Source organism: Triticum urartu, chromosome 2 (genome assembly GCF_003073215.2).
Source record: "Triticum urartu cultivar G1812 chromosome 2, Tu2.1, whole genome shotgun sequence".
Taxonomy (NCBI): Eukaryota; Viridiplantae; Streptophyta; class Magnoliopsida; order Poales; family Poaceae; genus Triticum; species Triticum urartu.
Window position 1 is genome coordinate 735,219,619 of NC_053023.1, and position 72,089 is coordinate 735,291,707.

At 44.9% G+C, this 72,089-nt stretch overlaps 1 protein-coding gene and 2 pseudogenes across 1 annotated transcript; 2 read left to right on the forward strand and 1 right to left on the reverse strand.

Annotated features, from left to right (window-relative positions):
• Window positions 1-18,571: 18,571 nt before the first annotated feature.
• Window positions 18,572-20,173, reverse strand: LOC125540302 (protochlorophyllide reductase A, chloroplastic). Its single transcript, XM_048703907.1, has 2 exons — window positions 20,012-20,173; window positions 18,572-19,920 (listed from the first exon to the last, which is right to left on the reverse strand). Exons 1-2 carry the CDS (start codon window positions 20,054-20,056, stop codon window positions 18,799-18,801), a joined length of 1,167 nt encoding a protein of 388 aa, XP_048559864.1. The 5' UTR covers window positions 20,057-20,173; the 3' UTR covers window positions 18,572-18,798.
• A 6,397-nt stretch (window positions 20,174-26,570) lies between these two features.
• Window positions 26,571-27,130, forward strand: LOC125538370 (annotated as a pseudogene).
• A 22,359-nt stretch (window positions 27,131-49,489) lies between these two features.
• On the forward strand, window positions 49,490-50,611 carry LOC125534511 (annotated as a pseudogene).
• Window positions 50,612-72,089: the final 21,478 nt, after the last annotated feature.

Sequence of the window (72,089 nt, forward strand, 5' to 3'; positions counted from 1 at the left end):
TTTTCCAAACACTTTTGCCCTTGTTTTGGACTCTAACTTGCATGATTTGAATGGAACTAACCCGGGCTGACGCAGTTTTCAGCAGAATTACCATGGTGTTATTTATGTGCAGAAACAAACGTTCTCGGAATGACCAGAAACTTCACGGAGCAACTTTTTGGAAAATATAAAAAATACCTGCAAAATATGAAGGCCAGGGGGCCCACCACCTCTCCATGAGGGTGGGGGTGCGCCTGCCCCCCTAGGGCGCGCCCCTACCTCGTGGGCCCCCTGGTGCCTCTTCGACTCCAACTCCAACTCTATATATTGTGTTTCGGGGAGAAAAAAAGAGAGAGAAGAATTCATCGCGTTTTACGATACAGAGCCGCGGCCAAGCCCTAAAACCTCTCGGGAGGGCTGATCTGAAGTCCGTTCGGGGCTTCGAAGAGGGGAATTCGTCACCATCATCATCATCAACCATACTCCATCACCAATTTCATGATGCTCACCGCCGTGAGTGAGTAATTCCATCGTAGGCTTGCTGGACGGTGATGGGTTGGATGGGATCTACCATGTAATCGAGTTAGTTTTGTTAGGGTTTGATCCCTAGTATCCACTATGTTCTGAGATTGATGTTGCTATGACTTTGCTATTCTTAATGCTTGTCACTAGGGCCGAGAGCCATGATTTCAGATCTGAACCTATTATGTTTTCATCAATATATGAGTGTTCTTGATCCTATCTTGCAAGTCTATAGTCACCTATTATGTGTTATGATCCGTTAACCCCGAAGTGACAATAATCAGGATACTTATCGGTGATGACCGTAGTTTGAGGAGTTCATGTATTCACTATGTGTTAATGCTTTGTTCCGATACTCTATTAAAAGGAGGCCTTAATATCCCTTAGTTTCCGTAAGGACCCCGCTGCCACGGGAGGGTAGGACAAAAGATGTCATGCAAGTTCTTTTCCATAAGCATGTATGACTATATTCGGAATACATGCCTACATTATATCAATGAACTGGAGCTAGTTCTGTGTCACCCTAGGTTATGACTGTTACATGATGAACCGCATCCGGCATAATTCTCCATCACTAATCCATTGCCTACGAGCTTTCCATATATTGTTCTTTGCTTATTTACTTTCCCGTTGCTATTGCTATCATCACTACAAAATACCAAAAACATTACTTTTACTACTGTTACCTTTTACTACCGTTACCATTACTATCATATTACTTTGCTACTAAATACTTTGCTGCAGATACTAAGTTTCCAGGTGTGGTTGAATTGACAACTCAGCTGCTAATACTTGAGAGTATTCTTTGGCTCCCCTTGTGTCGAATCAATAAATTTGGGTTGAATACTTTACCCTCGAAAACTGTTGTGATCCCCTATACTTGTGGGTTATCAAGACCATTTTCTGGCGCCGTTGTCGGGGAGCATAGCTCTATTCTTTGAGTCACTTGGGATTTATATCTGCTTATCATTATGAAGAACTTGAAAGATCCGAGAACCAAGATCTATCCCTCAACTACGAGGGGAGGTAAGGAACTGCCATCTAGCTCTGTACTTGATTCACCTTCTGTCTTGAGTAAGCTTGCGATGCCTAAAACTGATTCTGCTATTCGTTCTGATATGTCGCATGTTATTGATGATGCCACTTCTGTTATGCATGATACTTATGATGAAACTACTTCTATGCTTGATACTACTGTGCCACTTGGTGATTTTCTCGATGAACAACTTGCTAGGGCTAGAGAGATTGAAAATATTGAATCTGATAATACTGATGAAAGTGATGATGAAGAATCACTTGTTATTCCTGAGGGTTATGTTTTTGATCAAGAAGCTTCTTTAGCTATTTTAGCTTGCAAAGATAGAAATGAACTTAAGAGGTTATTAGCTAAATGGAACAAGCAATCTCTAAATGCTAGAATGAAACCTGACCCTGCTTTTGCTACTTCACCTATCTGTGTTACCGATAAGGATTATGAATTCTCTGTTGATCCTGATATAATTACTTTGGTTGAATCTGATCCTTTTCATGGCTATGAATATGAAACTGTTGTGGCACATCTTACTAAATTAAATGATATAGCCACCCTGTTCACGACGATGAGAGAACTCGTTACTTTTATATCCTTCAAATATTTCCGTCCTCATTAAAGGTTGATGCTAAGACATGGTTTAATTTTCTTGATCCTGGTTGTGTGCGTAGTCCCCAGGATATGATTTATTACTTCTCTGCTAAATATTTCCCTGCTCATAAGAAACAAGCTGCTTTAAGGGATATATATAATTTTGTGCAAATTGAAGAAGAGAGTCTCCCACAAGCTTGGGGGAGGCTTCTCCAATTACTTAATGCTTTGCCCGATCATCCTAAGAAAAATGAAATGCTTGATATCTTTTATAATGGACTAACCAATGCCTCGAGAGATTACGTGGATAGTTGTGCTGGTTCTGTTTTCAGGGAAAGAACACCGGATGAAGCTGAAATTCTATTGAATAATATGTTGACAAATGAAAATAATTGGAAGCCTATTGATAGTTGTGCTGGTTCTGTTTTCAGGGGTATTCTATTTCTCAGTCCTGAAGATATGCAAGAGGCAAAGAAATCTATGAAAGAAAAGGGTATTAAAGCTGAAGATGTTAAGAATTTACCTTCTATTGAAGAAATACATGGTCTTAATTTACCACCTATTGAAGAAACTCATGGTCTTGATAACCCGACACAGGTAGTAAAGGTAAATTCTCTCTATAGATATGATAAAGATGAAATCCCATTTACTAAGTTTGCTAGCCCATGCTTAGATGAGTTTGATAAATTTATGGCTAAGCAAGAAGACTTTAATGCTTATTTTGGTAGACAATTGAAATACAATTCAAATATGCTTGAACACTTGGGTGATTATATGGCCAATGTCAAAGGTGAACTTAAACTTATTAGTAAACATGCTTCTATGGTTACCACTCAAGTAGAACAAGTACTTAAAGCTCAAAATGATTTGCTCAATGAATTGAATAGTAAGGATAATGATAATGCTGTTAGAGTGGCTACCAGAACTGGTAGAATGACTCAGGAACCTTTGTATCATGAAGGCTACCCTAAGAGAATTGAGCAAGATTCTCAGAGAAATAATATAGATGCACCTAGTTCTTCTAAAAAGAAGAAAAAGAAAAATGATAGGACTTTGCATGCTTCTAGTGAACCTATTACTGAAACACCTGAGAATCCAAATGATATTTATATTTATGATGCTGAAACTCAATCTGGTAATGAACCTGAAACTAGTAATAATGTTAATGATAAAGTCCACGATGATGCTCAACCTAGCAATCATAATGATGTAGAAATTGAACCTGATGTTGATCTTGATAACCCACAATCAAAGAATCAACGTTATGATAAGAAATACTTTGTTGCTAGGAAACATGGTAAAGAAAGAGAACCATGGGTTCAGAAACCCATGCCTTTTCCTCCCAAACCATCCAAGAAAAAGGATGATGAGGATTTTGAGAGCTTTGCTGAAATGATTAGACCTATCTTTTTGCGTATGCGATTAACTGATATGCTTAAAATGAATCCTTATGCTAAGTATATGAAAGAAATTGTCACAAATAAAAGAAAGATACCGGAAGCTGAAATTCCCACCATGCTTGCTAATTATACTTTTAAGGGTGGAATACCAAAGAAACTTGGAGATCCAGGAGTACCCACTATACCATGCTCCATCAAAAGAAACTATGTTAAAACTGCTTTATGTGATCTTGGAGCCGGTGTTAGTGTTATGCCTCTCTCTTTATATCGTAGACTTGATTTGAATAAGTTGACACCTACTAAAATATCTTTGCAAATGGATGATAAATCAACTGCTATACCTGTCGGTATTTGTGAGGATGTGTCTGTTGTAGTTGCAAACGTTACTATTTTAACGGACTTTGTTATTCTTGATATTCTCGAGGACGATAGTATGTGTATTATTCTTGGAAGACCCTTTTTGAATACTGCAGGGGCTGTCATTGATTGCACTAAAGGCAAAGTCACTTTTCATGTTAATGCTAATGAGCATACGGTACACTTTCCGAGGAAACAACCTCAAGTTCATAGTATCAACTCTATTGGAAAAATTCCATCGATTATATTTGGAGGTTTTGAATTTCCTCTTCCTACTGTCAAGAAGAAATATGATATTCTTATTATTGGGGATGTGCATATCCCCGTCGAGGTAACATAGTGTTATTCGAAATTTCTCCGGTTCCGTGTTATTCGGAATGAGTTCGTTAACAAGACTTGATCAACCTTGTTAGTGGATTCCTTTTGATGATCATGAGATGGATGAAACTAGAAGGCACAACCTTCTGTACCCCACTTTTACTTTCGGTTATTTATATTAAATAAATAAAAATAAATATTTTTCTGTCTGTTATCTGATTATCCGTGCAATATAAAAATACCCCAAAAATAAAATTTCTCCAAATGCCCTGAAATTTAAATATGATTTTTTCTAGAATATTTGAGAATATTTGGCACTGAGAACACAGCAGGGGGGTCAACCACCTGCCCACGAGGGTGGAGGGCGCGCCCTACCCCCTGGGCGCTCCCCCTGCCTCGTGGGCCCACGGTGGCCCTCCTCCACTTATCCTTTCACCCACACACTTATTCTTCCTCCCACAAACACGAACATCCATCTCAAACCCGAGTCCAAGCTCGTTTTGCTGCCATTTTTTATCTCCTTGCTCAAAGCACCTCTCACAAAACTGCTTGGGGAGATTGTTCCTTGGTATGTGACTCCTCCATTAGTCCAATTAGTTTTTGTTCTAGTACTTTACTCATTGCAAATTTTTGCTGCTTAGGTGACCCTGTTCTTGAGCTTGCATGTCAAATTTATATGGTCAAAAGTAGTTTTGATGCATGATATAGGCCCTAGGCACTTGTAGGAGTAGTTGCTATCAATATTATTGAGTTTGGTTTACTTTTATTTTGAAGTTACTAAAAATTTCAGAATTTTTCAGAAAATGATGAGGAGACTTTTGAGGGGCTCATCGAGCCAAAGCTCGAAGGAAAAGGCACCAAAACCTAAGTATAACCTGCCTCGCATCGCGGAGGTTCGGGCGTGTGAATGGCCTTCCGATGATCTCTTGAGAGCTGCTGGTATTTATGAAGATTTTCATGAATTGGCTAAGAATGCAGGCCTCACCGCTTTCCTCCATGACCAATGCGATCAGTATCTCTTACTCACAAATACCTTTGTGCAGAACTTTCATTTCCATTCTAGGAGCTCACCACCTACGGTAGAGTTTCATTCATATGATGAGCATAAGGAGATGTCACTTTATGATTTTTGTCGGGTTTTTTTAGTCCCTTTTGAGGGCAAGACAGAAGAACCACATTGCGATGATGTGGAGGGGTTTATTGATACTATCACTGTAGGGGAAACAAGGAAGGTTTCCGATGCACAAATCACTAGCATACATTTTCCTGTTTTACGTTATTTTGCATTATTTGCTAGTCGTTGTTTAATTGGTCGCGGAAACTGTGGAAACCTTAGTATCCCTGATATTATTATTTTTCTTCATGGTTTATACGGTGATAACTCTGTTAGTATGGGCGGTATTATTGCCAAACGGTTAAGTCTGAACTGTACCAAGGGCCCCATCTTTGGAGGCATCTATGCTTCACGCCTAGCTGCACATTTTAACATACCTATTAGGCATTATGAGAAGGAAGAAACGGTGCTGCCTCGTGTTTATCTAGATTATAAAAGTATGGTGGCACATGATTTTATTGTTAAGAATAGGGAAGGAGAGCTTAAATACCAATTGTTCTTTAATAAACATCATCCTGAGACTATTACCCTGCCTGCTCCTTCTTTGTTTGATTTATCTATAGGCCAGTACCTTGTTCCGTTAAGGGCTATTCACGCCTATTGGAACCCTGCACCAGCCATGGAGCCAGAGCCGGAACCACAAGTTGATCCTCCATGACAGTCTAATTATCAGTGGGATCCGGAGATGATTGTCAGCCAGTGGCAATCGGAGTCTTCCTCTTCTTCATCTCAGTACGACCCCAACTACTATTATGGATATCCGCCAGGCCAGCCGTGGCCATAGACCAACTTAGGCCAAAAGCCTAAGCTTGGGGGAGTACGTATTTCCCACCGACATTACATTTATGTTCATACACTCATTGCTAGATGTCAGTGCTCATACTTTTTCATTGTATCATCCATGCTAGTTTATTTTCCTTTTTATGCTTTCTTCTTGTGTGTTTAATAAACCTTAAGAAAAAAACCCCAAAAAATTAGTTGTAGCTTTTAGTTAGTTTAATTTCCATGCTTGTAGTAGTAATTAAAAAGAAAAACCCAAAAATATTTCATGTTTAAAAAGAAAAACCCAAAAATATTTCATGTTCTTTTTTGCTTGCTGGGAGCTTTCCCATGTAAATAGTTTTATTTCTTTTCTTTTCTTTGGGGGTCGATAGGAGAAGACCATAATTAAATTGTTGAAGTGGCTCTTATATGCATACTTGTTGATTGGACAAAAGAGCCCATGTTGTCCTGTCTTCTCCTGTTTATTGAATGCTTGCAGATTCCAGCTTAGTCCAATGCACGTACACTATTATTATTATCCACATCGTTCGATCGTGCAAGTGAAAGGCAATTATGATAATATATGATGGACTGACTGGGATGAGAAAAGCCGGTATGAACTCAACCTCTTTTGTTTTTGTAAATATGATTAGTTCATCGTTCCTGATTCAGCCTATTATGAATAAACATGTTTGCAATGACAACTAGAGATCATAGTTTCTTGTGCCATGCTTGATTAGCTATGAGTTATAATGGTTTACCTTGCGTGCCAACATGCTATTGAAATGGTTATTGTGGGAGTCCTAGATTAGGGGGTCTCCGGACAGCCGGACTATCTCCATTGGCCAGACTGTTAGACTATGAAGATACAAGATTGAAGACTTCGTCTCGTGTCCGGATGGGACTCTACTTGGCGTGGAAGGCAAGCTAGGCAATACGGATATGTGTATCTCCTCCTTTGTAACCGACCTTGTGTAACCCTAGCCCTCTCGGTGTCTATATAAACCGGAGGGTTTTAGTCCGTAGGACACAACAACTACAACATACAATCATACTATATGCTAGCTTCTAGGGTTTAGCCTCTCTGATCTCGTGGTAGATCTACTCTTGTACTACCCATATCATCAATATTAATCAAGCAGGACGTAGGGTTTTACCTCCATCAAGAGGGCCCGAACCTGGGTAAAACATCGTGTTCCCTGCCTCTTGTTACCATCCGCCTTAGACGCACAGTTCGGGACCCCCTACCCGAGATCCGCCCGTTTTGACACCGATATTGGTGCTTTCATTGAAAGTTCCTCTGTGTCGTCGCTGTTAGGCTTGATGGCTCCTACTATCATCGATAGCGATGCAGTCCAGGGTGAGATTTTTCTCCCTGGACAGATCTTCGTGTTCGGCGGCTTTGCACTGCGGGCCAATTCGCTTGGCCATCTGGAGCAGATTGAAAGTTACGCCCCTGGCCACCAGGTCAGGTTTGGAAGCTTAAACTACACGGACGATATCCGTGGAGACTTGATCTTCGACGGATTCGAGCCTCTGCCTTGTGCGTCACACGGTCACGATGAGTATGATTTAGCTCTACCATCGGACAGTGTTCAGGAGATCGAACAGGCAGCCGCTCCGACCCTCAATTCGGAGCCAGTTGCGTCGTCCATGGACGGGTGGATGGACCCCGCCACGGAGGCCTTACCCTCAACGGCGATCAAGCCAAACATTGACCTTACCTTACACGAGAGCCGTGTTGTTAAACTACCGGATCCTTCTCCAGCCGCGGACTCCGAGCCGTCTGCGCCCGTTCCTATCGAATCTGATTGGGCGCCGATCATGGAGTTTACCTCCACGGATATTTTTCAGCACTCGCCCTTTGCCGACATACTGAACTCATTAAGGTCTCTCTCCTTGTCAGGAGGATCCTGGCCGAACTATGTTCGGCAGGACTGGGATACGGACGACGAAGAAATTCGCGGCCCACCCACCACCCACTTAATAGCCACTGTCGATGACTTAACCGACATGCTCGACTCCGACTCCGAATACATCGACGGCATGGACGACGATGCAGGAGACGAACAGGAACCACTACCCCCAGGGCACTGGACGCCCACTTCACCACATGACGTATACATGGTGAACACACCAAAAGAAAATGATGACGAGGAACGGAAGGACGCAACAAAGGGTTGTCCCCTCGAGAAGCAGTCAAAGCGGCGGCGTAAGCGCCGCTCCAAATCCCGCCTCGACAGAAACAATGATCATATAGACCCAGCGTTAGAGCAGGGTGAACCATCGCCGGATCACGGCAATACGGAGAATCAAACCGAACAACCTGACTCTGTCAAAGATAATAGTCCGGACGACCTCACATCGGATAGACAGCCGGAGCAACAGAATGCCTGTCAAAGGCTTGTTGCCACCGCGAGGAGTCTAAAAAAGCAGAAGCAAAGACTCAAGGCTGCACAAGACACACTCGGAATCAGATGTAGCCAAGTACTCAATGCAGCAGCGAAGTACGGCGGTAATCGCCCCACCAAGAGCTACCTGAAGCGGAAGTTGCTACCCGAATTCGATGAGGAGGCCTTAGATCCCCCGCAACCAAAAATCAAAACGGCCACCTGGCCGGATAGACGACCTCACGGCCAACATAGAGCGGCAGACAACGCCACACATAAGCCAATACGCGATCCACGCGAGGGCTCGCACCAAAAGGACGGCGCAACCAGATCCATCTACGGACCACGCAAGCACGCTCCAGCATATGATGCAACACAACAAACATCCGAACAACGCGGTACACCCAGATACAGGGGTGTCGCACACCCCCTATGTTTCACCGATGAGGTGCTGGACCATGAATTTCCAGAGGGATTCAAACCCGTAAACATAGAGGCATACGACGGAACAACAGACCTTGGGGTCTGGATTGAGGACTATATCCTCCATATCCATATGGCTCGAGGAGATGATCTCCACGCCGTCAAGTACTTACCCCTCAAGCTCAAAGGGCTAGCTCGGCACTGGCTTAAAAGCCTCCCTGAAAACTCCATTGGAAGCTAGGAAGAGCTCGAAGACGCTTTTCGGGCAAATTTTCAAGGGACTTATGTCCGACCCCCGGATGCGGACGATTTGAGTCATATAACTCAACAGCCCGGAGAGTCAGCCCGAAAGCTTTGGAATAGGTTTCTTACTAAAAAGAACCAAATAGTTGACTGTCCGGACGCCGAAGCCTTGGCAGCTTTTAAGCATAGCATCCGCGACGAATGGCTTGCCAGACACCTCGGCCAAGAAAAGCCGAGAACAATGGCAGCATTAACAAGCCTCATGACCCGCTTTTGCGCGGGTGAGGACAGCTGGCTAGCCAGATGCAGCACCAGCGACCCAAGTACATCCGAAGTTAGAGATGAAAACGGGAAATCACGACGCAGCAAAAATAATAAGCGTCGGAATAAAGAAGACAGCCCGAAGAGCATGGTGTTAAACGCCGGATTCAGAAGCTCTCGGCCAGGTCAGCAAAAGCCGCCCTCGAAAGGCGCCAGAGATGAATTGTCCAGCCTCAACAAAATTCTGGACCAAATATGTCAGATCCATAGCACCCCTGGTAAACCCGCTAATCATACCCACAGAGAATGTTGGGTCTTCAAGCAGTCGGCAAGCTCAACGCCGTACACAAGGGGGAGGATACACCAAGCGATGACGAGGATGAGTCTCTCAAGCAAGACACTGGGGAACAAAGAAAATTTCCACCAGAAGTCAAAACAGTAAACGTGTTACACGTGATCAAGGGGAGAAACAAAGCGGCACTCCCAGAAAAATATGCCCAAGGGCCTATCACCGCGGAGTCCTGCCACTGGTCGTCTCAACCGATCACTTTCGACCATCGTGATTACTCAGCAAGTATCCGGCATGCAGGATGGGCTGCCCTGGTATTAGACCCAATAATTGACGGATACCACTTTACACGAGTCCTGATGAACGGTGGCAGCAGTTTAAACCTGATATACCAGGATACAATCCGCAAAATGGGGATAGACCCAACGAAAATTTGCCTTAGAAATACTACCCTTAAAGGAGTAATACCAGGCCCAGGGGCTCATTACACGGGCTCCCTGCTACTAGAGGTTATATTCGTCTTCCCCGATAACTTCCGTAGCGAAAATTTAACATTCCACATTGCTCCGTTCCAAAGTGGCTATCAAGCACTACTTGGACGCGAAGCTTTCGCTCGCTTTAATGCAATACCGCATTACGCTTCCCTTACGCTTAAGATGCCCGGTCCACGTGGCATCATTATAGTGAATGGAAATATTAAGCGATCCCTGCGCGCCGAAGAGAGTGCGACTGCCTTGGCAGCCACACACTAAAACGGCCTCACCAGCTAAAGTACTCGATAGGTCGTCAAGACCACGGACACGGTTAGACGAGTCCGGCGCAGCTATATGAAATTCGTACAGGTTTGATGGCCACACCCTCTCATAAACACAAGGGGATCAACACGCGCAGACAAGTGGCAATTTTTACTCATCTTGAAATTTACATGGTTTCTTTAAAACCTACCTTTTTGCACGACAACTTTTCACCTAAGTTCCTCTCTTTTACAGATGACCACCGTGCTACACCCGTCCAGGATACGGCACAACGGAGACACAGGCGCAGATGTGTAGCAGGGACCCGTCCCAAGGATTCTTTTTAGATTAAGACCCTGCGTCAACCTTTTTTACTGTCTCTTGTTGATACACATCCCTCGGATTCTCAGTACAATTGAGAAGGATGCTGGCGTCTTGGCATGCAGACATGTCAGAATAATGCACGTACCTGGACACCAGGGGCTTCTTACAAAGGGCACTATTTAGGCCCGGTTTATACCATAAAGACCGAATACCTTAGGGAGTGTTCGGCGTCGCAAGTTTGGCCTTATATGCATCAGCTCCGAATCATGTCTTTGGTCAAATGTTGGGTTTGCCCGGCTCCTATGTTTTGGTACCTTACATTCCGCTCTATCGGCTAAGATAGCACTAGGAGAACTACTGCGATTGTGCCCCGGGTCATCCGGACGAGCGCCTCAGTAGAGAAAGCCGAAAACTGACTGTCATGATATAGCGTGAGACTGGTCAACCACTCGATGACCTATCGGAATGTTAGAATTCCTCCGCCTTAACGAAGGGTCGTTTCCCGGCCAGGCATGTACGCACCCCAAATTCGGGAGAATGCGGAGCCAACAGGGGCTATATAGTAGCCCCACCGTCAAACTCCTATGGCTAAGTGAAAGTGTTAAAGCATTATAGTCCGGTTGCCTCGTTTGTTGCGCTATCACCTCCTTAATAGGACCAAGACGTTGGGTTAAGTGTGAACACGCGTCTTCTGCGAACACCTCCGCATTATATGCGTGGGGGCTGAAGCCGACGACTACAATCTTTCAGGTTATACACATGTATACATAAACGGCCGCACAGGAGGCATCATATTACTTTCAGGCACAAGTATAAACACAGCCTTAATAAATTTCATAAAAACATTAAGTTTACAATGGGAATACATGTCACTCAAACATAATATTCTTCGAGCATTGGGCCTCTATCAAACAAGCACCCTCAAGAACCTCTTCGAAATAGTGCTCGGCAGCCACTCGTCCTATGGCCGAACCCTGCGCCGCAACAGTGGTAGCATCCATCTCCGCCCAGTATGCTTTAACACGGGCAAGGGCCATCCGCGAGCCTTCTATGCACGCCGACCTCTTCTTCGCATTGATGCGCGGCACCGCACCAAGGAACTGCTGCACTAAGCTGAAATAGATGTTCGGCTTCGGCTTTTCCGGCCACAGCTGATCCACGACAGACCTCATGGCGAGTCCGGACAACCTATTTAGTTCGGCCCATTCGGCTAGTTGATCAGTCAATGGAAGCGGACGCTCTGGAACATTGAATTGCGACCAGAACAGCTTGTCCACTTCACGATCTGTTTGACATTGGAAGTATTTGGCCGCATCGGCAGCGCTCGCCGCCAAGTCCATATATGCGTCTGCCGAACTCCACAGCCGATCCAGAGGGGCATACCGTGGATCTCCGAACTTCCTCCGCAGTATGAAGGGCTTCCCAGCCGCAATATCCCCGGCTTCACGCAGCTCCTCCTTCTTCGCTCTCATAGCAGAGCGGGTGTCTTTGTTCGCCATCGTGGCCTTTTCAAGGTCCGTTGCCTTCGCTCGGTTTTCTTTTTCAAGGAACTGGCAATGGTCGGCAGTGTCTTTTAACTTTACGACCATCTTGGCCATCTTCTCTTTGCTCTTGCAATGCGCGGCCTTCTCGGCTTTCAACTCTTCGGCCGCCTTCAAAGCAGCCGCATTACTAATCCTTGCTTGTTCTTTGGCTCGGGCAAGTTCCGCCCGCAGGGTTTCTACGGTGACAGCTCCATCTGCAGTCACAACATATTAAAGATATTGGCATCATGTTGCTCTTACTATGTGGCATTCACCAGAAAATAACACTTACCCTATGCCTCGTCAAGCCTCTTGTTAACAAGCTCGATGTCGGCATCCGCCGCATCCAGTTGCCGCTTCAGTTCGGCAAACTCATGAGTCCGGCTAGCCACCGGAGCTCCCACTACCTGCACATTCAAGTGGTATGGTTATTGCCTGGGACTACGATCCTCTATTTGCCGCCGTTCTCGGCGACAACCAGAGTCTCAGGGGCTACTATCTACACAGGGCACACCTAAAAATGTGCGGTACCATCACAAATCTACATCATTTTACGTACCTCAAAGCCCGTCAGTAGACTCATAAAGGCATCATGCAACCCGCTTTCGGCGGATGAGATCCTTTCCATCACCGTACCCATCAATGTATGGTGTTCTTCTGAGATGGCTGCTCACTCCAACAGCTCTCTCAGTACGTCCGACCGCATACCATACGGTGCCGGACTCTTCTGTTTGCTCTCTTCGAGAGCCGGACGCTGGGGACTTCGGGTGACTATAGGATTATCTTCTGGCCTCACCGGATCCGGAGAGGCCCTCCGTGACGACACTTCAAGGTCGCCCGCTTCTTGAGCGGAGGAGTCCGAGGGAGGCGTTTCGCTCTCCATCATCTCCGGAAGAAGATCCCCCAAAGACGAGCTCTGCTGAGAAAGGCAAAGATCCGAACTGCAAGATAAATACTTCGGTTATTTTCCTTAGAGGTAAGGTAATATATCTTCACTAGTAAAGTACTTTTTAATTACTTACATCTCGTTAGAGGGCTGATCCCTGCGCGGACTTTGTGCGGCAAGAGCACCCTCCAAGGCAGGACCCTCTGGTGGAGATTTCTTCTCCCTCTTGGAAACCTTAGTTTTCGGATCTTCAGAGGTAGTCCTCTTCCTTCCCCGGGGTGAGAGAATGTCCAATTCCTCCCCTCAGTTATCCTCCCTCACAGAGGCGCTCGTTCCCTCGGTCGAAATAGGTAGCGGTGGAGGCCCGCTTTCGCCCTCATTATTCCCCCCTTTGTCTTTCTTTGAGGGCTCCGGGCAGGGTGCCAGCTCGAGCATCTTTTCTAGTACCGGATTTTCCAAACCCTCAGGAAGGGGGGCCGAACACCGAATCATCTTCGCCTTTGTTATCCAGTCCTGGTCAAAGAGTGACTTCTCAGAATGACATCATGATAAATGAAAGACGGTGTGTTCGGCTAGAGGATAACTTACTTGGTCGGCGGTGTGGTTGCTGCTCAGGCCCACGTCCTCGGTAGTATCCGGACACTCTATCTGGGGTCCGAAGAATGATCTATACATCTCCTCGTGCGTCAGGCCGAGGAAATCCTGAATAGCGCGCGGTCCTTCTGGGTTGAACTCCCACATGTGAAGAGGCCGACGTTTGCATGGCTGGATTCGTCGAACCAGCATGACTTGCATTACCATAATCAAACTGAAATCTCCTTCGAAGAGATTTTGGATGCGTCTTTGCAGTACAGGCACATCCTTGGCAGGACCCCAGCTCAGCCCTCTGCTAATCCATGACATCAGTTGTGGTGGAGGGCCTGAGCGGAAAGCAGGGGCAGCCACCCACTTGGCACTTCTGGGAGCTGTGATGTAAAACCACTCCTGTTGCCATAATTTGGACACCTCTGGAAAGGAACCTTTGGGCCACGGAGCTCCTGCTATCTTGCTTATTAATGAGAATCCCGTAATAAGGGGACACGATTATAGGAAAGTCCCAAACGGCCGATCTCTTCTTCGACGAGACGTGTCAAAAAACTGCCTCGCGTTATGTGCGGGGCTAGTTAAAGGAAATGGTTCGAATAATCACCGGGCCACGGCTTAATGTCATGTTGCCAAAACAAGTCAGCAAATTAGATTTGTGAAAACATTATTCTCTCTACGGTGGTATGTGGAACTTATTTTGCAGTGTCGGACACTATCCTTATATTCAAATTCTTCCGTGGTATATTCGGAGGAGGAACCCGCCTTGCAATGCCGAAGACAATACTGCATGCCGGACTCATCGTCATTGAAGCCTGGTTTAGGGGCTACTGTGGGAGTCCTGGATTAGGGGGCCTCCGGACAGCCGGACTATTTCCATTGGCCAGACTGTTAGACTATGAAGATACAAGATTGAAGACTTCGTCTCGTGTCCGGATGGGACTCTACTTGGCGTGGAAGGCAAGCTAGGCAATACTGATATGTGTATCTCCTTCTTTGTAAACGACCTTGTGTAACCCTAACCCTCTCCGGTGTCTATATAAACCGGAGGGTTTTAGTCCGTAGGACACAACAACTACAACATACAATCATACCATAGGCTAGCTTCTAGGGTTTAGCCTCTCTGATCTCGTGGTAGATCTACTCTTGTACTAACCATATCATCAATATTAATCAAGCAGGACGTAGGGTTTTACCTCCATCAAGAGGGCCCGAACCTGGGTAAAACATCGTGTTCCCTGCTTCCTGTTACCATCCGCCTTAGAAGCACAGTTCGGGACCCCCTACCCGAGATTCGCCGGTTTTGACACCGACAATTATGATGTGGTATGATAGGGTGGTATCCTCCTCTGAATGATTTAAGTGACTTGACTTGGCGCATGTTCACGCATGTAGTTGAAACAAAATCAACATAGCCTTCACGATATTTATGTTCATGGTGGATTATATCCTACTCATGCTTGCATTCGGTGTTGATTAATTTTAATGCATGTTCATGACTGTTATCGCTCTCTAGCTGGTCGCTTCCTAGTCTTTTGCTAGCCTTCACTAGTACTAAGCAGGAATACTGCTTGTGCATCCAATCCCTTAAACCTTAAAGTTATTCCAGGCGCTATGGGCGGAGACGGGCAACGGGCGTTGGGCGCCCGATTGGGGGAACCCGGGAGCTGGCCTCGGGCACGGCCAGCGGCGCGGCGCCAGCGAGGCAGAGCGCAACCGCGGTGGGGGCGGCGAACGGCGCAGGGAGAGAGCGGCGCAGTGAGTGGATGCTGGGGCAGATCAAAGGGAGCCGGGCGACGGTCGTCGATGCAGGGGGCGGCAGTAACAGCCATAGGCAGGGGTGGCGTCGTGCGCGCGCACGGCGGGGCAGCAGCAGCGTGGCGGGGCTGCAGGGCAAGCGCGGGCAAGTGGCAGCGCCGGCTGCGGCAGTTCGCAGCAGTAGCAGAGCAGCAGGTGAGCACAACGCATGCGGGCGCGCGCGGGGGTTCGCGGTGAGCGTGGTCGAAGGGCGCCGGTGCGCGGCCAGGGGGCGCTACGTGGACGGCGGCATACGACGAGGAGAGAGAGTGAAGGGGGAGCACGCTCACGGGGGGTGTAGGGTTCGGGGCAGCGGGGCATGAGGAGGAGGACGGAGACGACGGCGTCGAGGGGCAGCCCGGTGAGGTGGCCGTCGACGAGGCAGGCCGCGGCGGTCGCGTTCCGGGCACCGACGAACGATGGCGATCCTGTGATGGGGTCCGGCGTGTTGAGGTGGTGGGTCGCGACGACGGCGGGACGGAGCAGGTGGCGGGGCGGCGCGGGATCTGGCTCCGATCCAAACTGGGGGCGAGAGGGAGGAGAGAGTGAGGGGATCGTGTGGGGGAGTGGGTGTGATGGGTTAGGGTTATGGGGGGGAAGGCCGGCCTAGGTAGGCCAGAGGCGCGCGAGCGGGCCGGCCTGTCTGGTCGGGTTGGGACCAGATGGGCCTAGCGGCCTAGTGGCCATGGGGGTTGTTACTTTTATTTAGTTTTGTTTTAGTTTTTCCTTTTATATATTTCCTATCTGTTTTATTACATTCATCAATTTATTTTAGTTTTGTAAAATATATTATTAGTTTTACTAATTACACCATGACCACAAAAGTTTAAACCCCAATTAAAATAGTTTAATATTTTATAACTAATAAAGGACATTTATTTAATTGTTTAAGATGTTTTATTTAATATAGTGCATTTAAATAATTTATTAAAATGTGGTTTCACCTCCAATGTTTTTTAGAGATTATTTGTCACACAAAGAACATTTTAGTTTTAATGTCTGAAAACTTTTATCATTTGACTTTAATTCAAATTTAGATTTGAACCGGTTTTGAACTAACGCGAGATTAGCAACAGTAATGGAGGTGACATGGCATCATTAGTAGAGGTTTACTATAGCTTAATTCTGGGCATCACATCTGTAGACTCTGTCGTGATTCTCATCGCATGGGCACTCTGGAAGCAACACAACGCACGAGTCTTCAACAACAGATCATGACAGAGGTCCCCCTTAGCTTACAGATGATATCCAACAGGAGATAGAGGATTGGAAGAAGGCCGGTCTCGGCGGTGCTGGAGCTTTAGATGCTTTTACGAGAGAGTAGCCTTTGATTTCTAGGGTGTAGGTGTGGTGTGTGTCCCCCCGTCGACTTGTTCACATCTCATTCGGGCTCTTGTACATATTATTCTGCTTTTTATAAAAATATGGTATGCCATTGACGTATTCTTGAAAAAAAGAGGGGCTATTGGGTGACGTGGTTGCTGACCAGGCGGTCAACCCTCTAAAACCAGTCAAAATAGTATAGAAAACTAGTTCAAGGAGATAAGCGCTGAAAGTTCTCTAGTTTTGAGAGTTCATTGTTGAAATTTAGACAATATTAAAGTTCAGGGCTGTTTTCTAGACTATCTTTCCTTTCTGGATTTCCTTTTAGGACATACTCCCTCTGTTCCACAATATAAAAGCGATTTTTACATTAATATAATGTCAAAAACACTCTTATATTATGGAACGGAGAGAGTAGTATGCATTCGACCCAGTAACAACAAATGGCCCACTGAGCAAGCAATTAGGGCTAATTTGGTTCGTGCCCTGAGCGCCACGCCTGGAAGATTTTGCTGCCTGGCATGCGCCTGAGAAAGGTAAAGAAGTTGCCTGGTCAAGCTAGTATAGGCTATATGTGTTTGGTTCACGACCTAGCCTGGTGAGTGCTAACCCGTCGCTGCTGTCCAGAAATATAATTGTTTAAGTCATTTCCAACCGTTCGTTTCTCGAGCCCCGTGATTAGCGATCCAGGCTACTGGCCAGGCGAGCCCAGGCGTCCAAACTCGATTGCCTGGGCCAGGCTAATCAAGCTTTCTTGTTTCTCCGGCCAGGCTAACTACTTTCCCACATTCTCCGGCCAGGCCAACTCCCTCGTCACCAGGACGCCAACCAAACGAGAGCCAGGCAGCTCCCAGGGAGGTCCCAGGCCAGGCGCCAAACGTTCAGGATAGGAACCAAACTGACCCTTAGTCCATCTTTGGCTAGAGCGTGGGTACGCTCGCTGCCCACCAGCGTTCGAGACCTGGACTTGGCGATGTGTGCTCAGGTACTTCTATAAAAAATAAACAGCGAAGGGTCTCATTTTTCTCATGCTACAACACTGATAATCGTAATTCATAATAGAATGGAAGTTATGTAACCTTTTCTGGGTCCTTTGCAACGTTATCATCCGAGCAACATCTTTCAATGTTAGTTCTGAACTTGTGATGTTCTTATCTGTGTAATTTCCTGCAAGAATAAACCAACAGTGTAAGGTACTAAAACCACAACTATCCATCTAAACAACACCTTTGTCCAAAAAATAATCCATCTAAGATACACAGAAGCATCGCGTTCACGAAGCCAGTATATTCAATATATTTCAAATTCTCACCTGATTCTAGAGACAAAATATCTACAATAATATCTGATTTCATTCAGGAAACACTGGCACAAGTGAGCATAGCACCACTCGAACGAGTAACTAGCTACATAGTGTTTTGCAGTGTTGAGTAGACGTAGACAAATCAGGAGGTGTCTCTGGATTTGTTGCATCTATATTGAACCAATATACTCAATTTGTTGCAACGTTGTTGGGTTTCTGGATTTTCTGTGGAAAAATAGCTTCTGTAGACAGAACCATAGGCTCTGTTTTATCTCCTCTCTAAGGTTAAATGTTTAAACAACCATGAATAGGTTTCGCTAACCCTGAATGAATAGATTCTTTCAGTGTACAGTAATAAAATGATAAAAAAAAGAAGCAGCTCAATGTCTCAATCAATCAAAACCCAGAGCACAACATATGTCATCCTCAATTAGGCCTGCGGTTTTATTATTCATGGTTGGCCGAAAATTGTACATCTTCCACACGAGATCTATGCACTCTCGCCGACACTCGCAAGGCCTCTCCCGCGTAATTGAGTTTCTAAAAAAGGCGTAAAAATGATAATTACCAACGTTAAAAATGCGACAAGTTCAGCATCGATCGGCGTCCCATCCTAGATGCATGCATTGCCCGGACGTGGCCGGAGATCAGGCGAGTCCGACGAGCTTCTCGCTGAGCTCCCAGACCTTGCGGGCCTTCTCGGGGTCGCTGGCCTCCTGCGAGAGCTGGTTCTCGAACGACGCCGAGTCCTTGTTCCAGCTCCAGTACACGCCGGACTTGGTCAGGCTGGGCTCCGCCACCACCTGCGCCAGCCTCTTGCCGGACTCCGCCTCGGACACGAACCCCTTGGTGATGAACTTCTGGAACGGCGGGAACAGGGTCCGGAACAGCGGGATGTGTTCCCGGAACAGCCCCGTGGTGGCGATGCAGCCGGGGTAGAGCGAGGAGAAGGTGATGCCGGTCTCCTCGTGGTACCGCCGGTGGAACTCCTGCATGGTGAGCATATTGCACACCTTGCTGTCCTTGTACGCCTTGGCGCCGTCGAAGCTCTCGTCCCCGTCGATCATGGCGGAGCCCGACGCGCCGCTGAGGCCGCCAGCGAGCCCGCGGAGGTCGCCGAGGCTGGCCTTGGGCGGCACGTTGCCCGCCAGCGTGTTGCTGTTGCCGGTGATGGAGCCGACGATGACCATGCGGCGGGACGGGTAGTCGGACTTCTGGAGGTCCTCCATGAGGAGGCGGGCGAGCAGGAAGTGGCCGAGGTGGTTCACGCCCACGCTCATCTCGTGCCCGTCGGCGGTGAAGGTCGGCGTGCGCGCCGTGGGGCGGTAAATGGCGGCGTTGCACACGAGCACGTCCAGCGGCATCTCTGCGCGGCGGAACGCATCCACGAACTGCCGGACGCTGTCGAGCGAGGCGAGGTCGAGGTGCATGACGGTGTAGCTGCCGTCTGCCATGCCTGCCGCCTTGGCCGCCTTGGATGCCTTGAGGAAGTCGCGGCACGCCATGACCACGTGCCACTTGCCCGTCTCTGCCAGCGCCTTGGCCGCCGCCAGACCCAGCCCGGACGAGGCGCCCGTGATCACCACCACGCCCTGCCGCAGCGTCTTCTTGCCGCTCGGCTTCGCCGTCGCCGAGCCCGGGCTCGTCGTCACCGACGAAGGCGCCGTGGCCACCTGTGTCCTCACCGCTAGCGACGCCTTCTTCGCCTTGCTGCTCACGCCCAGGAACGCCGCCGTGTCCTTCACTGCCACCGCGCCCATGCTGCTACCCTGCATCCATAAAAAAAACATGAATCTTACCACTGGCGCCAAATGCAGCAGCAATGTACATCGACGTCGAAGATGATCATGTGTTACTTACCTTCTTGGGGACGGAGAGGGTGGAGGGGAGGAGCTGGAGAGCCATGGATGACGGTGAGCTCTGACGGACGACTGTCGCTAGCGAGCTCGAGCGTGCGCCGCGAGTAGTGTACTGCTGATGTACTGTACTTAGCGAGTTGGTGAGTAAGCTCTCGCTCGCCGGCGGCATATATACACGGGAGGAGCACCACGGGCTGCGGATAACGGCGCGTGGCCGGAGCCACCGTGGCGCCTCCACAGCCAATCACAGGGCGTGGACGGGATTTTCTGGGACGGATTTGTCCCATCGACGGTGGATATTTCTGGCGCTTTTCGCCAACAGCCGACGGCGACGCCGCGGGATCCTCTGCGCCGTGGCTCCCTCCAGATCGCTGCCATGGCAGCGGATCGATGGCCGGACCTGCGCGGCGAGCCGGCCACGCGGAGCACGGGATGGGGTTGCCGGCAAATCTGGAAATAATGCAGCATGGCCTGCATGGGTGAGGGCGTGTGGGCCGGGCACGTAGATCTGTCCCTTTGCGACGCGCCGCGACGCCACGTTGGCGCTGGAAGTGCCCATGTGAACGTGCGGTAAGCGACTGGCTGCGGGCGCGACACGTAGGATCGACCCATTGGGTCTCGGCCGACGTGGCGTCCGAGATGGCAGGCTGTGCTCGCGCCTTTAACCTCCCGGAGCCATGCATTTCACGTGTCCTTACTTCTACTATCTTCTATCCGTTTATGGGTTTAGAGCCTTGTCAGATGGAGCAGCCTGCATAGCAAGGTGTGCTTGCGCCATTTACCTCTGAAGACAGGGAAGAAACCGACGGTTTTGGAGCCAAGTTGCATGGCTATCTTCTCCACGTGAAAATGAAACCATATGACATATGGGAGTAAGTGAGTGAGTGGGACAGTGGGAGTTCCATGTCGATCCATGCAACTTTACTGCATTTGCCAGGCGCTCTCTCAACTTTTTTGGAAAAAGTAAACCTTGTACGCATGTCTTAGGCCAAACATTTCTGATTGCAAAACTTGGAAACCGTATTGTACAAAGGAGTGGCACAGCCCGTGTCATCTTTCACTCACGCACAACTCCAAATAAACACCATAATATTGGCTATGGCTACCACGGTTAGCACGGGGTTAAGCCTGTGAGAGTGTTTTTTTTTTGCGGGCGAAGCTTGTGAGAGTTGCATTGTGTTTCTTCTTTATCATTTATGCCACTGGCTATGTCTCATTACTCAGTTTTCCCATTTTTCAACTCCTCAAAAATGCCATGCTCAAAAATACCACCAGACACAATTACTATCAGCTCAAATCTCGTTTGCCAGGTCATAATGACCAAAATACCCATGGACCAACATGTCAGCTCTCCCTCTATCTCACTACAATAAAGGGTGGGTCCCACTTAACCCCAGCAACGTTCTTATTATTCTCTAAAATTATTCGCTTGCTTAGTCCTGACAAGTGGGGCCCACACTTATCATTGTGAGATAGAAAGAACTGACATGTGAGTCTAGGGGTATTTTTATCATATAACATGGTCAACGGGTTTGACCTAACAATAATTATGTCTAATGACATTTTTGAGCAAACATCTAATGGACCGATGGCATTTTTGAGATATCTAATGGCATTTTTGAGCAAATTTCTCATAGAACGATGGCATTTTTGAGCAGTTGTAATTTCTAATGGCAAAACTGAGTAGTGAGACACAACTAGTGGCATAAATGATAAAAACCCTACATTGTGAGGCAGCTAACAAGAGAGACCAGGCAAAAAACGACCGAGAGTGGATGAAGCCAGAGTAAAACAATATCTAGAGGACAAAAGAAACTAAAAAAATAATTTGAGTGGACAAAATGGCCAGCTAGAGGTCAGCACATCTATGCTTTCTCTTGTCCTCTCGCTGGTTAGATTGTTTTTCCTCTGGTGATGAGTTACTAGGACTGCTACTAGTACTAATTTGCATGGGTACCAAGTCAAGCTGGCAATGGTTAACCATTACTCGCATTCTTATGAGTAATTACTCTATCAGGGGATGGGGATGTAACAACTTTAATGCCCACGGGGAAGCTGGTGGGTCAAATGCCTTACCCAACGCGCAAGACGGGGCTGAGGATGGTATAACATTACCCGCCTTACCCATAAAGGCCTTATATGTGGGCTCTAAAATTAGTAGACAATAGGTAATTACTGCCCTCACCCATCCAAATTTCCATCCATTCCTCCCCTTTGGCCCAAAAAACACTAAGAAATCCCTAACCTAGCCACGACATATCATTTATTGTGTTGCAATGCTATTGAAGGTTGATGTTGATTGCACAGATGGGTTTCCCTGTAGGGATGAAAAACCCGACGGGGATGGGGATGGGAATTTTTTTATCCCCGTGCATGGGTACGGGGACGGAGATGCGCATGGGAGGTCTGTCGTGCGGACGGGGATGGGAGTCTAATACCTGCCTGGGTAATCCCCATTGCCAGCTTGAGTACCAGCTAGAAGTCTCTCCAAGGACGCTTTACTAAATCGACCGCATAGTTGCCTAGAGTTGAAATAACACGTCTCTGGGTATGAAAATTGGATGTCTGCATTGTACCGAGGCATGCTTGCTGATGGGTACATATGTCCTTCTTTATTAGAAGGAAACCAATTCCCCTGCTCATTAATAATTTAGAAAAACATATTAACACCACGTGGAACAATTCAGTTTCCCTAGCTAGGCGAATCCCAAAAGCGGAGGCAAATGGAAACACATCATGTCTTTGTTTTTGTTTTGCACAACACTGTGTGCAAACGTCAACATTGTGTGGTTATATTTTGTAAGTTAGCCAAGGAAAAAAATTGACCAAAATGAATTTGAGAGCACAAACCATGAAGTCATGGCGTCTACATAGGAGGCCGAGGCCCTATAGTATGCCTATACAACTATCACTAGATCATTGATGGATTTTAGGGATATGAAGTAATTTGTATAATAGTTTGCAATGCTTTGGAGTGGTATTGTGCTTTCTTGCATCTCGTGCTTGTCTCCTTTGTTTTACAATCATGGTATGTAATTGAAGAGAGGAATCCGATTGGATTGCGAGAAAGCAGTGTGTTGATCTTTTTTCTTAGGTCTGATGGACTTGTAACTGGTTCATGTTTGGGTCTCAAAGTGTAGGAGTTTCTAGGATGGTTGATGGATACATGTTGTGATTGATCGACGCCACTTTTGGCTCCTAAAAGAAGTTCTCTCGCAAAGGCCCCTACCACAACATCTAAAAAATAGAAATATTAAGGAAAAACAATATATATGAGAAAATAAAATAGGCACTACAAATACTTCATAAAATTTGTATAACGCATATCGTCGCTCGCAAGAGAATTCTACATTTAGTCTATCACAATAATCCTACAAGCACCAAGAAAGAAGTAAACACAACTTGTCAAATTTAATCATGTTTGGTTTCAGATCGCTTCACATTGAGAAATTTAGGTGCTAGTATATAGTACCTATTGTATTGCTTTCATGCAATAACACAATATTCATTCCTGAAAATTGGAAAATTATATGGTAGTAGTTTAGCAGAAAATAAATAACTTTGTTTGCTAAGTATTTTACCATGTGTCTTAAGATTTATGGTTCGAGTGTAATTGGCTATTACCATACTGGCTATTGAGAGGCTAAGTGGCAGAGAGATTGCATTGCTCCACATTGTTGGTTTCTTCTACAGAGGTTGATCAGTTCCAGGAGATATGATCAAATATGTACATGTATTGCATGGCATCCATGGAATCCCAGCTTTGTCTGAGAATAGGAAACAAACCATGTTAGCTCCGGTGAAACCATTGATGAAAAGCGGCGATGTAGTATCTAATTGTCAAATCAATTAGAAGAAGCTAAGAAATGATCAGTTTACACTGACCAAAATGTTCAAGCCTGGAGAACTGGAGAGTACAATCATCAGTATGCTAATTACACCGGTGAGATAATAAGCTTCAGATAACACATAAAGCGAGGACATCAACTTCACGTGCCCTCCCGAGTCGCCCCCGCGAGGCGACCGGGAGGCGCCCCCAAATCCCCACCGGCAGGCTTCCCGTCTCCCGTCCCTTCCCTCGCCGCCGCCACAGGGCGCGACCGGGCGAAGCCCGGCCGGCGCCGGCGGCGGCGGGGCCCCCTTTGCCTCCTCGTGCAGCAGTTCTTCGCGGGCGGACGTGGCTGCTCCGAGGTGTGGTGCGGCGACGACGGGGCACCACAGCGCGGCGCACGCCGGCGGTTCGAGGCGGCGGCAGATCGGCTGCGCGGTAGGCTGTGGATGGCGGCGCATCGGCGACCTCGCTTCCCCGCGGCAGGAGGTCTCGCGATCTGGTGCGTCGCGGCCGCCAAGGACGGCGGCGGCGTGACCGGATCGGTTCGCGGCGGCGCGGCCGGATCTATGCCCATGCGCGGGTCTTGATCGCTGGTCTGCCGTCGGCACGGTGGTGGGTGCGACTCATCGGCAGCTGGGCAGATCCGCGGGATTCTACCCTTGTCTAGTCCTTGACAGCGCGGGCAACTCCGGAGGAAACCCTAGATCTCTTTGGGATCGAACGATGGCGGCGCTTTTGCGTCGTAGTCCCTCTTTAGGGCATTGTTTTGGAGTTTGCTCCGGTTGAAGGGACCAGCGACGTCGGCGGCGCACGTCTGGTGGAGCAACTGCCGATGAAAATCGCGCCGACTACGGTCATGGCGGACGATGGCGGCGTCTTAGATGTCGTTCCCTTGTCGAGGCATCGTCATTGCAGTCTGCGTCATCAGGTTCGGGATGCTCTGGGGGAAACCCTAGATCTGGGTCTTCCGGATCAGACGATGATGGCGTTTTATCGCTTTCCCTCCTGGGGGCATCGTTTTGGAGTAAGTGTTGGCTAGGGGGATGGTGGAGCGGTGCTTCATCTCACACATTGATGGCGGCGGATATCGGCGGCATGGCGCTATGGAGGCTCGGCTTCCGATGCACGGAGATGGACTCGCGCAGGAGGAGGTTGCTGTCCGGCGTCATGGTGACGTCGATGGCAGAGTGGCCAGACAAGGTAGAAGCCTCAATATGATCTGAAGACGGACCCGTGGAAGATGGCGGCGACGACACACGAGTGCGTCTGCCCGGATTGTGTCCCAGATCCGGTATGTGGCTCGGCTGGGGCTTCTGAATGAGTTTCGGCTTCCGGCTTTTGATGTTAGGCTTAGGTGAGTGGTTTGGGTAGTGGCCCAACTAGCACCCCTTCATCATTTTGAATAGGAGTAGTGGCATATGCTGCCAAGATGGTGGATTCAGGCACATTGTTGTAATACTTTGTAAGGTCCTTGAGAATAATCAATAAAGTGGCCGTATGCATCTTCCAGATGCAGAGGCCGGGGGTCATCCTCCTTTTCTAAAAAAAAAGCTTCAGATAACATTATATTTGGCTTCTAAACTATATGTTGATCGATCACAAAGCTAAGAAATTCTCAAGATACACTGATCAAAATGTTCAAGCGTTGTGAATTGGAGAATATATACTGAAATTACTAATATAAGCAGTGCTTCTACTAATATAATTGTGAAGTGCACATGCTACCGAAAATGTAAGTACACTGGGGGATCATAAGTTTCAAACAAGAGTCGGTTTGTCTCCAAAAGTATCTCGTTTCTTGACATGACCTACATGGCCGCTCGCCCTTTTCTACCAGGTAGACTCCGTGGCCTTTAACCTGACGCCTCCCCGGCTTTGATGGGACGAGGGCGGATCACGTAGTCGATGAGGTCCTGCTCTGGTCATAGATACCTACGTCCTCCTCCTCAGCGATGCAGAGGCTCTCGCCGTCGATACTACTCACCCACTCGCCGACGCGATCGCTCAGGGAATTCGGGCGACCCACTGGTTTGGGACCTACGTTAGTGGCTGCGAATCCTCCACCATCTCCTTTTTCTTGTGCTCGGTCCGCGTCGTGCGCGTCGGACGTGTACCCGCCATCGGGGGATAGGGCAGCCGCTGTGCCATGCGTCTTTGCCATCCCCTCGGTAGACATCCGTTAGGGTTGATGAGGCACCATGAGAGAGATGGGTCGAATGGATACGTGGGCTTAACCTGGTGGACGGCCCAATTAACCAGAATGCAGCGAATTTTCCACCCGGGTAGCTACCCTTTAGGACAGTCGGCCCACTTAGCGGTAAATGTTGAATAAAATACAATTCAATGACCAAAATGACCCTGGTGTGAGATCGGACGGCCAGAAAAGGTGAGGGTGTGAGAGCGTTGGGATTAGGCTCGGTTATACTGTCCTAAATTTATGCATGGTAATATTCCAAAACTAGCATTTGTGTGCTCTGCGTTGGAGGTTGTGTATATCAATTTTCGGGAAAAAAATCAGTTGTGTTTCCTTACACAAAGTGTTCTAACATTGATCAATTATGAGCCTCCGAAGAAGTTTGGTTGTAAATGATAATATGTACGCATCAACGTCCAAAAACAAAAACTTCTGTGTTTCCATCCGCATTTGCGCATCGATTATGGTCGTCCAATTTAAGAAATATGGCTATAATTGACCCTTCCCCTCCTCCTCATATACCAATTAGAAGTGATGGCTCGTCGGGGGAAGGCTAAGATCCTATGGATCGCCCACAAAGTGAAGCGCATGCTATGCTTACGAAACGCCTACCCATGCTTGTGAAGAAGGCTCGAGAGCTTGCGATACTCTGCAACATCCAAACTTGAATATGGTTGCGCCTTCCCGGCAAGACCGAACCGGAGGTGCTCTGGCCATCGCCGAAGGAAGCCGGCGAGATCCTGAAGCGGTACAACAATAGGGTCGAGTCGAAGCAAATAAAGAATAAGAAGGAAGATGCAGGCTTCATCCAGGAGATGATCAACAAGGAGAAGGACAAGTTTTACAAAGTCCGGCAACAAAACATCAACCTGGAGGTCAAAGTCATGCTTAGTGACCTCTTCATCAACGACCATCGGGGATTTGATGACATGCTCGATCACATGTCCCTCGTCATCAAATGGATGGTGGAGAAGTACCTCATGGACGTCAACACACACCTCAAGGGGCTTCGTTAAGGCTCAGCACACGCTATGCAGCGACCTCCTCTTGCGCAAGGCGCAACTTCATTTCAATGGTGCAAAAGATCAAGGTAATGTCAATGGTTGATCATATAACTATGTTACAACCACCTCCTCTGATGGTTCAAACTCCTCTTCTGTAGGAAGACATTTTTCATGTTGGTGAGTGCTTGATGATGTGCAGACGGTTGATCCTCTCGCCATGACACCGCTGCCTCCTTCGATGATTGATCCATCGCCTTATGATTCCTTTGATGCTCCCATGACCCTGGATCGAGATCCCCACGATGATAGCTACCCGGCGCCTATAACAAGCACAACCTGCCTACTACCAGGAACTGTGTGCCATCTTCATCAAGGGCAGAGATATTTTTATCATCGTCATTAAACCCACCCTTTGAGTATGTCAAGGGATCCGCTCTGCTACTACCGTAACATCTAAATGTAGATACATGTTGATTGATAGACCTAGTAGTTTCTTTTGTTTATTTTACTTGATTAATAATTGTTATTCCAAGAGCCCTAGGTCTGTTTCTGCGCATTTTGCTTCCATCGAGTATCAATTTTGATTCATAGCGTTGGTATGTTCTTGATCTCCAGGAGCTCGCACTGAATTTTGAAATATTCATGGTGGATATATATGTTTCCTTTTTAAAATACCACCCATTGTACTTACAACAAATTCTGCAGTGTAATCTTGTCATGTTATTAATTAATGGAAAACTAGTGGTAAGAAATTCGCTGACACATATTCTGATCAATTATCTCCTTTTGATCTTGTTCGTGTTGCATGTTTTGTTCCCGATAAATGTTTGCATAAGTTTTATAGCTAGTTCGTTTATTCGTTTTTCTCATCATGAATTACTACATGGAAACTGAAACTTGTTCTATACAAATATGCACATATGATGCTGCAATCAAATTACTTTTCTATATGGTTGCACATATAATAATCCTTATAACTTAAGTCAATCGAATGATTAGTTAATGAATCGAGAATTCTAAAGGGGGGGGGGGGGATCGACTATCGTATTGACAATAAACCACTAAGGCGTATTTTAAAAAAACCACTCTGGCGGCCAGATCCATATCCAAGAATTCGGAGTCCGAGAGGCAAATGCAAATGGGTCCTAAAAAATCATATAGCTAATATAACTAAAGCACACTTCCATGTATCTATAGTATGTGCTAACCTGATTGCATGATAGGGCGAAGGGGATGTTGATCAATCAGTCGATGCCTTCAGCTTCAAGAGTCAGGACAACCACATGATCGACTTCAATTGGGCAATCAGGCGGTGAACTTGTTTTAAGGGAACAAAAAGTCCATTAATTAGTTAGCCCTTCAAGCTCAGGAGGACCAGCGGACACTTGGGGGATACATACTTGTTCGGTTTTCGTCAGCTCATGGAAAATGGCCAAAAAGTGCATCAATGAACAATTAATAAACAAGGGCCATGTTTAACGATGACATGCCATATTCCTCTGTTGGCATTCTTGGCTGCAAATTATCACAGTCAAAAAAACCAAATCAAAGCTTGGTGCGCTTTTGGTTTTCAATATCAACTGCGCAATTGAGATAGATATTACAAAAAAAGCGTATTATGGAACTAAGAACTTCTCTTGATTTTCTAGCCTAATTGGCCAATAGATAAGGGGGTAAAGAAAAAAATTCAATACTAGAAAAAAAAATTGGGGGGGGGGGGGGGGGGGTAGCTCCCCGTACACCAAAGGGTCCAATTACCAAACATGTCGCTAGTGAGTCAAGTGTAAAATTGACCGAGCTTCTATTCATCCCATATTTAAACTTAGAAAATAACCATAGTTTTATGGTCGAAAGGGAGATGATGATACTTCTAGGTTGAAAGGGAGATGCATGCTACGATGCTGATGCTTGGGAGTCCCCTCGGCTGGTTAGTTCAAGCTTAGTGTCGATGTTGGCTTTGAGACGTTTTTAAGAGACATTTTTAAGCATGGCTTACTGATCATTTTTTGAAAGACTGAAGATAATCTTCATGTGGACCATTGTTTAAACTTAGCATGCGAGCTCGTACTAAAACTAGTGATCTACTATCATATACGCCTGCGGTTCTCGATAGCCCGCGGTGCTGGTAAATCCGTTGTCCCTGCGAACATTAGTCGAGAGGGCATCTTTATGAAGAAAATAAAAATGAGCAGGTAGTCAATTGCACTACCTGACTTGTGGTTCCATTTTGGGATGGAAACCTTTTGCTCAAGAAAGACTAATTGTATCGTCTGAATTCATTGTGGTTACCACCTAGCACCACTGCTTTTCTTGGCTTTTTTGTGGAGAGATCTAGCACCGCTTCCGAGCATATTTAAAAGATCAACGTTGTTGTTTACTGTGTGTCTAGTTGGAGCAATGGAGTGGCATGGGGTCGGCTCCGCACCTTGTACTATTCTGCTGCTTGGTTGAGGAGGTGGAATGGAATTCACATGTGGCATGGAATGCACTGATTTTACTCAAAGGAATGTCTCTTCAATGTTGAAACCCTATTAAAAGTAGCAATGTTTTACAGTACCAATGCTAAATTCATTTATTCATGGGGAAAAACAATGAGGCGTGGGTTACAAGAGAACAATACAGAAAACTTTAAGATCAAGAGATTTCTTTTGCGCCAGGGCTATTTCTCGCCAGCTGCGAGACGTAAGACCCTTCTCGTCTCTGGCACTGCACAACCATGCCAACAAAATTTGCACGGTTTGCCAGGTTTTCTTCGTGTTTTCTCAGTTCTTGTTCATTTTTCAAATTCCCTTTTTTTTTCTCTTCAGTTTTCTTTGTGTCCTCTCTATTTTTCGTTTTTCATTTTCCTTTTTTTTTTTACATTTCTGTTTTTATTTATTTCGACATAAGTTTATATTTTTCATACACATTGAACAATTTTCTATACATATTAAACATTTTTATACACATTTAACATTTTTCAAATAGATGCTTTTTCTAAGCGTATGTTTTTATATTTTTTCATACACATTGTACACTTTTGGTATACGTTTAAAACATGTATTGTACACCCTTAACATGTTTGGAATACATGAACATTTTATTCAAATTCATTTTCTTGAAGGTTTTTTGAAAATGTAGAAAATCAAATACTCATTGAAACATTTTTTTGAATGATACAAAACATTTTGAAACTATGTGGACAATTTTGTTTTACTTCTGAAAATTCTTAATATTTTCAAAATTTTAATATATATTTTTTATGGTACGAAACTATTTTCTGAATTAGAAGATTTAAAAATAATATATATTTTTCTCCAAATGTTAAATACATTTTTAAACATGTGACATTTTTTCCAAAATGCACAATATTTTTTTCAATGCTAACAACATTTCAGTATTACGCTAGCAAAGTTTTTACAATGTGCAAATTACAAGCCGATGTCACGTATTTGTGTTTCATTAGCCCATAAAAATCTATCCTAAAGTGATAAAAGGAATAACCAAGAATAAAGCCCATGGTTAAAGGCGATAAGCCCATGCTTATTGCCAGACGGATGGTAGTCTATTTTAGATTCTCATCTTAAAGTGGGAACGCCAATAGCTTTTCCAAGAGCGATTTTGCAACCTTCCGTGTGGCTTTCTAAAGATTTCTTTTGATTTTTTTCACATCTTTCTATTTCTAGGTTATTCTCTACTATTTTTAGTTTTTCTTCAGTTTATCATATCTTTTTTTACTTTATTTCTCTTTATTTTCATTTTCATTTTTTCTATTTACATCTGGACTTCGTTTAGATACACGTTCAACATTTTTTCGTATGCAGGTTCAACATTTTTCGCACACACAAAATATATTTTTATATATACATTGAATATTTTTCTTGTACATGTTTAACATTTGTCAAATTCACATTGGTTGATTTTAACAGATGTTGTGAATATTTTATACAAACATTGAATATTTTTCAAATACGTGTCAAACATTTTTTAAAAATACATGGTTAGCATTTTCTTAAATATGTTGAACAATTTTTCATACATGTCGGACATTATTTTTTGTACATATGATTTTTAATCAAATACATATATATTTTATAAATGAATTTTTTTTTTGATAAATGATGAACATGTTGCCTCTCGAAATGACGAGTCTTCCTACGAGAAGCTCCGGTTTGTATGAAGTTTATATCAAAACTTGTCTCAAATTAGATAAATTGTTTACCACAACCTATTTGTGCAATATCATGATACCAAGCCAAGTTTCATGAATTTTAGGTGAGTTTTGGATTTACTAGAATTTAAAAACCAAGACTCTCAATGAATGTGGCCGAGCCACAAAGCCGGGATATTTGAAATTCCTTCTCATTTCTTGCATTGGCCTAAACATGCATCCAAGGACACATATATGATTTTAAACCCATTTTGGTGCATCGGTGTTGTTCCAGTAATTCAAATTTGAATTATGCACACTAAATGCCTAGAAAGTAATAGTGTAGCATTAGTTACGTACCAAATAATGTTGTGGCATATTACTGTAGGCTCTTGAAAATATGTTTGTGTTCAAACACAAGGATATTCAAAAGTGAATTAAGATGATTAGTGGTTTTGAAAAGATTCTCCCTATTTAGTTGATTTATTGCTTTTTAATTTTATTACAGACGGAAAAATCCAGATAGATATCTCATTTTTGTGCAAGAGAGTTACTCTGTGCAAGCCTTTCCCTATCATGAATGTTGATGTTTATAAATTGAGCAAGACTTACCCAGGCGTGGATGTTCATAGTTGTTGCATATGTAAGTCCTCAGATTTCTGCGTTGAAGTAATGCAGAATGTCGATCATAGAAATATTCTACACATGGAGGCATAGCTGCTAGATGGTTCTATGCTCTCGTGGAGGATGTCACTCGTGAACTGGATCAAAAGTTTATTGAAACAAATGTCACAAGTGAAACTAGGGTTTGGCTTTTATTCAAAATATTGTGAGGTAAGAAGAATTAGAGGCACAACTGTAGTACTTTGTGTTGGGTGTTATGTTTCGATGGTAAATATGTATGTAAGCGAGTAATTTTTTTAAAAAAATATACTTCCTTTGTCCCTAAATATAATAAATTCTAGGAATTCAATTTGCAGTACTTCTTTTATATAGGTACAGAGCTAGAACGTCTCCTAATACTATCATGCTATGATATATGTCGCTTTTATTACCAAATTATTGTCAACTATGGTTACTTTAGCTAAATGATCAAAGGGACTGCTCAATTAGCATATTGTGAATACTAATATGGCAACATCGTGGATGCATTTTCATGATGGTATCTATTATTAATGTCTCCTTCTCTAATATCTTTATCAAAGTTGTTCCAATCCATTTTCGGGCCCAAAATGATTTAAATCAAATATTGTTTCTACTAAACTTGTATACTTATTTTAAACTTATTTTACCATATTACAATTTTAATCAGTATAAATTTCTAGTATTACTTAGCCATCATTGTTAAACCCATAAAAAGTTTCTAAATAATAATTCCATTATTCTTTGTTATACATTTGCCTTGTATAATTGGAAATTTTTATTGTGCCAAATTTAAATTGTATGATGTAGCAAAAATTCTTTTTTATGTTTTCAATACTTCATAAAATATATAGTGTATGCACATATATTCATGTATCTTTGTATGTTTTATTTTTTTCTTAATATTATTCAATGTTATGGTAGATATTTCTAAATCATACATACTAAAAATATATATCTTTATATTGGTCTCTAGTGTATATTGGATAAACATATACATAGAGACTTCTAGTTCAAGGTAATTGTGATTTGCAAGTTGGGTTCTGTAATAAGTTACAACATCTTTATGCTTTTTTACTTTTTAATTAGCATCAATATTATAATATTAAAAAACTCCAAATGTTGTTGATTGTACTTTTGCAGATTCAACTACCTGACATTCTTTTCTAGATACACTAGTTCTATTTGGTGCATATAAGATTGATACGTCCATTTTGGATCATGTTTTCCTACTGTTATTTATAGTGTTTTTATTCATCATAACACTTTATGGAGTAATTCTAATGTCTTTTCTCTCATAATATGCAAGGTTTACACCTAGAGGGAGAATGCCGGCAACTGCAATTCTGGACCTGAAAAAGCTATGTCAAAGATATCTGTTCCGCACATCTCCAAAATGAGCTGAAATTTCACAGAGAATTATTTTTGAATATATGAAAAATATTGGAATAAAGAACTAACAGAGGGGGTCACCCAGGCGCCCACAAGGCACTAGGGTGCGCCTCCCCCCTCTGGCGCACCTGGTGTGTAGTGGGGGCCCTGGCCCACCTCCGCTGCCCATCTTCTGGTACATAAGGTCTTTTGACCTAGAAAAAAAGGATAGGACTTTTGGGACGGAGCGCCGCCGTCTCGAGGCGGAACTTTGGCAGGAGCACTTTTGCCCTCCGGAGGAGCGATTCCGAGGAGGAGCAGGGGATGGCCGATGGCACGCGGGGTGGGTGGAGGGGGAAGAGGATGCGGGCCGGGATTGGCGGAGCGTGCCGGGGGACGCGTCGGTGGCGCACATTGCCGGCACTTGCGGGGGACAACGGAGCGCCGTGGAGTTCGGGAGGGGGGTTGACATCTCAGTGCAGTGAATTTGGGCGCGTATGTCCGGATAGCTTTCCCGGCCGACCGTGTAGATGAAATTTTAGTCAAGTCCTACGTTGAAATTTGAAAATTTAGTAGCAGTGGCGGGTGAGGAGGGCAACTCCCCACAAGTTCTTTAACCTAACAATGGCGAGCTGCATGCAGGACCCGCCACAGCTATGTTGTTCAAAAAGTGGAAACCCAGGCAAGGTTAACTAGTGGTAGCTGCTAAGCACCGCCCACCACTGCTTGGTCTTCTACCTGTGGCGGGCACTTGTTGGTGCTGGTCACAGATGAGTTACGCAAACAAGTCCCACCCTGCAGGTTATGGCGGGCGACGCTCACTTAAGCCATTAGCCTTGGCGGGCATGCTTTGCCACCCGCCACTACTTGTTTTCGAAAATAGTTGTGGCGGGTGCCACACCTCACCCACCACACATTAGGGTGCACCTAAGCCCTTTTCCAGTAGTGGGGTGGAGCAATGAGGCGTGTGTGGCGGCGGTGCTGGTTGGGGGTGGTGCGGGCCAACGGTTTCAGAGAAGAGTTGTGATGAGGAAAAAGCACAGTCAACCGTTGGATTTTTACCCAAATTGCTCGAAAATCGGTTGTTTAGACAAATTAGGAAGTTGGTGATGTAAAAACAAATGCATTTTTTTGTATGTGTCATCTTTGATGTTTTCGCTCACGATTCGTGCAATAGTGGCAAGAATCACAATTACATCACACAACTAACACTATCTCTGTATATAGATATAGGAAAGGAACGACTTTGTGCAAGTTGACTATTTTTTGTTTTAGGTCAATTGATTAACCACATTTTTTGCTCTGTCAGACTTGCATGCAATGCCCGCGCACGAGCCCGTGCAATGTCTACATAGGTTGATTTGTGTGTTCTTGTTAATTTTGATCAAGCTGGACCATGGCTGCTCCCATCAAGTACTACCGCCAAGCTAGACTTTTTTTCTTTTGTACGTTGATACAAGCTGCTCTAGTATAGCATTCGCCAAGCCCTCGTAGCTGACCGAAGAATACCACTCGCACAAGTAATTCATTTTTATATACATGCATACGATACATATATACACATATACATATGTATCATTGTTAAGGGGAGAAGCGGGTGTTAAAACCATACTTCTAACTCATTTATGTCTAGTAATCATCACAGTAGACAACTTAATATATTAGAATTTTCCGATAAATTACACAGGACATACTAAATATTCGTATACTAGCCATGCAACTTAGGACCTATATTGGGGATCGACTGTTCTAATAAAGGCACCACAGAAAAAAAGATTGAACTATTAAATTAGAAATATAATATTTGTGTTGGTTTCACCTTAAAAGAATAAAATGAAAAACATAATAGTAAATGAAAATAAAAAAATGAAAAAACTCGCATACAATTTATGAAGAAATCACAATATTTTAAAATATTCAGGAATATGCATATAACAAAGGAATTTTCACAAAAAAGGAAGTTTTCTAAGAGGGCATGACTTAGTGGCATTGGTGATTACTCTTAAAGAAGAAAGAAAATGAAATTAAAAATAATTAAATTTTCTATGAAAGAATGAATTTACAGTATTGATATTAACCTTTAGGAAGAAAGAAAATGAAATGCAAACTAAAAACAATCAAAATAACGAAGGTTTCTAAAGAAACTGAAACAAATAAAAAACAAGCAATGAAAAAAATTTGAACATAATTTATTAAAAATGCACTTTTTTATAATATGCAAGACTAAGCATATAATAGTGATTATTTTTGCAAACAAAAAAGTTTCTAAGAACAAATGAATTAGTAGCATTGGTATTTCCCTTAAAGAAGAAAAGGAAATGTAATAGAAACTAATACAAAATCAGAACAATGAAGTTTTGAAAAAAAGGAATGAATAAGTGTCTATGAATTAGTCGCATCATTATTTCCCTTTAAAAAGAAAGAAAAATAAAAAACTAAAATAAACAATAAAAAGTTGCACACAATTTGTAAACAATATGCTTTTGATATTATGCAAGAACAAGCTTGTAATTGAGAATTTTCTCAAAAGAGAACTTTGCTAAGAAGGAATGAATTAGTGGCATTTGTATTACACTTAACAAAGAAAGAAAAAGAAAAAAAAACTAAAAAAAATAAAATAATGAAGTTCTCAAAGAAAGAGTGGATTAGTGGCTTTGGTATTACCCTTTAAGAAGAAAGAAGATGAAACAAATACTAAAACAAAGTCAAAATAATTAAGTTTTCTAAGGAAGAATGAATTAGTGTCATTGATATTACCATTTAAGAAGAAAGAAAATGAAAAACAAATCTAAACTAAACAATTTTTTTTGCACAAGATATACACAAAATGCACTTTTTAAAAATATGCAAGAATAAGCTTATAAGACTAGAATTTTCACAAAAAAGTGTACTAAATACTTATGAATTTTTGGCATTAGTATTACCTTAAAGAAGAAAAGGAAATATAATGAAAACTAATAAGAAATTCAAAAAATAGAAAATAAAATTATAAAGTTTCTAAAAAGTAAAGAATAAGTGTCACTGGTATTACCCTAAAGAAGAAAGAAAACCAAATACTAAAATAAAATCGAAATAATGAAGTTTTCTAAGAAAAACGAATTAGTGGAATTGCTATTACCCTTTAGGAAAAATAAAATGAATAATAAAACAAACAATAAATTGTTTTGCACAAAATTAACAAAAAATTACACTTCTTCATTATATTCACAAATAGACTCACAATTTTTTTTACAAAGTTACACTTCTTCATTATATTCATACATATTGTTTATATTCACAAACAATAACAAATGGTAATACCAACAAGCATATAGTATTGAAATTGTCAGAAAAAAGAAGTTTGCTAAGAAGGTATGAATTACTTGCATAAGTATTACCCTGAAAGAAGAAATAAAAATAAATAAATAATAAAGTTGTTTATGAAAGAATGAATTAGTGAATTTTGTATTACCCTTCAGCAAGAAAGAAGATGAAATAAATAATAAAAAACTCAAAATTTATCAAGTTTTCTAAGAAAGAATGAATTAGTGGCACTGGTACTAGCATTTAAGAAGAAAAAAATGAAAAATAAATCAGAAACAACAATGACAAAATTTGCACATGATATACATAAAAATTGCGCTTTCTCAAAATATGCAACGGTAAGCATATAAAAGTGGATTTTTTTTACAAAAATAATTTACTTAGTAAGAATGAACTAGTGACACTGGTATTACCCTTAAAAAGAATGAAACTGAAATAAAAACTAATAAAAATAAAAATAATTAATTTTATTAAAGTAATGAATAAGTGCCATTCACATTACCCTTAAAGAATAAATAAAATAAAGTAAAAATTAAATGAAACAAAATAATAGAGTTTTCTAACAAAGAATATATTGTGAACTCAAAATGAAATAAAAGGAAAATAAATACTAAAACGAACTCAAAATTATGAACTTTTGTAAGGAAGAATGAATTACTGCCATGGATATTACCATTTAAGTAAAAAGAAAATCAAAAGAAATCTAAAATGACCAAATTTGCACTCGATATACATTGAAAATGTGTTTTTGTTTTTAAAAATATGCAAGAATAAGCATAGAAATGTGGAATTTTTACAAAATTGAAGTTTTCTAAGTACGAATGAATTAGTGGCATTGGTATTACCCTTAAAGAAGAAGGAAGATTAAATAGAAACTAATACTAAATGAAAGTAATAAGTTTTCTAACAAGTAATGAATAAGTGTCATTGATATTACTCTTATAAAAGAAAGAAAATGAAATAATTTTTTTAATACAATTATGTTTTTTTGAAACAATGAAATAGTGGCTTATTGCGCTTCAAGAAGAAACAAGATGAAATAAATACTAAAAAAATCAAAATAATGAATTTTTCTAAGGAAAAATAAATTAGTGGGTATTGGTATTACCACCTAAGAAGAAATAAAATGGGGAAAAAATCTTAAAAATGAAGTAGAAATGCACATGATATACATAGGAATTGTTATTTAAAAAATATGCAAGAATAAACATATAAAAGTGGAGTTTAGACAAAAAAAGAAGAAATTTCCTTAGTACTAATGACTTTGTGATATTGGTATTAACCTTAAAACATAAAAATGAAATAAGAAACTACAAATTGAAGATAGAGATGTTTTCTAAGAACGAATGTAAATAGTGGCCTTGGTGCTACCATTTACGAAGAAAGAAAATGAAAATTAAAATAAAAAACTTGCACATGACTTTGCGCTGAAATTGCGCTTTTTGTAATATGAAAAATAATGGAGTAACAATGCAATTTTGACACATATTGTATAGTATTTGTGTGTATACATTTACACTCATCCAACATCCCAAAAGTACCCTTAAAAGAAACAAAATGAAAAGCAACTAATAAAAAGACACAAAAGCAAAAACACATAATAAAAGAAAACAGAAAAAACAAATGGAGAAAAGCGAAGGTTGGGTCACACATGTAATGGGCTTCGGCCTTTTAAGGAATCCAGTGTCCCATGTGTCCAGTCAAACCAAAAGCAGCCCAAAACGATACACAGACAAGCCTAGAAAAAATGAACCCGAATCTTAAAGCAGATATCAACGATAAAAAATTTGACTGACCCAAAATTAATTTTCAGGTGACTTACAAATAGCTAAAGTGTATAAGAAAATATTAATTGATTTAGATGTAATTAGAACATGACCCTTGAGAAAGTTATCGCTGATACAAATTTGTCTGTATTAATCAAGAGATTTTCTTGCTCTACCGGTAATTTATCCGAAACGTGCAGGGTATAAACGGGTCTCCTTGCATCGGCTAGCCTAGAGTTAACCTTTACCCTTGCAGGACAGCAGATAAAACCCACGACGGTGACAGCTAGCGCCGCCGCCCTCGCATGTGAATGTGTGGCCCCGGTTGGTAGAAAAAGCGGCACCGATCACCCAAATGACAAGGCCCCTTACAGCCAAATTCACTGTTTTGACCCTTTGCCTGACGTTCAGCACGATCTGACCCAAGTTTGCCAAAAAAATTCGGATCTGACCCATTTTGTACCATCATCGTCCTTGACGGTAGGGTATAATAGTCTATCACCACGGGGTCTGGCAGTAGGGCGTCACTCAACGCAGACGGCGCCGTCAAATCATGCTGACTCGGATAAGTGGCTACCGCCACATGTCTTGGGGGGTAGGGTGTTATACCCTACCTCTAGGGTCCCTCTGTCCTGTGGTACATCACAGCAGCGCGTGCGGGCTACATAATGTGTATACCAACAGTGAGTGACTGATTCAATCAAAAAGTTGAGCAAGAAGAAGCAAAACTTACGATCTCCTCCTCTGACGCATGCAATGGCCACCTTGCCTCTAGCCAGCCAACCACGTCACAAAACTTGGTGACGGAAGTCTGGATGGCGTACCATCAATGAGATAACGACCTCACATTACGTTGTTGGATGATGTGCATGTCTTAGGGCGTAATATGCTTTCACGCGTGAAATGAATCATGCACGTGCTGCCAAAAGGCCCTCTCTGCTCTTGCCTACGAAATCCACGGATGCAGCCAACCACACATCACGCAACAACACATCGTCCATGGTCGAGTACCCCGCTATCCTTCGTACTCTAAAAAAATGACATGGCGTTCGAAAATTAGCTCAACGGCATTTGACCAAACACCTACCGGGCACGGTGCCCGCCATGGATGACGTCGACAGGGATGTAAAAAGGTTATGCTGGTTGCGGAGGTCCGGCAATGCTGTGTTGGGGAACGTTGCAGAAAACAAAAAAAATTCCTACATTTCACCAAGATCAATCTATGGAGTCAACTAGCAACGAGAGGAGAGTGCATCTACATACCCTTGTAGATCGCGAGCGGAAGCGTTCAAGAGAACGGGGATGATGGAGTCGTACTCGCCGTGATCCAAATCATCGATGACCAAGTGCCGAACGGACGGCACCTCCGCGTTCAACACACGTACGGAGCGGATGACGTCTCCTCCTTCTTGATCCAGCAAGGGGAAAGGAGAGGTTGATGAAGATCCAGCAGCACGACGGCGTGATGGTGGATGCAGCAATGATCGCAGCAGGGCTTCGCTGAGCTTCTGCGAGAGGGAGAGGTGTAGCAGGGGAGAGGGAGGCGCCAAGACTTGAGGTGCGGCTTCCCTCCCTCCCCCCCTTTATATAGGCCCCTTGGGGGGACGCCGGCCCTGGAGATGGGATCTCCCAAGGGGGGCGGCGGCCAAGGGGGGGGGGGCACCAGCCCACTATGGGCTGGTTCCCCTCCCCACTTCAGCCCATGGGGGCCTCCGGGATGGGTGGCCCCACCCGGTGGACCCCCGGGACCCATCCGGTGGTCCCGGTACAATACCGGTGACCCCGAATCTTTCCCGATGGTCGAAACTACACTTCCTATATATAATTCTTCATCTCCGGACCATTTCGGAACTCCTCGTGACGTCCAGGATCTCATCCGGGACTCCGAACAACTTTCGAATTACTGCATACTCATATCTCTACAACCCTAGCGTCACCGAACCTTAAGTGTGTAGACCCTACGGGTTCGGGAGACACGTAGACATGACCGAGACGGCTCTCCGACCAATAACCAACAGCGGGATCTGGATACCCATGTTGGCTCCCACATGCTCCTCGATGATCTCATCGGATGAACCACGATGTCGAGGATTCAAGCAACCCCGTATACAATTCCCTTTGTCAATCGGTACGTTACTTGCCCGAGACTCGATCGTCGGTATCCCAACACCATGTTCAGTCTCGTTATCGGCAAGTCACTTTACTCGTACCGTAATGCATGATCCCGTGATCAACCACTTGATCACTTTGAGCTCATTATGATGATGCATTACCGAGTGGGCCCAGAGATACCTCTCCATCATACGGAGTGACAAATCCCAGTCTCGATTCGTGCCAACCCAACAGACACTTTCGGAGACACCTGTAATGTACCTTTATAGTCACCCAGTTACGTTGTGACGTTTGGCACACCCAAAGCACTCCTACGGTATCCGGGAGTTGCACAATCTCATGGTATAAGGAAATGATACTTGACATTCAGAAAAGCTACAGCAAACGAACTACACGATCTTTGAGCTAAGCTTAGGATTGGGTCTTGTCCATCACATCATTCTCCTAATGATGTGATCCCGTTATCAATGACATCCCCATGTCTATAGCCAGGAAACCATGACTATCTGTTGATCAACGAGCTAGTCAACTAGAGACTCACTATGGACGCATTGTGGTCTATGTATTCACACATGTATTACGATTTTCGGATAATAGAATTATAGCATGAATAATAGACAATTATTATGAACAAGGAAATATAATAATCATTTTATTATTGCCTCTAGGGCATATTTCCAACATGCTGATGTGCCAGCCAAAGAGATACAACGGCGACGTCAGAGGAGAATGGTGCCGATGAAAAGTAGGGGGGGGGATGGGTGGAATGGAAGAAAGGGGACTGGAAGTGTGGATTTAGTGGCCAGGGATGTCGGAGTCCTACGTGGCTGTTGTCCAGACACCTGCACCCCCCCCCCCCACACACACACTTCTGATTTGATGATTGCATGAACATTTCTTAGTATTTAAAATAAAACTACTCTCTTCGATACAAAAAAACGTATCGTGGTTTTAGTTCAAGTTTGAAGTTTATAGGTTCACATCCCACATAACTATGGCTTCTAATCATTTTTCACAGAACTATCACATTTGTTCAATTTTTTGGCTAAAAACTACTCCCTCCACTTCATATAAAATGTCCCTTGTATTAAATCAGTGACACTTAATATGAAACAAAGGAAGTACCACTCGACACTGGTTACCGTTTCAACCAAAATTAGTCTTTATTATGTCATATCAGGCCCAACCGCCAGGCCCACGTGACACTACAAGGTCAACTTTGTTTGGTAGACCGTTAAGGGACGATTTCAAGGGGGGGCTAGACCCCATAAGCGCTAACTTAAGGGTTGAACCATCTGAAGAATGCGACGCCCCTCCCCCCCCCGCCCCTAACAATTTTGTTTTCGCGTAAGTAACTCTGCAGCAGCCGGTAAAACTAGAGAAATAACGCGTGCATGGATACCCCCCTCCCCCCCCTCCCCCCCTCCCTAACCACGTGAAGTCCAAAACTACAAAGCCCATATATAGCAAGGTCCTGCAGCAGTGGCCCACGACAGAAAGACGCAAGACGTAATCAGCGTTCGTTTACTTTTCTTGATTGCTTCCGATGCGGACATGCGGTACAGCCGCCGTCTAGGGCAGTTCCCAATCCAGCGTTGTGAAACTCCTAACTCAAGATCTAGACTGCCAAAGGGGAGCAAGGCGATCCAAAGCTTTGGATGCACGGCCGGCCAATCGGTCGCACAGCTAGCACGATCGGCAATACGGCAAGCAAGGACTTCTCAATTTCGTTACTTCATCCATTGCTTACTTTTAATATTTAGATTAATTTGTGCCTGTAGAAGTAGAAATATTGCAATTAGGGAATCTGCATGATCCGTGAGACAAGATTTTATATTGTTTATCCCCTTCAGTAGTAGAAAGATTTAGTCCATTAGCATGTGAATAACCTTTTTACATTTGCTTCATGGAACTTTTAGTAAAAAAATAATTGTTCAAAGCTGCCATCTGTTTTTCATCCCTTGATGAAATCTATCATTAACCTAGGCTACAACCATCTCTGCCAAGTTTTTTCCCAATCAGTCTTGACACGTAAAATCTCGCCCCCCCCCCCCCCCCCCCCCCCATGTTAAAATCCTGGCTCCGTCCCTGCCGTTAAGTAGGATGTCGGACCCACGTCGCACAGGGAGAGGATGCCCCAATCTTGAGATCAAGCTCCCGAGCGCATATTTCGCCGCGATCTTCGTCCACCGTGTGGCCATCCTCGTCCTCGCATCCAAGCACCATGTCTCAAAGCTCCGCCACCGCACCCTCTCCTTTCCCGCGCTTGGAATCGAACTGGGGGTCCCATACTGCCATGGCCCATGAATTTCTTCTCTGCCATGGTTACCGCTCTGGACTGCCCCAATTCACTTTCCCCCGACTTCCCCGGCGAGTCCCGACCACACCTTCGACCCAAGTCGTACGCCCCCTGCTCGAGACCAAGCCATGGATTCCTAGAGCGTGATCCGGTAAAGGGAGACAACGGAGCTTCTGGGCGTGCGCCGCCTCATCCCGAATGTCGGCAGTCAGCTACGTTCGCTCGTACCGCGATGCTCCCAAGTCCGGGTGCAACAAGTCATGAGAGGAGGCATTGTCGTTAGTGGGGAACAAGGAGCCCAGGCCCAATACCTCACCGGAGCACGGGGATGAGGCCCAGGACCTCGCCATCATCGTCGCAGGCGGGAAAACACATAGACGACACTAATTATGATAACGATGAGATACAAGGAGGTTGTGCGCACCACCTTGGATGCTAGGGTACGAGGATGAGCCATGTCGTCGTCCTTCACTTCGTCTCCTCCTCACCATGTGGAGACCAGCTGCAGCCGTGCCTCGCCTTCATCCTCGAGTTGGCGTGGGCGACCAACCGAGAGGAAGCAAACGGGCGTTACCCTGCCGTCTCTACTTTGTCCATGTGGAACTGACAAGTGGACCACTGACGGGCCATCCATGTCATTATCAAGTTTAATTTTGGTCCAATTTGTACGCAAGTAAAACATGTTAGTTTTTAGCCAAAATTTTAAACAAATGTGGTAGCTTTGCAGGGAAATAAAATAAAAGGGTAGTTCTTTGGGACACGAACTGGTGAAGTGGTAGTTTTCTTTATCTCTACTTATTATATACTAGCAAAAGGGGCCGTGCGTTGCAACGGATATAAAATAAGTAAAATTTGAATTATAAACAGTTAGCACCTCCCTTCACTGTTGTGTAAAGTGAATCATCAACTTGCCGCTTGGGCCGGGATTGGAACACCCCTCTTTTTCTCTCCCGCATGAATGCTCACAGATTTCCTCAAAAGATGGTTCCGTCAGTTCGGTGATGATTGGCGAACCTTGGCGGCGCAGATCATACATTGCCTCGCCTCCGACTCAATCTCTCCTGTGATAAGAAGCGGTAGAAAAGAAATATTATATGCTTAAGTTGCTCTGAATTCTTAAGTAGCTCTCAGGCATGTGATGAAAAATGGGATCTCTACCTCTAGTCGTCTACAAGCATGGCAGAAAGTTAAGTGCTAAAGCTCCACACCGGAGCTTGAACACAATACTAACTAAATCAAATCTAAGCTAGCTTTGTTGTCATACGTGCACTTGCAAAATTATGTACTTTATCAAAGAAACAAAATATACAACATGCAACGAGACTTGCATTATTTTCAGATGTCATGCAATGATAGTGTGCACATATACATACTATGTGTACGATCAAACTCGAAAATTAATTTTTTGAAGAAAATAAAATAGGTACATTTATTATATACACATACAAATATGATTAGGAGCTGCCTCAGGTGTTGCCACAAGCCAGTGGCCTCAGTTCGCACCATGCATGGCCGTTCACCTGTTCCCAAATAGGTTGCATCGTGCGCCGCCACTCAGGCTGCCGTCCATGCACGTATGAACCGTGCTGACTGCATGCACGCCGTGCTTTGGCTCCATGCACGGTCGTGCTCGTCCGCGTCATTGCTGGTTTTAGCCTCGCGGCTTGATGCCGCCGCCCCACTATGTTGCCGGCTACCGATGGTCGCTAGCCTCTTCCGCGAGCTTCGGCGCCTACCTGGCCATCGCACATAGCAGTTTTTTTCCTTTATGATTCTTGCCCACAATTCCTTTTCTTTTAATTAGAGTACTGGATCATGCCATGCATGTTATTCCTTCGTTTCCACCATTGCTTGTTGATACTTGCCCACTATCCCGGCCATTTGATGTGATTTCAACTGTACGTTCACTCCTTAACATGCATGGTATGTCCCAAAAACTTTGTTGATTCCCAAGCTACTTCTCTGGACTAATTTATGCGAACTATATGAATTGGTGGAATTCAATGCAAAAAGCCGAGGTGGGAAATCACTAAATTTACTCATCAAAATGCACGATGCAATTTCAAAGTCGCAAATGAAATATAAATTTCTATAACTTGCTTAACGGAAGATAATCGGTCGCCCCAACATTTTTCACACAACAAAAATAAACATTGTAATATACTACAACACCGATTAAGTAGCTCTCAGGCATGTGATGAAAAATGGGATCTCTACCTCTAGTCGTCTACAAGCATGGCAGAAAGTTAAGTGCTAAAGCTCCACACCGGAGCTTGAACACAATACTAACTAAATCAAATCTAAGCTAGCTTTGTTGTCATACGTGCACTTGCAAAATTATGTACTTTATCAAAGAAACAAAATATACAACATGCAACGAGACTTTGCATTATTTTCAGATGTCATGCAATGATAGTGTGCACATATACATACTATGTGTACGATCAAACTCGAAAATTAATTTTTTGAAGAAAATAAAATAGGTACATTTATTATATACACATACAAATAGATTAGGAGCTGCCTCAGGTGTTGCCACAAGCCAGTGGCCTCATTCGCACCATGCATGGCCGTTCACCTGTTCCCAAATAGGTTGCATCGTGCGCCGCCACTCAGGCTGCCGTCCATGCACGTATGAACCGTGCTGACTGCATGCACGCCGTGCTTTGGCTCCATGCACGGTCGTGCTCGTCCGCGCATTGCTGGTTTTAGCCTCGCGCTTGATGCCGCCGCCCACTATGTTGCCGGCTACCGATGGTCGCTAGCCTCTTCCGCGAGCTTCGGCGCCTACCTGGCCATCGCACATAGCAGTTTTTTTCCTTTATGATTCTTGCCCACAATTCCTTTTCTTTTAATTAGAGTACTGGATCATGCCATGCATGTTATTCCTTCGTTTCCACCATTGCTTGTTGATACTTGCCCACTATCCCGGCCATTTGATGTGATTTCAACTGTACGTTCACTCCTTAACATGCATGGTATGTCCCAAAAACTTTGTTGATTCCCAAGCTACTTCTCTGGACTAATTTATGCGAACTATATGAATTGGTGGAATTCAATGCAAAAAGCCGAGGTGGGAAATCACTAAATTTACTCATCAAAATGCACGATGCAATTTCAAAGTCGCAAATGAAATATAAATTTCTATAACTTGCTTAACGGGATAATCGGTCGCCCCAACATTTTTCACACAACAAAAATAAACATTGTAATATACTACAACACCGATTTGAAATATTCTCATTTTAATCTCTGTCTTTTCTGCAACAGGATGTTCCTCTGGTATATTTATTTTATTTATTTTATTTTATTTTATTTGGCACCTTCCCGTTCATCTCTATTCTATTCAAGGAGCGTGTGGCCTAGTCCTGAGCTCGTTGGAGTTCACTATATTCCCCTTTTACACGCAGAAGAATTCGGCGGAGCAAGCCAACCTCCACCTTGTTTCTTTTGTTCAGTGGTTGAGTTGTTGTAGAGGAGGGAGGTGAAGAAGAGGGTCTTGGCCATGTAGTTAGCCACATATAAGTGCTCGGCCAGGATGATCCGGAAGGCATCAGTCAGGGGGACGGGGACGAACCTGCTTCACAACGACGGAGGCGGAGTCAGAGGTGAAGATGTTGAGGAAGTTGAGGTTGCCGTCTCTGACCTCCTTGAGGGTGAGGTCGTCGACGCGGCCTCCGAGGCTGGTGGTCAGCCCGGATGTCGGACGGCGGGGTGTCGAATCGTCCTGGTCGCCTTCCTCGGCGTGCTCCTAGTTGTCCATAATTGGCCCGGGGCTGGTCCGCCGTCGCTTCTCGCCGTCCAACAAGATCTTAATAATTCTTCAATTTGTTTCCACTGAGTATACCCTCGCCGTCCGTCATCTCTCATTCATTAGAAACTGCAGCCACCGGCCTAATTTTCTTTGTCTGTCTGTTGATCCTGTAGTTGGCTTGATGATTTGCAGGCAGCTCTGTATATAAATTGTTGTAGTGTGATGAGAAAAAGCGAGGTGGGACTATTTCAATTGGTCGCCGAACCTTTTCATACAACATTATTAGGACTAGCCAGTTGGTTTCGGTTTCCAGGATAAGACGTTGAAGTCATGAGTTCAATCCCTGCCACAAGCTATTTTTTTTGGAAATTTTTCTGCAGCCCACAATATGAGGCATGGACGGCCCAAACAAAAAATTGATACGTACCGCAGCCCATGCACTTATGACGAAAATCACCTATACGATGGAACGTTTTCCCTCAATCAAAAATATAGTACCACCTCGGATAGAAAATCAATAATAAAACTAATAATTTGGGTGAACGGATGAAAAAATTAACAAAACACACCTTGCTTTATTAGTAGGTATAAAGGTATAGATATAGATTACTTAAAAATAAGTAGAATCTGTTCTCGCACCACTACGTCCCTTCTATCGTTTTTTTAATCCAGCCGGTTTTTTCCCACCACGCCATATCTGACTGCACCTTTCCCCTATGCTAATCAATCACCATAATTTTGAACCAATTCAATTTTAATTTACTTACCAAATTTCTTATCAAACAATAAGACAAATTAGAAACAGAATTTGAAAGCATTTATTTACACAATCACATTAATATGGGTAAGTAAATCATAGACATTTATTTATAGAATGTTTATATCACGTAGCAATGTACGAGCATTGTCCTAGTTTTGTTAAACACTGAACATTTATTGATTAATATATACTAAGTAATATGTAAAAATATTTGCAGGCTTTTGCATTTTTTGGACAGCGAAGAAATACATCAACACGATAATCACGCTCTCCATGCAAAAAAAGTACCGGCCAATCTGGACGACTAGATTGGTGCAAATACAGGACCATGGGTAGAATTTCATTAGATGGTGTGAGATAACTGATGGAGTACTTGATTCTCTTAAGAATTCTAACCGAAATCTTAAAAGGGCTTAATTTCTCAAAAGATTTTTGTTCGAGGACTTAAAGTGGACCTAGCTGAACTCTTTAAAAGCATAAGGTACTCAAATATTTTAGAAGGCGCGACTGCCGCCTCTCAATTTTGAGCAACCAAAACAATTTCTCAGCCAAGGTTGTCAAAATCGCGATTTTGAATCTAATCGGAGCTCCGATGATATCGCAAATTGTAGAATCTTCACTATCAGAATTGCAAAAACATACATTCTATGAACGAAAATCATAAAATCAGAGGGGTTAGTTTGAATCATACAATCGTAGAATCGTAAACAGAATCGCGATTCTCACAACCTAATCTTAGCAGGATATTTCCTTCCTCATGCGGACACCTCTTTCCCCACTCGTCCGCTTCCATGCGGGCGCCGTCCTCCTTACCTCTGCTGACCACCACATATGCCCGCCGTTATCGCATAGCCCCTACCCCACTTTGGTTCGATCGCCACTTGCTGTCGTCGCCTGAATTGATGCATCTAGCCACAGTCGCAGCCTCGTTGAAGATGAAAGCGACCACGGAGTCGCGTTTCATCCAGAATGCGTTGGCGTAGCCATCCTGAGCGCCACCGCAACCGCCCCCTCGAGGTCCATGTCACAACGACCGCCACCTTCGCCGTCGAAGTGCCACGGCATGCGGCAACGACCGTAGGCTTCTATGCAGCCGGGCAAGCCCCTCCCCCCCCCCCTCCCCCGGCAGTTCGAAAGTCTCTTTCCAAAGAAGTAGATTCTGCGGCGTTCGTTGGGATGAGTGTGCATACATGTATGTAAATGCCCTCGCCTTAAAAGAAAATATAAAAGAATGAAAATTACGCCGCACGACTATGTAACACCATCGATTTAGACATGAGGAAATCTTACTTGATTTAGATGTAAAAAAATAATCAGGACTTGACCCTTGACGTGAGGAAAAAATAACTGAAAGAAATCGTCCAAATTAACTGATTCCGCAACCTGCAGAGTAAACAGGACTCGACTCTTGACAACGCCGATCGAGCAGTAGAGGAGCCACAGTATATGTCGTCGACGAGACAGACGCGGAAGAATCGCTCAGGCGGCCCTCTGCGCCTAGCATCGGCCAGCCATGAAACTAACCTCGCAGCAATGACGACAGACAAAACCCACGACGGTGACAGCTCCGTCGCCCTCATGGCGCGTAGAAAAAGCGGCACCGGCCATGTCCCCCATTTGTCCTCTCTCTCGCCTCCCAGCTCGCCAACCTCCGCCGGGCCCTGCGCCGCTTCACGGTGACGCGACGAGCAGAGCACACTGCACACGACGACCACCCGCCAGTTCGAGTCCGTCCCCAAACAAACACTGGATGCATGCGTCGGTCTCACCGCGTGTCCGGCCGGCGCCCGCTGTCACGGTGAGCTCCCAGTCGCGGCGCTGGATATCGATGAGACGATGCCTTGGCGCCCATCGATCACGTACGTATATACAGAATATAGCTTGATCCACCGGGTTACGTCGATCACAGTATCGCGGCACAGAGCCGCGAGAGCGCGCGTGCATGCATGATTGGTGCTAGCGGCAACTCGCAAGATTCCATCCACACGACGGTCGAAGACGAGCCGAGAACTCTCCAGCCTCCTCTGCACGATCGGTTTCCTTGGTAAACTGAACGGAACCGTCCTACTCCTACCAAGAGGCATGGCCGTGCCCGTCGGGTCTGCGTCGCCTGTCGTGCCAGACTGCCAGACATATATAGAACGCGACGGCGACGTACGCGGGTGGAGGCGCACCGTGCACGGTGGAGGAAGCATCCTTCGCCGCCGTGCATCCTTGCCGCGTCATCCGCGGGCCCCGCCACCGCGCCGGTTCTATATATAGGCCAGGACCAGCCGCTCCCGTCGATCGATCCGTCAGCTCCATCATCTGGTTGCCACCCCCGCCGCACATCCAGCTCAGACTGACTGCTACGTCTCACTCTCTCCTTCCTCTCCATACCTAGCTACGTACACTAGCTACGAGTAGCTCGGTAAGAGCTAGCTAGCTGGTGATCACCACGCGCGCCCGCAGGCCGCAGCTCGTTTTAAGCCGGCCGAGTCGGACACGGCATGCGCTGCTCCGTTCGCTCGGCACAGGATGGCTCCAGCTTCCGCCTCGCTCCTCGCCGGCGCCAAGCGCTCCGCGGACGCTACTGAGCTTCCACAAGCGCAGGTCAGTGACTGCATGCTCACTCTGTGTCCTCTCCGGCAAGCGATGTACGTAAGTACTGATGCGGACGCTTGGTGAACTTGTCAGGAGGGCGCGGTGACCAAGAAGAACGGCCAGAGCCAGCAGCAGAAGCTGGAGTGCCCGCGGTGCAGCTCCAGCGACACTGTGCTACTACAACAACTACAGCAGGGCGCAGCCGCGCCACTACTGCCGCACCTGCCGCCGCTACTGGACGCACGGCGGCACGCTGCGCAACGTGCCCGTCGGCGGGGCATGCCGCCGCGGCGGCAGCAGCAAGCGCCGCAGGCCCTCCGCTGAGCCCCAGACGACCTCCTCCGACTCGCCGCAGCCGGACCTCCAGGAGACGCGCCTTCTCTCCGACCACCCGCTCCCAGTCTTCCCGTTCCTCACCGACGGCGGCCCCGTCTTCCTGCCGCAGTTCGATCTCGGGCTCGGCGGGTTCCCCTGGACACCGGCGACCATGGACCACCTCTACGACGGGCTCGCGGCGCCGTGGGGTGGCTGCGACCGGGCGCTCGCCCCCACCGGCGCATGGGACGACTTCGGCGGCCTCGAGCTCGCCGGGCCACCACCGCCACCGGCCGGGAACTGATCAGCGTCATCATATGTTAGTCAGCGTTTCGCCAGAGCGTTCGAGGCTCCTGTTTTATCATCGCAGCCTCGATTCGAGGCTAATAGTGCTTGTTTGCATGGGAAATTCTACGTCTCCTGTTTACAGTAGTACTAGTAGATATCTTTTTTGCCACACTAATTGTCTGATTACCTAGCTCGATGCATCTCAGGTTATATTTGCATGTATGGATATGGCTAGAAAGTTCATGAGGATCCACTGTACGTTAGAGCATCTATACAGCACCCTAAACCCTCCTCAAATCCTTCGGGCGCGCTACCGGTCACTGACCAGTCATAATTTTTCAACCCAAACAGCCTGCTCAAACGGGTCTCAAACGCTCGAACTGAGCTGCACCTTTCATATCCAGCCTAAATATGGGCAGATAAGGGGCGCTCGGGCATCCCGTCACGTCGGAGCCGGCACACGCTGGCCCACCCGACCCCACATATATTCTTCTCCATCTGCTTGCCGGACCAAACCCTAACCACTTCACTCCACACCTTTCCACCTCCCAAGCTCGTCTCCGACATTGTCCAGCCGTCTCCGGCATGGTGGCGGCGGATCCGAATCCTTCACCTCCAGATCCGTCGACCCCGAGCTCATCCTCCACGCGGCCTGAGGAGGAGATGGCCGCCCGGCTTGCGCTCCGCCGCTCCTGGGAGGAAGGCCCGTGTACGGCAGCGCTCGGACTCCTTCCGTCGGGAATCCATTGCGTCCGCACAAATGGCGCATGGATGATGCCTTACGGCAGCCGTCACTGCCTCGCCGGAGGAGGTGGGTCCTTCTAGCGTCCGGACGAGGTGGCGGGCGCGCAACCCCTCCGTTGACGCGCCAAGTATTGGCACGCATAATGGGCCTCGTCCGACGAGACCATGGCACGGCGTGCCCGCCGTGCCAAGCAGCAGGCGTGGGAGGCGGCGGCAGCCCTCACGGTGGTGGACGTCGGCGAGGCAGAGTCGCATTCTCCGGCGCCCCGTATGGTGCATCAGTCCGGCCGCCGCATCCGCATTGTGGTGGACATCACCGGCTCGTCCCAGGACAGATCCATCACCGATCTGACGTTCACCGGCACCGTTTGGGTTATGGACTCCGACAAAGAAGAGTAGGGCATGGGAGACGGCGGCGCCTTGAGTTCCATGAGCCGGCGCGTGTCCCATGTGCTACTCTACCTTACCATCGACCGAACCAACACTTTAGGGAGTGTAGCCGGCCGCCAGACATGGCCACAGCAAAACCGAGTGAGCTCCGTTCAAATTAGGTTTCATGTTGCATCTAAGAATATAGATTTGAGATTTCTAATTTAAGGTGTCCGGTTGTAGAATCAAATATTTAAGACGTGACCGGTCAGTGTCTGTGGACGTGCTCAGATGCGTCTGCGGGTGTTTTAGGGGCTAGATTTGCACATCATGATTGTAGATGCTCTTAAGTACTTTTCTTTTCCCGTGACTTGCAATGTTTTTTTGCTGTAGATATCGATAGATATCAGTAGAGACCGAACCAACTACTTGTAGTCGGATAGTTAGAAGGACAATGGTATTCTTACTCCATCAAAATTTAAATGGCAAATCTGACACTAGAGCTCACAATATTTCTGAATTTATTTTAATTCTTTCAGCGATATGCATTTAGAGTAGATGTTTCTAAAAAACTTTGTCAATCTCAATATAATTTGCCGGCTCAGTCTTTCGAGATACTCATGAGGATAGATTGTGCATGCTTGCTTTCATAGAGGTGGTGAACGTATGTGTGCGAGTGTCTTCATCTGTATTGTGTTAGAAAAACTACATACTGCAAAGAAATAATCACAAGTTACCGTGCGTCTGCGTGTTAGCTGAGTGTAAAAACACGTGTTCTAGAAATGGAGTATCGATCAAAGTACACATGGTAACAAAAGTGAACTCGGCTTAGAGCATCTCCAACAACTGCGTCCAAAAACGCGCGCGGGGTAAAAAGCCCATTTAGCGCGCGGGAAATTTTCGCGCGCTTCAGGGGCGGCGAGAAACAAGTGTGCGCAGTAAATGTTTGCGCGCACGCTGGATAGAGCTGTTGGTCGCGTGATAGATTTGGCGCACCACTTGCGGCGTGCCTATAAATTGCGTCGCTCGCCACACGTTCCTCCACACTGACACGCGCGCATTTCCGCTGCCTCCTCGCCGCTGCCACCTCTTTCTTGCTGTTTCCTCGCCGTTCAGCGCCCCGCCACTACCGCGCCACCATGTTGCCACGCCACCGAGGAACTTCGGGCTACCGCGGCGTCCGCGAGCGCCCCTTCGACGCGTACTACGCCGAGATCAGGTCAGGTGACGTCCGGCTCGGCCTCGGCACATTCGAGACCGCGCACACGCGAGCAGGCGCAGGCCGTCGCCCCTCCTCCTCGTCTTATCACAGACCTGGATTGTGCGGAGCACCGTCGGCGGCGGCGCCGCCTCCTCATCGCCGAGGAGAACGAGTGAGCCATGGCGGAGTGGCGCCGGCGCCACCCGGATGACGTCGTCAACGAGCGCGCCTTCTGGGTGGAGAGGACGGCAAGGCGCCGCGCGGAGCGGGCGGACAGGCATTGGCGGAAGGCATTGGCCATATCGCAGTGCGAGATCGCTGAAGCAGGTGGGGGGTCGTTGTTTGGCTCAGATGATCCTCGTTGGGAGGACATTTGGCTCGATACCTCGGACAACACCAGCGAGGATGATGATGATGAGGACGACTCGGAGTAGGTTTTAGTTGCACCGTAGTTTTTATTTTGTAGTTGCACCGTAGTTTTATCTATCTATGCTATAGAACTATGTAAAATTTCTATGTATCGTTTTATCTATGCTATGATGAACTATGTATCGCTAAAAATATCTATGCAACGTAGTCCAGAGTGTTCGTGTGAGAGTGCGCGCGCTACATTTTAGCGCGCCTGCTGAAACTAAGTGTGCGCGCTGCATTTTACCGCAGCTGCTGGAGCCAGCGCTGCCCACCGCACGAAACCAGACGATGAGCGCGCTGCAAACTGATTTTTAACGCGCCGTGCGTTGGGCGGCCGTTGGAGGTGCTCTTACATACTAGTTAGTCGAGAGGCCGTAGAAAAGCATCTGGGCTTACACAAAAATTTTGGCATAAAATTTAAATGTACTCTTTCCATTCCAAAATATAGTGCGCCCGCGTTTTCTGAGGTCCAACTTTGACCATAAATTTAATCAACGAGATCAATTATGGAATGGAGGAAGTACTTGGTTTACATACGGGTCTTGTAAGAATAATCAATAAAATGGCTGTATGCATCGTCCGGATACAGAGCCGGAGGTCATCCTCTTTTTCTAAAAAAACATAAGGCTCTCGGCTACGTTTCTTACCACGTGACCGTCGTTGGCACGCCTAACGGTTTTTTCTTTGATGGAAAAAATATAAAAATAAAAACCGAGCGCGCGCTTATGGCTCGTCTTATGTTTTTAATAATATATTTGTGCTTAAATAGAAAACCCTTGGCCTCACTTATAAGCCGAGTGTTTGTGTATTTACACTCAGCTTACGTTTGAGTTATAGATCGCAGCTGCATATGCGTTCGACCCCTTCTTCTTCAAATTTCGCACCCGATTGAGCTCGCCGCCACTACCGTTGCAGCCCTCTGCCCTGCTCAAGCTCGCCGGCGGTGGCAGTGCCCTCTTCGCCTCCCACCGTGCAGGCGCCCTCCTTGTCTCTCACGTGGCAGAATGAAGGTAGCCGGGAAGTGGTTATCTATCAGGCGGGAAGCATCAAGCCTATCACGCGGGAATGACCCCTAACTCCCGTGCCGTCGGCCGCCAACCCTTCTGCAGCCGCCGCCGCCGCCAAACGTCATTGTCATCCCGTCACCGCCTGACCTACTGACCTAGGAAGCAAGAACATTGATCGATCTCGATCCCATATCTATATTGTTTTTCTTTATTTCTATATAACTTTGGTATAAGCATATGTGTGGATCTAGCTATATATATATGTGTCTTAGTAATCTTTATATTTGTTTTATGATCGATGATTGATATAGCTTCTGATAGAAAACTTATATAAAAACTATTGGGTTGGGCGTCAGGCACAAATAGATCAGGGGAGAATTGAGAAAGTTGGGAGTGGCGGCTCCCGTTTGTGAGAAAGGAGGAGAACAAGAGGGCAGGGTTCTGATAGGGGAAGGGTGGGAGGGCGGTGAGATGAGAGATTGCTTGCATTTTATACAAGTTCACAGTTTTCTTCTCATGTTGATAGGCTCATGTGTATAGTTTGTATGCTCCTACTGTTTTCCAGGTAAATGGTTCTGCTTAGTAATGATCTATAGCTTGATCGTGTTTGGGGTTTAGGTTAGGACTATGGTGAAATGGTGTCGAGTTGTCTTCTAGGTTAGGGGTTTAGGGGCACATGTCAGCACTGATATTCGATATGTGTGTGTTTAATTTCAGTCCAATGGTGCTCCCTTTGTAAGAGATGTTCTCAGAGGAAGGATACAGACCATTGTTGTAGGGGTCGGTCCTTCTCGTTCTCCCCCTCTGAGCCCTTGGTAAAGCAGGGGAGAAGGAGAAGGATGACAATCACCAATGGTCGGAATAACAAAGAGGGATGAGGGACGTTCTGAGAGGAATGATACCAGTTGTTGTCGTAGGGGGTCGTTGCTCCTCATCCCTTTCTGTGAGACCTTGGTAACGCAGGAAGGGACAGGAGTAACGACCATCACAGACGGTTGAAATCCCTGGCAGGGAGTGCCCCACCATATATACCACCATTTGAGATATGAGAGTTGTTGAAGGGAGCATTGATGACTGAAAGTCAACCCACATGTTGAATAAGTGAGCCTTCTACTAAAGAGAGGAAGTGATAGGGCTGGGTATTCATCATTTATTCTTCAATGTTGCAAAATCATGTTTGACACCAAGAATGTCGTCGCAAGGGTTCGTGCAAGAGGATGGCGCCACGATCCCTTCCACGAGCAGGTTTCGTGGCGTTCGACTCTAGGATTCGCATCGCTACGCTGCCGAGATCACATGCATCAGTGATCGGCTGTGGCTCTGCACATTCGATACCCCGAACTCCGCGTACGACGTGGTGGCTTGCATGTATGGTGTGCCCAGTTTACCTCAACTTCCCCGAAGATGTCAAGTGTGTGGCGCTCCTTGCCTCTACTTACGGGTGTATTCCCGCAAAGAGGAGAAGGCGCACCGCATGTCCAAGATGGATGAATTTGGCATGGCTAAATACGTCGAGGCCAATCCGCACCTCATGGCAGCGGAGCTTGAATTCTGGGACAATAAGAAGAAGGAGCAGGGGAAGAAGGAGGACGCTGAGACGGATGCCATAATTCCGCGTAAGTCGACAAGACTTTCAATGAGCCCGATGGGGAGGGATACTTTGTCGATGATAGGTGTTCGACCCCTCCGTCGGACCTCCATAGGTGTTCGACCTCATCTCCGAGGACAAGCTTGAAGCGGACCCAGAAACCATCAAGCTCCTTAGGCCTTATGGTTTATTTGATCTATTAGAGTAGCCTGTCCGTGGTAGTGTCGGTCTATCGTGGTATTGTTTAATTGTGTAATTTTGATCTATGTAATAGTGATGATCTAGGTATTGCACAATTTTGTCTTAGTATTGTCAAACAATGTAATCGTTTAATTGTGCGGTAGTACTGATGATATATGTATGGAAACAATTATGGTTATGGTGAAATGGCATCAAGTCGTTGAAGGCAGGCCTTCTACGTTTAGGGTTTACTTTCATTCCAATGGGCTACCATTGAGATAGATCGATGTTCCTGAGGAAGGAATCTGACTGTTGTCATAGGGGGTCGCTGTTGTACTTCTCCTCCCACGAGACACTAGTAAAATAGGAGGCGCAGTACAACAACGACCATCACCGACAGTCGAAGTACCTGTGATGGAGTGCCCACCATATACACCACCACTTGAGAGAGAAGAGTTGTTAAAGGGATACTCGACATACCAAAAGTCAACCCACATGCCCAATAAACAAGCCTTCTAGGTAAAATTATGATTTGTTGTTTGATATGTTAGGTTATATTTCCTTCTTGACACATTTGTTTGATAATGAAATATTAGGTGTTAGCATTGACCTCGCAGATACAGCATCACCCATTGATTCCACTCCTTTTATGGTCGACTCCCTAGGAGAGGAGGAGGATGTGGACCACATGGAGCATGTCATGTATATTCAGTTTTATTATCCCAAGCTTGATGTATATTCATTTTTATTTCCATTTGTTTCTGTTTATACCTAGGGTCAGATCCTCACCCCTTTGGAGCCTTGTTCAGTTGCTCATGTTTGGCTCTAATTACTTTGATGTACAGGAAAAGGTCTCTACTTATATAGTTCCCTATGATGTGCCCATGTAGACTGTTCCAAGGAAGGTGTGGCTGGACGGTGATGGGAAGCAGCTACGACAATGGACGATTGAAGAGATAGAGACATCGAGGAGCAAAAGAGACGGCCGTCAGTTGGATCGAGTGCACATGAACACTCATGGGATGAAAGAGATCATTGGCGCGGGCGCAAAGGCTAACGTGGAGGCCCTCTTCCACATCCCGGCTTGGAAGAGGCCGAGACCTTTGAACCCAAGTGGCTACTAGTACCGCAAAGGTCGTGCGGCAAGAAAGGTGTGACCATGCTAGGCGGGTCGATCGGTTCGAGGTTTCTCGTAATGGCCTCCGGCAACCTACGTGAGCGCACATGTGTGTTCTTTAGGGTGTTCAGACACAACCAAAAATACGAAATCCTTATATGCACTTACCTCACTACAACACAGCTCCCCTAATTCAGATGGATTTTTAAAAAAGGAACACAATGTGTTCCATTACATAATATGACTGGACAAACGCCAGCAACAACGTCTTTTACAAAGTCTGAAACCTAGCCAAGCCAGATATCACATAAACTAGATCCTAGTTTAGCACTGGCAGAGCTAGATGGAATTTCTTGGGAGGAGGCAAAAGATGAATGTACGGTGGAGCCAAAGACTAATTTTTTTCCGAGCCTAAACCCTCCTCACTTTTTTTGTTCACAATTTCGTCAAAGGCTAGGGGGCAATGCCCCCCCCCCCCCAAAGTACATGTAGCTTCACTTCTCAAGTCACTAGATGATACCCAGCAAGTGTTCAGAATGTTTTGCAATACATTTCTATGCAATTTGATTGCATGGAACATGAATATTTGAAGTAACAATATGATAAGTAAAAATAAAAATACATATGATTTATTGCATTTGATTACTGGGTAGTTATAAACTATGTAGCATAGTAGAATGGAAATTCTAGTGAATGTTAGCATGTTGAGGTGATTTGTTTCCTATGCATGGTTGGATCGTTTGATGTACTGCAAAAGGTCTCTACTTATATACTTGCCTATGATGTGCGCATGCAGACTGTTCCAAGAAATGTATCGCTGGACGGCAACAGGAAGAGTTATTGCAATGGCTGATTGAGGTGATAGAGACACTGAGGAGCAAAAGAGTCGGCCGTCAGTTGGTTGGAGTGCACGTGAACATCTATGGGGTGAACGAGGTCACTTGTGTGGGCGCACAGGTTGACGTGGAGGCCGTCTTCCACATCCCGGCCTTAGAAGGGGACGAGATCTTCGAGCCCAAGTGGTTGTTGGACACACAGAAGTTGTGCAGGGAGAAAGTTGTGTCTTTCTAGGCGGGGTCACCCGTTCGGCTTGCTCGTCATGGCCTCTGTCAACCTGCAGGAGCAGACGTCCGTGTTCTTGGTTTTCAGACACAGCCACAAGCACAAAATCCTCATGTGCACTTACCTCGCAACGTACAATTAGAACATAGCTCGCCCAATTCAGATGGATTTATTTTAAAGGAACACAGTGTGTTCCATTACATAGCATGGCTGGACAAATCGCAAGCAACAACATATTTTACAAATTCTGAACCCGGCCAAGCCATATCTCAAACAAACTAGGTCCCAGTTTAGCACTGGTGGAGCTAGATGAAATTTCTTGGAGGAGGCAAAATATGAGTGTTTCGTGGGGCCAAAATCTAATTTTCCAACCTACACCCTCCTAATTCTGCTCCTTCTCAATTTGGTCAAAGGCTAGGGGGCAATGCCCCCCCCCCCCCACGCGCACGTACACATAGCTCCGTCTCTGCAGTTTACAACCACTAGATGATACCCTGCATGTTGTTGCGAAATGTTTTGCAATACATTTCCATGCGATTTGATTGCATGGAACATGAATATTCAAAGTAACAATATGACAATGAAAACTAAAAATACATGTGATTTATTGTGTTTGATCATTGGATGGTTGGAAAATATGTAGCATAGTAGAATGGAGCGTGTTGAGGTGATTTTTTTCCTATGCATGGCTGGATAGTGGTGGGTGATGGAGTCAAATCCAGCAGATCTTGGGTAGGAGGTCCCGAATAGGTAGCCTTGGTGTGTTGGTAACATGGGACATAAATTTACCTAGGTTCAGGTTCTCTCAAAGAGATAATACCATACGCCCTGCTTTAATTGTATTGATTTTGAGGAAGTACAAATTACAGGTTGATCTACCATGAGATCACTGTGTGACGTCTACGAGTCCTTCCCCTCAACTTATATAGATACAGGGGGTCTAGAGTTCACACATTGGTCAGTTACATCTAACGTAACCATGGGGTAGATTTTTTTTGAGACAATCTCGCGAAACCTTTATTTAACTCGTCACAATGTTTATAAGGACGAAAGTAAGATCACCGGGGTTACCTAGCCAGACATGACGGCCAACCCCTAGTGAGAGAGCATGTTTCGCTAAATTGTGAGCCTCGGTATTCGAGCTCCTAAATTCATGACTAAAAGAGCAATTAGTAAAAAAGCTAGAATGATCTAAAATTTCTCGGATAATTGCGCCGTACACTGCCGCACTCTTATGCTTGATATCATCGATGACAATCTTGCAATCTGAAGCAACATAAATTCTTTGCTCGTAGAGGTCATCTGCAAGGGCCAGCGCTTCTCGGACTGCAAAGGCTTCAAGTGTTGTAGGGTCTGATATTCCCACAAGGGTAATTGCTGAAGATCCAATATAATTCCCTTCTTGGTCCCTACACACCGCAGCCACAGCTGCTAATGACGTATTCCGCCGTAGAGCAGCATCAACATTTATTCTAAATCTTGTAGTACGGGCTAAGCCCTTAGAAGCACCCGTCTTGGCGATGTGGGCCGGACGAACCTGGCCCACCAGTAAATCATCATGGGGATCCTCGGTCCGGCTCTTCTGGACGGGAGATGATGTGGTGAGAACCCCCTCAGTTCAGGACACTATCAGTACCCTCTGAACCTGTATTCGCATCGAGGACGCTCCTCAGTTCTCGAGCTGCTCCCCGTCTTCTTTCGTCAGTCTCGGAAGTTGGTTCAATAAGTCGTTCCTCCGCTCCTTCAAATTGACTGAGTCTGGCTGAAGATTTCCCACATCGGACATCCGAGGAGCCCTTTAAGAATTCTCATTGCTTTTCAATAGGTGCTTGATACATTTCCAAAGTATCGACTTTTCCAAACACTTTTGCTCTTGTTTTAGAGTCTAATTTGCATGATTTGAATGAAGCTAACCCGGACTGACGTTGTTTTCAGCAGAACTACATGTAGATTTATTTCAGAGCATATAAAAAATACTAGCGCAAGGAGTTATCGGAGTGGGTCACCACAAAGCCACAAGCTCAGGTGGCGGCCCCTTAGGGGGGCCTACTTAGTAAATGGTCGTTCAAACTTCTTACTGAGGATGGTGTTTGACAAACCATGTTTCGCAGCAAGTATGTAGGTCAAAAGATGGTGTCTCAGGTATATTGGAAACCTGACGACTCACATTTTTAGACTGGCCTAATGGCGTCAAAGAAACATCTCTTTCGCTTTGGGTTTTTCATGATAAAGGATGGGTCGGAGATTCGTTTTTGGGAAGACATCTGCTAGGCAATGCCAATGTTTGAGAACAATATCCAACATTGTACAACATTGCTCGCGATAAGAATAATACTATTGCGCAGGTACTCAATTCATCTCTGCTGAATATTTTGTTCAGATGGAATTTCATTGGCCCCCGACTTACGCCATGTCATAATCTTTTATCCCGTCTGTATTAGATTAATCTAACACAAGGCCAGGTTGTGTTTCGCTGAAACAATACTACATCGGGGTCTTTCATAGTAGACTTGTGTACCGTGCGCTCACGCATTCTGAGGTACCCGTGAGTAATAACAAAAAAAATCTAGAAGTCAAAGGTTCCACTAAAAGTTATAACCTTTGTGTGGTATCTTCGTAGGGGAGTTGTTCAAATCAAAGACAATCTCGCACGACGTAACTGGCCAGGGAGTAAGAAGTGTTTTTTTACTGATAACAAAACAATCAAACATCTCTTTTTTCAATGCAAGTTGCACATTCTACGTGGTCAGCAAATAGTGTTAAATTTGTATCCATCCACAAGTGTTGCCAATACTTTTGATCATTGGTTGGACGGTATTTCAAATAGATTCAAAACGCTAATAAGGATGGGAGCGTATGCCTTACTTTAGTTGCTTTGCCTATGTAGAAATGATTTGGTTTTTAATGACAAAAATGCTTCCCCATGTAGGTTATTTTTTGTTGTACACACTCGCTTTGTATGTGGTCTACACTACAACAAGCAGAGTACCAAACATTGTTCAAAACAGTGTGTATGCGGTTGGAGCAGGTGGCTATGGAGGTTTTGAATTTTCATTGTGTACATTCTAGTTATGCAGAGGCCGGGTGCTATTTATAACGTTATGTATCCGCAAGATGCTATATTTTAGAATAATAAAAGCACACTATCGAAAAAGAACCACATGGGCATACAATTTTTTTGACAATATGCACCTGCACTTTAATCCTATTCACGCACTCTAAAAATAAACACATCTTAACACACCACAGCAAACCATAACCTAAACATAATGTTGGTCGCTATCATCCTAATCAGAGAGATGCGTATTTTTTAGACACCTCGTTTTCGGGATCCTGCTGGAAAGCTCTTGTGGATCCGTGGAAGATCATGTTAATTAACAAACAATTTGTGTTAGCATGACAAAGCCATCACGCTCCCACAGTAGATTAGCCAGCTGATGAGATCCATGACCAGCAATTGTCTTTCGAGAGATTGAATTAGTTGATGAGATACATGACCAGCAATTGTCCTTTCCTTGATGTGTGTTGAGTGTTGACCAGCATGTGGCCGCAACTAGTCGTCATCCTTGCACGTACATACGTACAAATAATATTGTATCTTCTTTCGTCCCATAAATGTATTGGTACTAATGGTAAGTTGCAACAAGAAATTGACAAGTTGATGGCCGGGCGAGAGGGAAGTAGGAGGCGTGCGTGCATGTACCAGCAGCCGTTCGAACACAGCCAGCATAACGGTCATGAGCACCATTGTTTGAAGGTAGCTTCTAATCGAGCTCGAAATTAAACAAGTACTCCCTTCGTTTCTAAATATAAGTCTTTATAGGATTTCAATACAAACTACATACGGCTGTATATAAACTTTTTTAGAGTGTAGATTCATTTATTTTACTTCATATGTAGTACTTAGTGAAATATCTAAAAAGACTTTTATTTAGAAACGAAGGGAGTAGTACTCAATCCTATGCGGCCGCGGTTACGATCGCCTGCAGCTGTAGTGGTGAGTTGCTGTCGCTGTAAACGTTCGGCAGGAGACAGTTTTCTGTATGAAGAAAATGGGGCAGGCAATTGCATCATCCCACTTGTGGTTCCATTCAAGGCGTGATCCTCTTGTTCAGGAAAATCTCTACTTTTAATGGACGAGTTGGTTGAATAGTCCCACCACTTTCGTCTGGTTTTTTTTATCTGGTTTTTTTTCGTCCCATCACCCACCACCCGCCTCCCACCGGTTTTCCTCTTTTCTCGTCTGGCCGGCAACATCCAATGTATTTATGGTAATCAATCACAATCCATCCACGTATGATAAGACTATAAACTCAGAAATCTCAAATATGATAATTATATTAATAAATCAATCTAGATATGGTAAGGCCATAACTCAGGAAATTACAAATATAGTAATTATATGGTAATAAATTTAAATTACCCCAAAGGCTATCAATCCAGGTATGGTAAGGCCATAACTCAGAAAATTTCGAATATAGTAATTACATGGTAAAAACACACTCATTCCCTTCTCCCTTGTCCCGCATGCACTCATATAAGGAAAATAATCAAGAGATACGGATGTCAATCCCCTTCCCCTCCCTTTCCATAGCTACCGATCTCCTCCCCTGCTCCCATCCTCCTTGGTACTTTCAGAGGGGAAGTACGGTGAGAGGCCTCAGATCAGTGATCCTCCTGACCTAGCAGTCCTTCACCAATGCCATCGTAGCACAATCCAATGCCTTGTCCCGCCCCTCGTCTCCCCTCCTTGTTACTCTCCAGGCCACCTATGTGCACCCAGATTTTCTTTTTCTTTCTAGCGGCCCGGGGTGTCTTGTGTCTCCCCCGGTGGCGGCTTGGCCGTCGCACCTCGACGACGTTGGCAACTGTGGGAGAAACGCGCCGACGTGCCTTTCCAAGCGCGCCCACCAGCGACCCTAGATGTGGTGTTGTTGGGGTTTGTCTCCGAGCTTGACCTAGGGCACCTCAACTCTTACTGCGGTGGCGGCTTGCTATACAAGGTTGCACTCATAGTCTTCTCCGGCCTACAGGCTCCCACAGTGACCTTGGTAACTCCATTGGACACAATGGAGCAAGTGTGTGCTGCCATGCACTTGAGCGTTCTTTGTTGTGACGAGTTCTTGGCCAGGGGTCTGGTGGTGAACCTGGAGCTACCCTGCGGCATGACGCTGGGGTCGTACAAACATTATAGTCACCGCCACTGCCCTGTCCCCGAGTGGGATCTTGAGATCACGCTGCTCAAGGAGGGAGACGAGCTGATCATGGTGTTTGAGTTCATGGCGGAACTGCAGGAAGGCGCCCAAGCCGAGGTGGTTGTTGGCATGACACTGAATTCCATAAGCATAGTGCGCCTGACATGCACATGCGGCTCCAGGGAGACCGCGTCGTGCGATGGTGTCGGAGTGATGTCGTCCCTGCAGATATTGTCGCTCATGGAGCTTGGGCTGGAGCTCAACGTCCAGGAGGATCACACTCTTAGATCGAAAATCCATCATCTTACTAACAGGTACATTGTTCTCTTCCATTCATATATGGGGAAAACACTGCCTGCTTGGTTGGCCGGGACAAAGTCGAGGACCAATGCGTTGATTTATTTTTTTTGCATTCCTTGGCCCCTGTCCTCTTGAAGAAGATTGACCCCAATGGTAAGCACTACCTTCTTGGCTTGATGTTAAGATCTCCAAGTATATCGGTTTTTCCTACCACTGACGCACTTGTTTCAGTTTGCTCTTTGGATTATCAGAATTAGTGGTTTCTTAAGTAGTGTCATGTTTTTGCGGTCTCGGCATAAGTGAACAACTAGCTCTAGGTTTAAGTTGGACACAAACAATTATGTACTTTTTGTGATCATCGACCTGGCCTGCAACTGCAATCATGCTGGTCGTGCTAGCAGCCTAGCACTCGAGACAACACAGAGTATACTGCTTGGACCAGTGACACATATTCTACTTCCTTAACATAGGGAAAATTGAAAATTTCTCGGTGGATACAACAAGTTTGAGAAGACCCAAATTGTAGGAGTCAGCACGTTCTGCACACGGGTATATATGAACCCGCTTTTCAAAAATGTACTTTTAACGCGTTTTGTAATGTCCAAAAATTCTAAATAGAATTTTATGCATACATGTTTGCAAAAGTATGTCCGCAGCACAAAGTTTTGTGAAAAAAGGTATTTTTATTTTGTCACCGTAAAGAAGACAAATTTTAGTGCTTCTAAATAGCGTTCTGCGGCACAATATTTTGTCTTTTTTGCACAGGCTACAAAAAAGGTTGTTTTCCCCGTGAAAGTTTCTGCACACACATAGAATATGGAGATGTCCGCGCTCACCTTTTTTCAGATTTTTTTGGCACTTCAAAATGTGTTTTCCAAAGTGGGTTCATATGTACCCGGTCATCCATGCACTTCCCCAAATTGTAGGCTTTTCTAGCTTCTCATGTTGCTACAGTTTCTGAAATTCAGTCATGCAGTTGTCCGTTTTCACCAATCCTTACAATGAAGAATATTCAAACTTCCAACTTTCCATGCATCCCGTCGTGTAATCTTCTCCTACATCATAATTTTCCAGTGATTTGGTGTTCTGAACATTGGGACTTAGAGCAACCACTGACGGTCGCAAAGACGCATACTGGCGTATCAGGTCAGTGTATCATCCACTTCTCCTCTGCGCAATCACATCTCTGGTTTATTTTTGTTCTCCCGTTCTAGAGGAGGAGCACTGCGCAATCACATCTCTGGATGATGGAACTACCAAAACATTTAACATCATGCAATTTTATCCTGTAAGTAGTACCTACATCGCAGTCTATTAAATTTCCCTTAATGCATTTGATTAGTACTGTTGGGCCGCTTGTAGTTCTTGATCCGAAGCCTGACTGTCGACAGTAGCATCGATGCTGCATGTCCTCTATTTTTAGCCTAACTTAAGGTCTTGTTATGGTACTATACTGTAGTAATGAGCTATTGCAAATTATGTAGTACCCTAATTGTTCATTACTAAATTCTAACTGCTCACATTATGATTTTCCAATACATCTATATTTTCCAGTGGGGTCTCTTACATTGCAGGGTGATATGGACGAAGGAAAATAAGCCAGCAGCGCTGGGCTAAAATATTCAAGGAGGTAATGGATTGGCCTCTGCAGAAAGCATCGTAAAGGTAACTTCAGTGTGCACTTTAGGTCTTCATTACATTTCTCAAATGGTTGCTTATAAGTTTTAGCTATCCTATTGAATAAATCTCAATCTCGCATGGTTGGGATAAACTTTCTTGTAATGCATTTATTTATATATGTGAGAGCGCTAAATTTCTTGTAGCATCGGATAAAGAAAGTTTGAATAGTATTTTCTTCACATGTCATCTTATTTTCATTTTGGAACATACTAACTAATCTATCCAGCCTATTTGTTCAAAATAGACAAAGGTCAATACTTTGGGTAACAATTTACTGAGCAAGCCATTCCAATAATCCTATTTGCTTCAGGCATAGCTAGAGTGTATTACAACTGAAGAGTTTCTTGTGCTGATACTTGGAAATCTGCACTCACCTAAATAAATCCCGCACCTGCTGATTGTCAAAACAAAGATACTCGGATGCTAGACAATATTGTTACTTAGTCTAGAAATCATGTTACTGAGATTGTCCACCACACGTAACCATTCTTTGACCGTGATTGTTACTGCGTCTATCAGGTTCTGAAAAATAATATTTTGTGAGAAATCTTGCTACCTAAACGAGACTTGGGGGTTCCTGGAAATATATTACATGCTGAAGCCTAGAAGTAATAAATTAAAGTGAAGATGTACTTGTAAACATAACACATTCTTGATATATTTGATTTTAAATTGTAAGGGTATTATCATTTCTAGGGCCAGTTACTCATTTGCTATGCATTTCTTGGCTTCGTGCTCTCTTGGTGCTTTTCTTGATTACGAAATGGGTAAAACAGAGTGTTGGAACTTGCTGCTTTATAGCGTATTTTTTCACATGATTTTGGATGTTTTGTTTCCGTCCTGTACCTTAGTTTGGTATTTATTTTGCAGGCACCTTATCTTGATCCCCTACAAGAAGGAAGCTCAACATGCGTGGTTCTCATTAGAGGCAACCAGATCATTGTTGAAAGTATTGATGATTTCCATTGTGTATTCTCAAGGAATGGTCAGGTTTAGTACTGTAACTATTTTCTTGTTAAATATATTTGGATGGTGCTCAAAATGCAGAGGTGAAAAGCAAGAAACGTAAAACCATCTCTGAAGAAAGGTTCACCATGCCTCCCAGAATGTCACCCCGCTTAGTTGAACTGAAGTTTAATGGTATTAGTTTTCATGGAAAATTGATCAAGTCAGATCATCTAACCTTTGTAAACTAGGCAACTGAATCATTTCATTATTCCTTGTCGATGTAACAAAGAACTATAATTTGGGTAGCCAAGTTCAGCTTCAGGTCATGAAAACATTCTTATAACTTCAAAACACCAAGGGAAACACCATTGTCTTTTAGTTTAATAATCACTAACACATACGAAAGAAATGTTAATTTGTAGGTTGGCGATACTGATCTTCTTGGAAAGGCCAGAAACATGCGATGTATACATTGTTTGATCAATGTTTCTGGTCCATCACAGGCATTAGAATTCCCACTTATTACAAGGAAAATAATCTTATATGTTTTTTTAAGGAAAGAATCTTAAGTGCCTTCCATTTATTTCTTGGCTATCCTCTTGTCAAGAGTAAATTTCTTTGTATCCAAGCAGAGGTCTAATGCTTAAGATAGTCTGTACTAATAAAGTGGAATTAGTGATTGTACGTTGTTTTCACAGCACGCAATTGTTTGCATGCTTTCATCTCTACAGTTGGCGGTGGCGGCTATTGGCCCTCTATCCAAAACTAAGTTTTGCTAATGTGATGTGCATTGGTTGTGTAATTTGCTGAAGAATTGTGTCCGCTCACTCTTGGTGCAGCATAATCAGGTCAGGGTGCTAGAACTTTCACTATAGGGCTTCTGTCTTGTTCTCAACAACAAGCTCGGTATACTCATGTGACATTCAAAGCTCACCTATCGAGTAATCATTTTCCACAAAATGGCATGCGTTTCGGTGCTTACATAGTATTGATCTAGGGTACGGGAATGTAGGCATGGTGGCTCTGTAGATTGAGAGGAGAGCATTACTTTGCCTGGATCTAGAAGGCAGCAGGAATTGGGAGATGGGGAGGAGGGCGATACGATAGGGCCCCTGTGGGTGGATGGACGAGTTGGTCTCGATCTGGAGAAAGGCGAGGACGGCAGCACAACAACGTTGGTGATTGATGTTGCCGATGGTTTGCGTGCTTGCTGCTGTGTGTTTGTGCTCAATGTGTTTGCAAAGGCAAGTATATTGTACTGGCACATCTAAAAATAGTATTTTCTGTGGTTTAGTAAATTGGCCACACACTCAATTTTTCTTCTAACATAACAATTCTTTACCACCTCAATATTCTTACTGATAAAATAAAAATTGTTCGCTGAAACAATGTTTGTTACTAACAGAAATCATTTTCTAAAACAAAAAACTTGCCTACGTTTACTAAAAAAATATTGGTTCACTTGCTGATAATTGTTAGGACATTACGACTGCAATATAATCTAGAAAGGTAATCGATAGGAAGGGCAGCCATGCTGGCAGCAACAATGAATTAGTAGGGTGGGTGGGATGGCAGGGCACTCGTTGAAGATGGCGACGGTACATGGCGGTCGCCCTCTGTGTGATGGTGTGCACTCCTTAACAATGTGAATCAGCCTGGGATGCTCTTGTCATGGAAATCGATGACGCAAAAGCGCAACTATGCTTGGCTATGCTTGGCTAGGGTAGAAGACCGAGCCGGATGATGAGGGTGTCATCGCACCTCCTCACCACACCACACAACTATTCCCAAGGTCATCCAATCCGCAGGCAAACATGTCAGTTATGTGGCTCGAACTAATGGGGAGCTGCGAGCCCTTCTGCACCTCCTGTTCGGATCCGGCTGCCTAGGATGCCAGACCGAGACTGGTGGGTGTGCTGGCTCGGTGCCAAGGCGACGACCTAGGATGTTGGTAGGAGAGAAGGAGGCGGTCCACACCGTGGCAGGGAGAGGAGGGGGCGGGGCCCGCCATGGAGGGGAGGGGAGGCGGTGCGGGGGGAGGAAGGATGTGCTTCGGCATCACGTGGAGGGGAGGTGCCAGGGAGAGATGGCGGCGATGATGCATGGTGGGGAGATGAGATGCGGCAACAACCGGTGGGTGGCTAGCTCTGCGGGAAGGTAGGAGATGGCTTGCGGTGAGTGAGTGATAGGAGTGTCTGCTTTATTTTCTTTCTCCAAGAAAAAGAGAAAGGAGTAGCTGCTATGCGTTGACATAAATGTCACATAGCTTAACAAGCTATTTTTAGAGAAAATACCATCCAAGAGATTTATAGGTAGCCTAGAATTTATAGCTCATTAAAATTGGGATATGACTCAGATTGTGCTATGCAGATGAAGTTAAAAGACAACAATACTCACATTGTATGGAAATCTCTTAAACTCATAAAATAGATCTAAGTTTGTACTGTAACAGATAATTAGTTGGATTATTGCTCTCTATATACATAACTTTCTATTAGATTTCTTATCAAGTTGCATCCCAAGTGAAGTGTATTTCAATTACTTTTTGATTATTACGGGCTAACCACCAAATATGTATTCATGGCCCGTAGCAACGCACGGGCATTCTACTAGTCAATTGTAACATCTAAATTCATTAGGGTTAGAGCATCTTTAATCGGACTAGCTAATTTGATCATTTGTCCACAGACACGGCTGTCTGGATGTGTCCGCTTAAAATTTTCATTTGTCCGTACATGACAACACGTAGTCGTGTTCTTCAAATTGTTCGGCCATATTCATGGGGATAACGGAAAGAGATAGAAAAAAAGAAAGAAAGATTGAAAGTGCTTTGAGATGGGCCGCGTCTAACGTGATGGGTTTCTAGACACACCGGGACACCCCACTTACTACCCACATATGAGTTGATTTAGGAGCTCCAATATCCCCATGGATCAAGGCGATCAAGGAGGAGGATGAGGTTGGCCCCTTAAGGGTGATAATGTCGAGTCGGACGATGCAGTCCACGACGACGAGGATGATGACATTGACTGGAACGATCTTCAGGCTTCAGCGCTCTAGTCATGAGTAGTTGTTTGTATTCTATGTTTAAGTTTGCATGTTTAAAAGTTAAAATGTTTGAATGGTTGGACCAAAGTATGCAATGGTCAAGTTATTTTGGATGCCTGATCAAGTTCTTTTGGGTGCCCTATTTTACATTATTTGCTAAGCCAGAATTTTTTTGAGTGCATTAGAATCAACATTTTGGTGCCCTAAAACTTATATTTATTTCTTTGTGACTCCCTAAAACTGATTTTGAGTGCCCTATTTTTATTTTATACATGTCCTGTTAGTAATGCTATTACGTCTTCGCAGTGGCCTGTAGAGGAATGCTTAAGCGCCCATCTTAATTCGTTTTGTTTGGACTGTAACTAATTTAACCTTAACTTCTCTTATTTTTTGAAGAAGAATTTGACCTCAGTTGCAAGCGAGTTGGTGGCCTGAACATTCTCTCCTGGCGGATGCGCGTGCAATGCAGGAACTGGTAAATGATTCCTACGTACGCCTGCACTAATCATTACTCGATCATTGCAGCATTATTTATTTTGTGCACGCACGCACGCAGGGATCGGAATGGAATGGATAAAGCCGAGAATTTTGGAAGACTGCACGCCTCTGGATTCAGCGGTTGACGTCCGTGCGGCGCCGAAAGTGCACGACATTTCTCTATTCAGCCTCCCTTGCACTCCTGCTACTGCTCCAAGCTGCCCACGCACTCAACTCACGTTTACACCGGACTGCATCCCAGCACAACATGCTCGCCGCTTAATCCATACATCTAGATATATGGATGTATCTAGATGTATTTTAATTTTAGATACATATATTTTTGCGACGAATAATTTAGAATAGAGAAAGTACATCGTAATGTCCGCCGGATCGACTCACACACACATAGGAATGTGTGCGTGTTTCGTGTGCGAGACGCACTCACATTCGTAGACGGCGCGGTCCATTGTTTCTCACTATCTCACTAGTGCATGGAATTGTGCAGGGCGTGTAAATGTGTAATTGTGCTGTCTTATGGCATCCAAAGATGACCCGCAAACACCGGTATATATCCCATCAAACACATTTGTTCATTATTGCAATATGATGGGAATCTGTATCTGTCCGTGATGCTATCCGGATATCCAAATTTCGATACTTTAGAGACAATTGTGAAAAGTTTTGTCCGAGTCCGAACATGCACTTAACAATCACTTGCATGTCCCTCTCTCCTCTCCTTCCAACCGCACATGCATGGTGACCGCACATTTAATCAGAGATATCCGATCACATGCATGCCTACTAACTCCTCCTAGCCGAATACTTTGTAATTAGTGTTGGATGGCTCCCTCCTGTATTATGTCCGCGAACCACATCTGGACATAAACACGGACATATACCAGATGAATTTGCGGGTCGACGTTGCAGATGCCCTTAGTAATCTCTAGCTGAATTTCTATAAGTGTTTAACTTCTTAAAAGATGTTATTTCAATTAAGCAAAAACCTATATCAGCCGGATCCTGGAAGTCCGGTCGGAGAAGGCTCCACACACTCTTCGACGGCGATAAATATACCAATGGAACGGGAATAGGGTGGGAAGACCATTTTTTTTCATACCTATACCAGGCCAACGTTGTCGACTTGCTGCCCCAAACCAAACATGAAGGTTCCCTGAAGCAAACATCAAAAACAAGAATTTGTGCCGCAGCGCGACAGGCCTGGATCTGATGTCAAGCGCGGCGCAGCCTAGGACCTTGCACTGATGCCCTCTTCTCGGGTGACCTAGCCAGTAGCCAGGCCAGGCCGCCGTTGAAGATCATTGCCATGGATCCCTCCGACCGTCATAGGCTTCACCAACGCCACTCGAGCACCATCTGATGAAGACCGGCAGTCGAGCCATCATCTCCTTTGTCGTTCACAGTAATACCTCCAAGCAAGCCACCCTTGATCGGAGTCGTCCTCCTCGTCGCTGCCGTGCGGCCACCACGTGGGCTTTGTCTGGGGACATGCCCAAGCGGCTGCAAGAGGGGTGGGTGACGGTTGCAGCTAGGGTTGTCAATCAGTGCCTTTGCCCTTTCTCTTTTGCGAAGCATTATATAGCAACTAAACCCTCATTCGGCTTAACTCCTCAATAAATTGAAGAGAACTATCCATCGTCGCTCAAATTTGAATAGTCGGAAGTTAAAACCAACTCTCAGCAAAAGATTAGTTTTCTCCTGCCGCTCTATCTCGCTCGGCCGCCTCCCAGCATGTACCCCCCTCCCGACACCCTGTAGCTCGGCGGATCTCCTGCCCACCTTTATTTAACTCACCAGCCGCTGGCGCCAGGAGCTCAGAGACAACAATGGCCACCGCGGAGCCTCGTCTCGTCAGAAACAGAACCATCGGACGAGCACGATGGCGTAGAGCCTGCAGTCAAGCTAGACGGCGCCGGAATTGCAGCAACGCAGGTGACCTTTCGAACACCGAAGTTCGGCCACGGTGGGCTTACTCGGCTATGGGCGAGCATGACTTCAAAGGAGAATTGAGCTTGCCGATGTCTGCAGAAAATCCCCTCATCTCCATCGTAAAACAGAAAGTTTCACGCGGAAATTGTCCAAATTAACATATTTGATTTTTCGTCTATTATATGGCACATCTAGATGTACCTAGTTATTGCACATTAAGTGATTCAATCAAACCAAAAAAGATTATTTTTAAGAAAATACACGTACGAGTCTCCTCATAAAGTCTATGATATATTATTTATGGGTGTGGCTATGTCTCAATCGACTGATATTTAAACTAGTCTCAGTCAAGTGACATATATGTAAAAAGTAAAAAAGAAAAAACTAAAAAAAGTTGTAAGAATCTCCATGCAAGATCAAAGGAATATAATATTGATTGAGACTTAGCAA

Bases quoted from the DNA above. Each gene is read 5' to 3' on its own strand.
- LOC125540302 (XM_048703907.1), bottom strand. From the start codon at position 20,056: ATGGCTCTCCAGCTCCTCCCCTCCACCCTCTCCGTCCCCAAGAAG. The intron at 19,921-20,011 runs GTAAGTAACACA...TTATGGATGCAG, and splicing joins CCCTCTCCGTCCCCAAGAAG to GGTAGCAGCATGGGCGCGGT.